The sequence below is a fragment of the Drosophila suzukii genome, chromosome 2L (assembly GCF_043229965.1).
Source record: "Drosophila suzukii chromosome 2L, CBGP_Dsuzu_IsoJpt1.0, whole genome shotgun sequence".
Classification (NCBI taxonomy): domain Eukaryota; kingdom Metazoa; phylum Arthropoda; class Insecta; order Diptera; family Drosophilidae; genus Drosophila; species Drosophila suzukii.
In genome coordinates this window covers 8,361,173-8,429,278 of record NC_092080.1, presented here as the reverse complement: position 1 = coordinate 8,429,278, position 68,106 = coordinate 8,361,173, and the positions used below count along the sequence as shown (strand labels likewise).

Here is a 68,106-nt window from a genome sequence, read left to right as displayed (position 1 = left end):
CCATCCGAGACTTTGACATCTCCACTTGCATGCGAAATGAAAATCCTGCTTTTTGCTAATTGGCGGATGGACAAACTTAAGTTTCACCAATGAGATTAGCCGGACTTGGAGTTTTAAGTTGTTTTTAAGTTTCAAAAACTTTCTTTTTCAAGAAGTTTACATTTTCTATAGAGTATAAAGTGTTTATAAATAAGTTTTAGGAAGTACAAAATGCTTGGGTAAAAGTGTTAAAAATTTATAGTTGGGAAAATATTTTGTTGGTTTCTTTAAAAAGGGAATTGTAAAGAAACACTTCTACAAAATTTATGTCCTGTTGTAAAAACTCATTCCACCAGAACTCCAAGAACTAGCCAGGCCATTTGTCTCCGATTTTTCCTCCTCGATGGATGTCACAATCTTTGCTTTTTTTTTGCCTCTGAAAATCTCCAAGGATATGCCAATATTTCCCCAGACTTAGAAGTGCACAACGAATGGCATCGCGTGACAGGATCTTCTTTTAGCCCCTCCGGCTGTCGACGCAACTAATCCAATAAGTTCCACTGGCACTATCCTAATGAGCCATTCTATTTGCTTAGCCCCCAGTTGAGTCGAATCCTCTTGATAGTTCCTCCAGCCGAAAGGAGGAGCATCCACATCCTGTTGCTGGAGGATAAACTTTTCCACGCCGCCTTCCGACGGAGGCAAAAGTTACATTTAATGAACCATCAGGACACACCACTCGAGGCATCCTGCCGATGAAAGGGGAAAAAGAGGGAAAGGGGGGTAGACAATCCCCAGAAGTTAACTTGCAATTTTGCATGTCGCGCAATTAGGCAAAAGTTAAATTGCTTGTCATAAATGTAAAATTTGCAACACAAAAATTGACTTAACTGAGTGCAGGGGCTTCAGCTCGAAATAAATTTAAGCGGCTTTTGAATTTAAATTGCACTCATAAGCGTCGTAACTCCTTGAGCTGCAAAAAAGCGCCGAGCCACGCCCCCCGTCGGCAGCCCTTCGACCTCCGCCCATAAAGATTATGAAAAGTCGTAAAAGGCCAAAAATATGAATGCGATAGTCGTAGTCTGGAGCGGGTCCCGAAAATGGCTCAAATAAAATAAAACAGCAGACTCATGCAGAAAAGTCAGCGCCGCCAACATTTTGTGACATTTTCCGCTGTCAGCAAGCGGAAAATTTTGGAGTGGCAAAAGGGGATTTTGATGGGTTGTACACTTAAAATAAATAACTAAAATACAATTTAAGAAAATTTTGTAAGCTTAGGAACTAAGCTTTTATCATTGTTTCTGGAAAAACCATTAAAAGATCTTACATGTGAATTGATGTCACAGTCATTCAAATTCGATTTTACATGTAATGTTTTGTTTCATGAAAAATAATAATTGGGCAAAATGATTTTGTTTTAATATTTTTTTTTATCAAACTTTAAATTTATTTTATACAATGTTTTTAAAGTCCCTTAGAATTTTTTAATTCTTTTAGTATAACATACCTATATATACCCATATATAAAAACATTTTAAAATAAACATACCTTATTTAAACTTGCCAACAAAATTCTAACAACATTAAATATGTTATTTCCCATTATGTTCCATTATTAATTTTAGTTTAAACTTTTTTTTAGTGTCCCTCTAGTACTTGCTAAGCTCTGGAGAAAGGCTTAAAATATGCGCCGCTGGCTCAACATTTTGTCATATTTTCCTGCTTAGCCGCTCCAAGAAGCTGGCTTCATTATAGAACAGCTTGAATCCCCTTGCATAAAGTATGAAATTAAAATGCTGGCCAAAAAGGAAAAAGAACGAGTGACAGCAAAAGTTGCAAAGCGTCGACAAAAGTGGAAAATAGAAACCAGCAGAGAGCAACCATTTTTGTTGACTTGTTGGTGGCTCTGGTTTGTTGTATGTTTTAGGGGCTTGTTTTCAGGGGCGGTGAGGGGTAATGGGTGTAGGGGGTGTAGGGGGGGGGGGGCACACCTGGGTCACACCTGTGTCAGTGCGTTGGTGTTGTGTTAAAGTTGAAACTTAATGTGTACAGCTTGTCCGGGGCATTTTGCAGCCCCAAAGTCATGGTTAGTTGAACTTTTCATTGTTGTCCTGAACAGTGGCTTCGGTGTGGGAATAGTGGGTAGGTACGCCTCAAACTTTAGCAAAATGTGCAAAGAGAATATTTAATAAGCTATGAATTATATTATTTAAGCATGGATAGGCATTATCCACTAGTACAACCCCTCTATTCTGTACCAGAAAGAATCTCTTTGGTCTCCAAAAAATCCCAAGGTAGCTAACAGGTTTTTCCACATTTACCATCTAACAAAATAAAAGTTTTATTGAAAAATTCTTTACTCCCATCCCTTTTTTTTACTGACTGCAATTTAAGTTGACATCTCTGACCTGCACAACATGCAAATATTTTTTCTTTGAGAAAAATAAACTTACGCACCGAATATTCAAGAGACACAAACCAGAGGCGGCAATAAAATACCAAGAGGCAAGCAAAATAAGGTGAAACATCAACAAACTCGGACAGTCCTGTGTTTCCAGAATATCAGATGGTTTACAGTCCTTGTTTATTTATGATGGAACCGGAGAACGGGAACCCACCTACCATTTCGGGCACCACTCAAATTAAAGGACCCACAAAAAATGAGATTTTCGAAACAACATTCCCCCGGGCGGGCAGGAAAAGCTTTCACCTGCAATTTACCCAGTTGCACTTGCCATAAAACGAAAATTTCATTAGGCCTACCCAACAAAAAAATAAGAGCAGGCAAAATAATAGAGCACGAGGGTTTCACGGCGATTAGGGTTGCCGCCCATTTCACATTCTTTTTTTGTATAGTACTTGCTGGGCGAGTATTTTGCAGTAAATTCCGAACCATTTCCATTTTGCACAAAACGTGACTGAGTTTTCCAGGCACCGCCCACCTTTCCGAAAATTCCCGCCCATTGGCTTCCGTTTTTCCGGAGCCTCCGGCAGGGGGAAACTGTAAATAAATTTTATTTTTTGGTTCGCCAGCAAAGTGCATGGAAAGGTCCGGAATCCTGAATCCGGAGTACCGGATAGAAAAGTGCGGGTCCGAAGCCTTAAAAATGGAAACTTTATCTGCATTTAGTACATAAATAATCGAGGGCTTCGCTCTGAGGATTTTGGGAGGTGAAAAGGCTTTTAGCTGCACTAGGGATGGGCAGTGCTAATTTGTTTAGGATTGATGGACATGCATTTTGCATGAATGGGGCTGGCAACCCTGATTAATCGATATCTCTCAGCAGGCTATGGATTTGCAGTCCAGTGTTTTCACTAGCCGAGTATCGCATTGAAAAGAAGAGTCATTCCGTAAAATCAAGTGGAGCTAAAATGAGGAACTTTGTTAATTTTACTGAAAAGCTTTTGATGCTGGAGGAGCAGTTCAACGAGCAGAACCATCCTTTAAAGACCCCTATTTCTGACACCCCAAAAGAAAATCAGGTTTGTACTATATGTGTTGGTTTCAGTTCCCTTTTTTTTCTACGATGACTTTGCAATTTTCATTTTGCACGAATACTCAAGTATAATTGCTAATGTTTTAAAATCACTCTACGAACTAATGTACTTATGATTTAATACCTACTTGCCAGTTGTCAATTAATAGTTTTTCCTAATAAAGTCCGTATAAATAAGCAAATATTTATGGTTTGTTGAATATTTGGTTGTCCGTATTTGTATATTGATTTTTATTTATAATGACCTGCAAATAATCATTTAATAAAGGTATTGCCAATTTGTTCTTAAAACAGTGAGTGGTTTTCATTAGGTGAATTTTTTCATGTTGATTAAGTTGGTTAGTGAATACTTTATTAAACTGATATAAATTGTTTTATTTGTTGATTGCTACAATGAGAACATTTTTGTTTTTTTACAGGCACCAGAAAACCAGATGGATGCGTTGAAAAAAGTCGAAAAAGCTGCTCTATTGAACTCTTTGAATTTTAACAACTTGATTGGATCACCATATAGTAGTGACGACATAACCGATTTTGATGACTTTCCCGACCTAAATCAACCGCTGCCAAATGTTTCCATACGTGAGCAACTACGTTTGGTTTCCGTGAATCGTGGAAGAAATCTCGGCTATCTACGCAATCATCAGAAGCGTCTCGAAGAAATTTGGCTATCCCATGTGTCTAATGAAAATTTGGGAAAGTAAATACTTGGCAAAAGGTATGTATAGTCTAGACTATGTGTGTTATTCTACTGAAAACAAATAGTTTCTTTACAGGAAATTTCCTTCAAGCTGTTGATTGATGACCATCGAGATGATGACTTCTTTTTAACTTGAACTTACGATTAATATTCTTTTTTGACTGAATAAGAAAAATACAATTAACACAGTTTTTTGCCTCTACAAAAACCATATAAACCTGACTATCAATATTGAAGCCTGGTTCTTAAAAAAGTTGGCATACATGTACTTAATTTGTGCGTATTGTTATCAAACAGAACCCAACTTCGTGTTATCCGGTCGACTAATTGTTAACAGGTGAGTGCAAAGCGTAATTGCAATTTGCGCAGCGTCATTCGGATAATTAAGTGAGTTTTAACTTGTGCACACACAATATGCCCATGTCACATTGGCCATGGCCATTTGAAATGAAAGGCAATGAAGCACTTTAAATGCAAAACTCACAATTTGCCAGACCAGCCGGCCTGCAGAAATCATTTAACAAGCTTGCCAAATTGCCTTACGGAAAATGTTGGAAAAGCTGTGGGAAAATGTATTTCCGCAGCCGAATGTCAGGATGTCCAGCTTGTGTCAGGATGCATTGATTTATAGCCAGCCCAGGAGTCCAAAGAGGGGGAAATAACATGAATCTTCATTTGTGAATTGCATTTTATATGACTGCTCTGTCTGACATTCAGTCAAGTATTTGTGCGTACAAACATAAACAGGGATTTACAGACACGGTCAAAATAATAGTGACTAAATTTCTTTTAAAATTTTATAACCAAAAAAAGGCGTCCTACATTATTAAAACACTAACAAAATTTGACAAAAATTTCATTCATAATTAAAAACCAATCCAAAATTTAAACAATATTTTATATATGTATTACTATTATTTTATAAGAAATCAAATTGTATAACCAAGAAAAACGTATTTTCTTCTCAAGAAATTTCCTTCATATATTCTCCAAAAAAAATTGAAAATATTTAGTACATTAATAATAAATTTTGAACAATAATTATATATATTACTATTAGTTTATTAGAATACAAGTTGTACAACCACCAAAATAATATCTTAGGAAATTTCTTATCTTCATACATTTTTCAAAATTATTACAAATATGTGCTACATATGTACAACCACCAAAATAATATCTTAGGAAATTTCTTATCTTCATACATTTTTCAAAATTATTACAAATCTGTGATATAGCACGATTTAATTACAACTTGTCAGGACTATAATCAACCAAAGAAAATCTAATATTAATTCAATTTTATTTAACAATATCAGCCTCCTATTCAGTTGACCATAGCTGTGAGTGTGGATTGCACACTCATGTACATATGTTTCAATTTGTACTGGCATCCTGACTCTTCACTCTGCTCCACAAAAGGGATCCCAATGCCACCTTCAAGCTTAATTAAGGCAAGTGACCAGCTTTATGTTGAGCTTTATTTATATAAATCCACATATGGAAATGCAAATGCGTGTTTTTGTGTGCAGCTGGTATAGCAACTTCATATGCAGGACGAGAGATCCCTGCTAATGGAATTCCCTCAGACAATCCGGAATTCATTCGACTGCGAAATTTCTTGTTTTGATTTGTATGTGTGCCTGCGTAAATGGAATTTTACAGTTGCCAGCAGAAGACACTCTGTTTGGCATAAATACGGGTTTCTGTACCCTCCCAACTTCACTCTCACTTAATTATTTAATAGAGTTGTCGTCAGGAAAATTGTTTCACAAAATTCAATCAAATTTGCCTAGTTGGAAGGAAAATATTATTCTACAATCTACAAAGTTTACGTGAGTTTTAGCTCTTGATAGTTTATTACTGTGCTTTTTTAATATGAATAACTTTTTATATAGAGCTTGTGAAAAATATTTAAATAAATTGGTATTACATTTTTACAAATGCAAGAAGCATTTACCATAGTTTTTAAAAAATTAAATTAAATCCTAAGAATGTGTTTATCCTAAAAAAAGTTGTGAAAAAGGTAGGAAACGACAATGATTGTTAGGTTACAATCATAAGTTTCAAAGAAATTTTCATGCAGTTAAATATAAGGGTAACGTCTTCATAACTCCATGTTATTTGCTCAATGAAATTCCCTCGTCAGCAGAAGCACAGGCTGTCTCCTTCACCTCTCGTCCTTTTAGCTTATTGAAACACTAAGAAACGGGGAACTCAACCACCCACTCCTTAAAGCCTTTTCAGCCCCAATCCAACCCCAGGCCCACTTAAGTCATCCCCTTTTCAGCTACAACAATGCAAATATTATTCCTTGACACCAGCTGTAGGAGAGGCGACTTTGCCAGCTGCTGTCACAGGATCCCCTTGGTTATATATATATATATATATATATATCTGGGTAAGCTGAGGACTACGTTCACCCCAACCACTTGGCATTTCCATTTCGTTGCTAATAACTTGTTGCATAACCAGAAATCCCAAATGCCTGCCATTAAGCACTTAATCAAGTTAATAAAAATTGATGGCTGGCACGCAAACAATTCGTTTTTGAAATACGGAATGTTGTGGTTGGAAATCCAGGTGGGGCTTTAGATAGTTGGAACTTATGAAATGTGTCAATTTAAAATATGTGATGAATTCATTTAATTGATGAGAGTGTTCCGTTGATAACATCATTCTGACTTTGAAGTGTTCATGATTGTGAAATTCTATTAAGGATGGGTAATATGAAAAATATAAGAATGAATATTAATCGATAGCACTGAGCAACATATTGAAGATTTTGGAGTGTAAACTGATTTTTGATTTAAAAATCAAGTTTTACACCATTTCTTTAAGTCGCCTTATATCCAAACGCGAACTAACTCAGAGGGCCCCAAATCGGGGTTGACTTTTTGTGATAAGAACTTTAAGATTTTGAAATCTTAACTGCGGGTTTTCCGTGTTGCACAGTGTAATCCAACAACGTTTTAATTACACTAATAGCTTTTTAAAGATACGTCAATATTAACGTCATCACCCATTGCTTTTTGTAAGGAAATAATAAATAGCTTTTTAAAGATACGTCAATATTAACGTCAGCACCCATTTATGTTTGTGTCTTATATATGTTTCCTTCTTTTTCCGTGTTCTATTTCCGTTAACATTAGTTGAACATCACAATTTAGTCGAAAATGTTTCGACCTCGTCGCGGTTTTTGTCCTCTTTTGACGTGGTTCATGCTGAAGACAACTTTATACGGATCCTGGCTACTTGGGCTGTTTCCGTTCACATTTGATTCAAGAAGAAAACAACTGCGGCGTTCCCGATGCCTACAATTCTATGGCTTAATTGGGAATTTTTTCCTCTTGGGACTATTTTATATCAACCAATTTGTATCTCAGGAGAAGAGAGACCCGGAGTCTTTTAAGCATAATCCGTTGCTGGGTCAAATTCACAAACACTTTAAAGTCATCACAACGTTCGTCGCGATCGTTACACACTTAAGGATCTTTTGGGGAAGCATCAAAGTTCAGGAGATTGCCAATGAACTTTTAAACTTGACGAATCAGCACTTTTACAATCTGAATTTAAAGAACTGTCCCAACTTTAACTGTTGTGTGATTCAAAAGTTTTTGGCTGCGTTTATTCATATGTTTGTACTATTTGTGTTTGCTCTATTGGAAGGAAATTCATTGTCGAAGTTATTCGCGCTCCTTGGCATCCTACCATTAGTGACGCTCCAATTAATTATAATGCACTTTCACATTGAAATTCTTTTCATATATCGCTATGTGCTGTTGATTAACGGAGAGCTTTTGGACCTGGCAGCCAATATACAACTAAATCTCACTAAAAAATCCTCTAGAATTCGCGAACTTACCTCCTTGTACAATCGTCTCTTGAAGCTAAATAAAAAAGTGTTAGAAGCCTACGACTTTCAGTTGACCCTAATACTAACTATGCATCTAGCTTACAATATTTTTATAACATTTTTTCTTATTGTAAGTGGTATTAGCATGAACTTTCAACGTGAATTCTTAGTGGCTGCCCCACAAATAGTTCTTAATGTTTGGGACTTTTGGTTAAATGTTCACGTGTGCGATATCACCGAAAAGGCTGGTGAAAAAACATTAACCATCCTGAGACGTTTTACTGATCTTCAGCATAAAGATGTCGAACTAGAGAGAAGTGTGAGTATATATAATCAATTTTTATTTAATTAAAAAAAAACTAAAACTTTTTTCAATAGTTAGACGAATTTGCATGGCTCTGCAGTCACTGCAAATTTCGGTTTCAGCTGTGTGGACTCTTTTCAATTAACTATAATATGGGGTTTCAAATGATCATAACCAGTTTTCTTTACTTGGTTTATTTGGTGCAGTTTGATTATATGAACTTGTAAGATATCTCCTACTTTGGTTAATAAATAATATATTATGTTATATTTAAATTAATAGTTAATGTTATTTATAGAATGGATTGAGCTTCACAATTTTTCTGGATAACTGCTTAGAGATACATTTTATACCGCTTTAACAACTCGATAAAGTTTTCCCATATAGCCAACGACTTGTTCTCCGTTAATTTAAGAGCAGCGCGTGGGGCATTATTATTTTCCTGCCAGGATCGTGACATTCCCGTGAAGGCCGCGACATTTACTTTCCCCAATTCGTGAGTGATACGTGATTGGAAATAATTTAAGCTGCTGCGATAAAGCAATTTGCGCAAATTTAAGAAGAAAGAGGCGACAGACGGGCAACAGCCACAGCAAAACACACACATAAAATGGAAGCATTTTCACAACTGTCATTGAAATGTCAACATAAATCTACTGACATCCAGTGCCAGGTTTTCTCCCCTCCTCGTCTTGCTCCTTTCTCCATTTCTCTGCCGCTTTCCCCAGCGACTTTTGCGCGCTGCGTGACGTAAATGCTGATGAATATTTCTCATCTGTTGGCTGTGGTTCGTTTCTCTGGCTGAAGTAGGTGGAGATGCTGGAGAAGAGTGCTGGTGGTGCGATGGTGTTCCTGCAGTTTTGTTATATGCCCGGGATAGCTGGCTTTCAGCTCATCTATACACTGAACCAAATAAATAATATCATTAAAAAAAGAGGTCCTAAATGTTAAAGTATCTAATAAAAAATAAATTTACTTATAATTCAACTTAAAGCATAGATTATTATTTCCTTACATATATTATTTTAGGATTGATTCTTGTTTGCTTATCAAATCAAAAAAAAAGTATTTTACTACACTTTCTACCAATCGTTATTCTAATCAATTTATCAAAATTTCTGGAAACTAAAATGAAATTATAAAAATTAACATATATGGCTTGTTAGAAGCCTTTTCCTCAAAGAAAAATATACGGAACAATACCACTTTTATATGGTCTTCTCAATTTCCTCATATCACTTTGTAATAATATTAAAATAAATAAAGCTATCTTTAATACGCAGAACGTGAGAATTGCAAAGTTTGATCGCTTTGCTCCAATATATATGGCGCTTTAAAAACGTTAAAAGCGTTTAACTTGAAAAACTATTCTGTGAGATATATTACTCTTCTGGTAAATGAGCGAGGTACTTTTTGTTCAAATTAATTTTAGTATACTTGCAAATATTTAAATATTTCGTTCTTTAGAATCCCATTGCTTAGCATAATTCGGAAAAATTGTTATATTTATATTTGCAAGTGTAGCCGCATAGCTAGAGAGAAAAAGCGGGCTGTGACTCCCAACAGCGAAATGGGCTTGTCAGTTTTGATGAACTATCTTTGGCTGCTCAGCTCGTCCTGTTTCGCTGCTAATGCTAATGCCTCTGACAGAGATCTATGTGCGGTCTGATTCATTCGAGTCCCAGTCTCAGTCGCAGACTCGGTTTTCTTGGGGACTCTCCGACTGGAGACCCCAAGATGAGGTCACGTCCGCTTGTTTGGCTTATTAAATGTTCCGTTGTCCTGCCCTCCAATTGCAGACATTTTTGGTCTCGTTCTTGTACCGCCCCCTGCATTTAGTATTAATCTGGCTTAAATGTGATTAATGTCTGGTTTTTGCAGCAAAGGTTACGGACGCTTCCCTCAAGAGTCGTGCGGTTGGACAAAGTCTGGGATAAACTAAGCCTGGATCAGCCAGTGTAATCAATATTCCCATTAACATTCAGAATTCAATTAGGAGTCTTGTGTCTGTGGGGCTTTTGGGCATTTTGCAGATGTCTCTGATAAATGGTAATTGGGTTAGAGAAAGCTACTTTAGTTTGCGGTTGTCACTTAAAGTCATTAAATTGTTATGCAGCTGCTGGTAACCACATTAAAGGATAATGAAAATCAATTTAATAAATCCGTAATTATCCTGTTATCAGTCGTTAAATGCACAGTTTAGATTTTGAATTGCATTTATGACAGATTAAAATATTTATTAAATATTTATTAGAAATAGCAACCGATATAGGCCACTTCCTCACTTTAAGGCAATGGCTTAACTGTCCCATTTAATATTATAACTAGCTCTATAGACGTCTCAATACTTGGCCCAACGCCTTGGTTGACTTCTCCTCCCTTTTAGGGGAATTGCACCTTTGATGGCCCCATAACTTAGTGGCAATATCTTATGCCTTGAGGTCACAAACAGCAACATTCATTAGCTGTTTGCTTGAGCCGCTGGGTTTGCTTTAAAGTTGATTGCTTGCCAGCTGCTGCTGTGCACTTTGCGGTTTAATTAAAGCCCAGGAGTAGGGATACATACAGCTAGAGAGTGTGGGGAAGTGGCAGACAGGCGGCAGCTGCCTTAAACCAAATTACACTAATTGGGTTACCATATGACAGGGCAATGCGTCGACTGTGACATTTGTTTGCCATGGCTTGCCAATGCTTGCATTATGTCCGCCCACATCCTTCGCCCGCACAAACACAAACACACAACAGCCCACACAAATGAGTGGTGTTGGTGTACACTAGGAGCTAAAATCGATCTGAATATTTTGCCAAGTTCATACTAACTTAATATTTGAGTAAAGTTATATAAGGGTTCCGAATTTTGAAGTCCTCTATTCAAATCTTCTTAAAACGCATAAAAATTCGAAACGCGAATTCTTCAGGATTATAAGACATGAATAGAACTAGTTCTTTTTTTTCTTAGTGTGCCATAAGCCCAGTCGTCAGTAAGTCCTTCACTCCACTGAGCGTTTGCATTCGCAGTTGCCAGCTTGTAATAAGCTGCAGAATCATTTTCCGCATGCCGGCTGCTTTGACAGCTGCAATACCACACATGGCTCAAAGGGTCGAAAAGGGGGAATAGGGGCAAAGGACATGGGGAGCTGGTTAACTGATGTAGACCGCAATCCAAATGGAACCCAACGGAATCTGGCTTAGTTAATTGAGTGGACAGCAGTCAGGTCTTTAAATGTCGGCTTACATAAGAAATATTGATCTCTTACCAGACTATGGGTAAGTACATTTTAAATTTAGGGAAATCTTTGTTTTTTGAAGACAATCTTTAACTCATTTCTTTTTTAATTATTGAAAAAAAAAATAAAAACACTTAAATTTAAAGATGTTTATGGAAATTCTAAACTTCAACGGCTGGCTCCATGGACAAGGTCTTGTGGCTTACATTTCCTGCAGGGGTCATGATGTCCTCCAGCATTTGATTTAGGGACTCAGAGCCCAAAGCGTACCCCTCCTTTTTAGCACTGCGATTGTGCATGGCATCTAAATAAACGTGATTTGATTTCTGCTCACTGCTTAAAATGTGCTGCAGGGCACTGCTGATCTGTTCCGACCCCAAGACCTTCGGTTCATCCGTGGCCAACCCGTCGATTGCCGCAGTTTCTAGCTGGTTAGACATCCTGGCAGGCAACTCCTCTTCATTGGCAGTCTTTAAAAAACGAATTGCCTGCGCAGAGGCCAAAACTCCGGCTGAAAAAGAGGTTAGCCAGTGGGCAATCGAAATCATTGGATATGAGGTTTGAGTTTATTTCGAAACAGAATTTAGATAGATCTGGCTTGATTTGAAAGTTGGCTCCGATTGCTATGATAAAAAAATAATTATTTCAAGCTACTGCACATAACATATAATATTACTCCACATCAAAGTATTTCCGATATTATTTATATATTTTAAAGGTGATGGCAATATTTGCTAGTGGTCAAAACCCTTTAGTTAGCTCAAGATTCTTAACTTAGCTTATTATAAATAAGTATAAATAAATAAAATTATTAATTTCTTTCACTTTAACTTTAAGTAACATGAAAATCATTACTTGCTCTCTTAAATTATAAATATTTCTTAATATTTTAAAGAAAGCTTAAAAATAAGGAACATATATCGCATATCGATATATCGCTAAAATACTACCACCTCTAGTCAGCTGTTAACGCCCACAGTTTAATCGATGTGGCAACCCTGGTCCGCCAGAAAAAATAAACAACATTGATTTTCGCTTAAATTCTTGGAGTTTCATCCAACTTTAAGCGATGCTGCCGGGCGTTGGAGTGTTCGGGACTGGAGAGATAGCCAATGTCCTGGTTCCCCTGCTGCGGGAAAAGGGATTCGAAGTGCGGGCCATCTGGGGCAGGACCCTGAAAGAGGCCAAGGAAACGGCGGCCACGCAAAATGTTCAGTTCCATACGAACGTAATCGACGACGTCCTGCTGCGAAAAGATGTGGACCTGGTCTTCATCGTTTGCCAGCCCTTCCTCCATGCCGAGATCTCGGTGAAGGCCCTGGGAATCGGAAAGCATGTGGTGTGCGACAAACCAGCGGGCCTGCACCAGCAGGATGCCCTCAAAATGGTGCGGGCGTCACAGTATTATCCCACTTTGATCTCCCTGGTCAACCATCCCCTGAGGTTCCTTCCCGCCTTCACCCACATGCGTCGCTGCCTGCAGGAGGAGCTGATTGGCTCCATCGGCGACGTGGTCCTCATGGATGTTCGCGTTCAGATGGGAACTCTCTTCCCCGAGAAATACAACTGGATGTGCGATGCCCAAATGGGCGGTGGTGCCTTGAATCTCGTGGGATCCGTGGTGGACTTGGTCACCTTCCTGCTGCAACAGCAAGCCATCCGGGTCCATGGAGTCCTGCGTTCGTACACCAAGACTACGCCGGCCATTAATGGCATACGACAAATCACGGCACCGGATTTCTGCAACTTCCAAATGGAACTGGCCAGCGGAACTCTGGTGACAGTGGCTCTCCATAGTCACACAGTTCCTGCAAAAGCCTTCTCCCAGGAGGTGCTCATCTATGGCAGCAAAGGTCATCTGGTGGTGCGTGGCGGGGATCTGTTTGTTCTCAAAGAGGGCCAACCCAAAGAGGAAGCTGTCTACGTGGACGTCCAGGACCTGCACTTTGCCACCAATAACTCATTGTTACCGCGACCCTATATCAAGGGACTCTGCAAGATGGTGGGCGCTCTGAAAGAAGCCTTCGGCAGCAAAGAGTCCTCCTGGGTAAAAGCTCCTGTTTCTACAGCCGCCACCTTTGAAGATGGCCTGTATGTCCAGGCTGTGGTCGAGGCGATCCGGAAATCCAACGAAACCAGGCAATGGCAAAGGGTACAGTTGTCCACCGATAGTCCTTTGAATCACGATCAGATCATACGGTATGCACGTATGTCGACTATGTAGAGAATCGGTCTTAAGTGCAATATCTAATGGATTCCAATATATATTTTTTATATAATAAACGTGTTTAGCTCTAAGCAATCAAATGGTCGAGGTTTTTAAGCCTTCGTCCTCATCATCAATGTATTTAACTTATTTTGTATGGCATCCGCATTTTGAAACTAATAAAATTGATTTGTTAGACAGTAAAAAGTAGAGACTTAAATGCAGAATTTGAAATATTTTAATACTTTATCTAAAAATTTGCTGGTACATTTTGATTCATCTCAGGAACTTGTATTTTTTCTTAGGAACTCCTGCGATCGTTTAAAAAAAGTCAAACCGAAATTTCGTAATTAAATTTGTTAAGCCACCAAATCATAAAATTAAACATAAATTATCAAAATTACCAAACATTTTATTACGAAATCAAAAAATCTAAAACATTTGCTATAAAAACTAAACGTAATTCGCCACATACAAATAATTCGAACTTAGGGATAAAATTAAAACTAAGCACTAAAGAGACAAAACAGAATGTTGATCACAAATGTATCTTTGTTGCTGACCTTATGGACGTAAATGAATATTTAGGATTTGGCATAGATGGAATACCTCGCGGAAAATCCAGCTCAGTTGATGAAGTTTACAGGGCAAGATGAAAACTGGGAAATATAAGTTGTGTGTCGGTTGATTTTCCATATTTTTTTGGTATATCAGCACTTAACCTGAAGTAAGCTACCCTAAAGCCTTCTTGCATATAATTTTTCAGAAAATATTTAAATAAATACCTAAGCTAGTTGATAACATCTTCGAATGGTCGATCAATTATAAAAACACAAGAGGGAAAATTTATAAATTCAGTTTCGAACTTAAAATAAGGAGAGATGGAAAGACACCCGACTATGTACATAGGATTAAAACTGGGGCTTAGCCTTAAGAACAGGATATTCCGGTATCCTATCGTCTGTTGAGCTTGTGCCACAGTGTTATGATGGTCAGCACGTGCATGACTGCAATCACGGTTCCCATGAGGATTAGACAATCGGACATGTGCACGTCCGATATCATCATGTACTTGAGGAAAACCTTTGGGCTGCGGAAATGACAGTACATCGCAGTGTCCGGACACTCCAGGAAAGGTCGATCCATCCCATAGATGGCATTCAACGCCCCGTGGAATCCAGCGCGGAAATAGCTCAAGTGCCACATCCATCGGAAAAGGGGCGTGATGTCAATATAGCGTGTGCAGAATCCAAAAACGGAGAACATCACCGCCAGAATGGGTCCCAGAAAAACGGCAAGCTAATGTAGAAAGATCAATCATTATTAATTTGATTTGTGGTTAACTCGTAGAGTGTAAAACCCACCTTAGTTGGCAGAGTGGCACCCACGAAAAAGCCCCAGGCCTGAGCACTTAATGAGGCCATTATGCCCAGCAGTATAAAGTAATAGATCCGGAATGAATCCACGACATCATTGCCAGTGAGATGTACGCTTATGATGATGTACATGGCGGTACAGAGACTCTGTAATATAAATATATAAGTATATTAGAATGTTAGTGAGATAATTCAGATTCACAAAGCTAAACTAATTATTTATTTATATGACTATTTATATTAGGTTTGATGTTGATATCATTTACTATTTATGATAATTAATATGATTATTAATTGTATTGACATGGTTGTTAATTAATGGCACTTGATAGATAGATTTGAAAAAACCTGTTGTGACTATCTTATCTAGATTTGTTGAACTAACATAAGATGATCTTACTTTTTGTTACTTTTTTTTCACAGCAACCTTAATTACCATTGTGTATAAAATTTCGGTCGAAGCAATTTACAAAGAAATATTTGCCTTTCATAGCACCCTTTCAATGGTAAAAAACATTAGGGCATACAAAAGAAATTCTTTGTGTTAAAATTGTAAAAATTTCTCTCTATATGCCCTATGGATGCCAGAATACTGGAACAATCGCTACAAAATTACAGGTAGTCTGTAGCCGTCAAGCTTACGCGATTCTCACACGCAAATGAAACGCAAGCTCAAACATCAGCGATTTCACGTCGTTAATTTGCCTTAATGACCGAATGGCAATCCATTAAACCACTGCCACCTATGAAAGCTTAGCTTTAAATGATGATTAATGATCGGACACGGCTTAGTTAGTTTTCAACAATTGTAAGGCTTACCTGGAAGGGTATTTCGAAGGAGATCAGCGAGAGGAAGTAGGGGCCCAGTTTGTACCAGCGATTGAAGTGCTCCCGTGTCAGCATGTCAATTTCCAGCGGAACTGCGAATAAAATTAATTGATAAACGCGATTGCGATTAAATTCGATACGATGTGAAGTGTGCGCACGAAGGTGAGGGCATTATACATATGTAGGCCAGGTCAGTAAACCGAAACCGGTAAAGATCGACTACCCCAGCTCCTCCGATGTCTCCTGTCTGCAGTAATTTATTGTAAAAAGTCTCGAGAATCGCTCGCTAACCGGTTTTATTATACAATAATCGCAAGCATGTGTGTCTTGTTCGTATCTCTTGTATTTTATAATTATTTAGGGGTTTTCAGGATCCCAATTTTTGGTAATTTACATGGAAATTATAAATGACAAAGTGGTTCGAATGAGATCTTTTATCGTTGATCAAATATGGCCTTGCCTCGGAGGTTAATGTTCTTAATTATTTTGTTTGATTAAGTAAATCTTTACGGAAAGGTAGCGTATGCATCTTAATGTTTTTGAGATAAATTAACTTCACTAGAGGCAAAGTGCTTTATGACTCACCTTAAAAAAAGGTTCAAGTAGCTTTATTCGGAAACGTATTTGACTCGAATGGATACATATTTTCAGAGAATCATTTTTAATGTACATAATATACGACAAAGATAAAATCTTAACCCCTTTTCAAAGTTTATTGACCCAAAAATCTTGTTAAAAATCTCGCAAAGTTTAATTCTTTAGAATAACCCCAGCTTATGTTCCACTATCTATGCTCATAATCATGTTTCCTTTTTGGCAATTAATAGCCACAAAACTTTTGCCAAATGCCAAAAAATTATTGGCTAACCCGCATTCCGAGAAAAATAAATAAATAGATAAAGTGAAGTAGTTGGCAGGTTAGAATGCGGCAAGTCAAAGACAAAGCAAAGTTGCCAAAATAAATAGGTATTGCACAAAAGCAGCTGCAGTCTTTTGACCAAATTTGGCGACAAATTTTTGCATAATTTTTCTATACACGAATTGAGTTTTATATATAATGGGAAAGACAGAGATAGAGGTACTCGAAAACACTCGAGAACCACTTCCAAAAATTTATCGGGTGGGAAGGGGAAGTACGAGTATCTTGGGGATTCGAGTACCCAGGCAGCTACTTACATGTCAAGACCACAGCCATTTTGCCGGTGTATACCAAGAGCAGCGTGGAACCATAGAGATATACGTAATTTCCCAGCACACTCTGGGCATTGTTGCCCACGTTCATGTACAGATAGCCAAAGACGACTCCAATGAAAATGTGCGAAAAGATGCGGGCCAGCAGAAGAAACTAAAAGAGATACGAGACATTAAGATATAAGACACACAGGTGCAGCAAGTTTGATAAATTTTGGAATCAAGTAATATGACATCCCTCTATTAATCTTAGTTTAAAATTGATGTTGACTTGGGCCATAGGTTAGGTGTCGAAAATATCAGACAATATTATAAAACTGAAAGATGTCTTAACCGTTAAAAAGATATTTGTTATATATTTGCAAATATTGCGCCTAGGATTGACAGACTCTTTTTATAGTTAGCAAATATTAAAAGTTTCACTTTAAACAATACTTTTAGGCCAGGTTTCCCAAGGAATAGGTAATGTTTGTCTTGTAGGTAAAATGACAAATCCCATTCAAAATAGTAAGGTACAACTAGGTGTTGAGCAAGAGCGTCCTAAGTTAGATCTTCGAATTAACTGACCTATTACATCACGTTAAAATATATCATACTTTGCTTAATAAAATCAAGTTTATCTTGATAGATAATTATTTTTTAAATGATTTTAAAGTAAACATTGTGTAATAAATATGTTATGATGATAGAAGATTGCACTAAAAAATCAATATGCTATTCCAAGGCTCCAATACTTTATGGCTAGTAACTTGACCGCGGTTGTGCCATTGGCCAAGCAATAGACAAACAAATGATCGTGCAGTGGATGTTGGTCATTAGAACACTCTAAAACCAAAATCTATGTGAAGGCTGTGTGGTGGCATTACTTTTTGAGTTACGATCCGCTCGAGTGGGTCTGAGATTCTCGGTCTCGCCGGTTGGCCAGTTTCTGTGACACTGGCAAGTCAATATCGACACAAAGAGGTGCTAATAAGTTCATACCCAAACTCTAATATTCGAATAACCGACTGACCGAGTGCAGTGTATATGTAGATCAGTGGTCGGCAGCGGCCTATCTAGTGAGCATAGGGAAGTGTTCTGCCCATCCTCTGCTCGCTCACGTATAACGTACATGTTCGTGTGACTTCGGCATGGGTCTTCGGGTCATTTTTTCTCAACTTCGGCGCGCTTTTTTGTTGCTGCGGCAGAGGATCTTAGTGCAAAGCAGAGAAACGTCTCGCTTCAGCACGCCGCGCGCAAACTTCGTGTTTGTTACACTCACACTAATGCAAGGCAAACTTGTAACGGTATGTGTGTGCCGACCACTGATGTAGATCCATATTAATTGTGTGCAGTCACTTAAAGGTGACTTGGCTTGCTAATTGGTCATCACACAAACTGTTCAATTTCACATTTTAAACATATGCCAAGTGCTAATTGTGCACATTCAAATGATAAACGTCAGGCATCAATCTCGGTGGCATTTCTGATTCTGAATTTATTTATTTATTCTTTATGGTAAATATGTAATGCTTTGCCCTGAGTCATTTATTTTCTGGCAGTGCGAAGAGGCAAATAAATATTTGGAACGAGCTGAAAAACGTGTTAAATAGAAAACAACACATGAACTGAAATATTAGCTTATTTACCTAGTAATTGACTCGGGGAAATCGTATTCAATTGTGAAAAATTTATTACACTGTTTGGAGAAACAGAGAGATGCAGAAAATACTCATAAAGCTACAACTCACAATTAAAAATATTACTTAATGCCCTACTCAAAACTGTGCTTATAATGAATATATGCTTAAGCGCCAGCTTTCGGAAACCTTCATCCATTCCCATTTGAAAATTCAGCAAGTGCCCTATTATCTACCTCATGCATGATCTTATGTCATTATGCCATTAAAAGCATGCATAAGTCCCATTTTCTTTTGATATTTTTTTAGCAAAATCCGAAAGCGTGGCAAAAGTGGCCAACCTTCCCCGAAAAAGTTATAATACTTAATGTACAGCCACAAAATGGTAATGTGCAACTGAAACGTAATTACTCACAAGCAAAAAATTAAACAAAAAATAAAAAGCGGTTATTTAAGAGATTAGCCATTAAGAATTACGCAGAAAACGAGATCAGCAATAACTGGATTCGCTTTTTTCGAGGACGTCGCACCAATTACCAAATCAACTTGACAGACCATCAACGTTTAACGCCACTGCCCTAAACCGGCTTTAAAAAAAAACTAATTGTTAACTACTTAATGCATTCAAATTATTGCAGTCGAGCCTTATAAGGTGTATTTTAGTATTTCGAAATAAATAAAATGTTTTGGTCTTAACTCAAGCTTTAACCTTTGAAAATTGGAAATGCATCCTTGAACTATAAACAATTATTACCTATAACTTAATAATACTTTACTTTAACTTTTTTAAAATAATATACTATTTGTCAGTTCCTAAAAATGTTTATGTCTAAAGGTTGGGTTTCATATGTACATTTTAGCTAACCTTTTTTCTTTCTATCAGTACTACCAAACACATTATTATATTATTGTGCGTGACAAGGTTAGTTGACTGTATTTTTTAGTTTTATTTTTTTTTCGTATACTCACGTAGTTTCGTTTGGCACAGATCAAGATGCGCTGCATCAGGAGTAGATACTGCATGAGGAACGAGGCCGACCTGATGGCATTCGGGGGCTTGGCAAGCTCTTTGGCATTGACAGCTGGCGGCTGTTGCTGCAGACATTTCTCCAGGTGATCTGGGTCCACAACCTCTGTGGGACCACTAAGTGCCTTGATCTCCTCCAGAGCCAATTCCTGCGGCGATGCTTTCACATAATCGAAGCTGGAGAATTGCGCCAGCGCAACTGTTGGCAGCTCACGACTGGATTTTCCCAGCGACCTACCGTCAATGTTGTCTGCAATTTCAGGGAACAGCGGGAGCGGAAATTAGAGAAAGTACATAATAGCAATAGACAGGTCTAATAGGGGGAAATTTCTGCACTGCTTTCTCCCAAAACACAGAGTTTGAGTTCACATTTTGCTAAAAAATATGCTATTAGTATTTACCCCTATGTTTTAAACCATTTTTACAACATAAGTAAAAAAGTTGAAAGAGAAGTTCAAAAAAATAAAATAAACAAACTTTAACAACCCGAACTTTAATGGACCCTCAAAAAATTCAGGTACTTTAAGATCTTATCACGCATTTGACTATAAAAATATTCCAATAAAACTTCATTCAAACTTTTAAATTGACAAGTGGTCGAAAACTTGAACTATAATACGTATATAGCATAGCAACAGAGCAGAACTTACCTTTAATTGATGCCACGAGGCGTGACATATCGGCACTGCTCATATAGCGATAGCGATCGACATCCTCGTAATACTTTTTATTGGCCGCATGGATTAGTTCATTCAGATCACGTTGATGTTCGCCCACGGCCACTTCCAGTACTGAAATCCATATGAGTTCAAATACAGATATAGAACAGCAGATGAAAGTTTTAGAAGTCTAGACTTACGATAATCAGCTGGATTGTGATAACTCGGGCAGTCGAGCTGCTGATCGGCCAGGAATGGAACCAGTTCCCTCACCGGACCCTGGTACATACAGTGACCATCCACCACGGTATATAGTTTATCGAACATCTCGAAGATCAGGGCACTCGGCTGATGGATCGTACATACTATCGTGTGACCCTGTGACGCCAGTTTTTTAAGCAAAGCCACACACGAACTGCACGAGGAGCTATCCAAACCCCTAAAATACCAAGAAAAAGACAAGTAGAACGAGCAAAAAATGTAGTAAGCCATTAAAGTGACTCTCATCTTAGTTTTATTGCTGCCAAGCTAACCTTTGGAAAGTCCAGAAACAAAAAACCCCCATTCAACAATGTGCAAAACAACAACGAAAGACCAAAAAGAACATTATAAAATTGGGCAATCTGAAACTTTAATTGTAGTATAAAGAGGGTCTTGAACTTGAAATGAAATTAAATGAAAGTGACAAACGAGTTTGTACCCAAAATCCATTAGCAGATGCAATTCAGGGGGCATTACCAAGATTTGATCGACATGCAGTGAACAATTTATTGAACAGTATCAAAAAACGAGTTTATTTAAGTATTATTGACTGTCTAATTATATACGTATCTTTAAAATGAACTTCGCAATTTGTTCACCAGTTTTAAAGTGCATTTACCTATTTAATAAAGGGTAAGAACAGAATATAACACAGATTTATGTAAATAAAACCCAGTTATTATTATTAAATATATTTTTATAACTTTTGAACTGCTCATTTCCTTTGTCTGAAAAATCAAGTCATTGGGTTCATTTGAGACTTGTGAATCGGCTTACATACAAAGGGTTTCACTTAGTCATTCTGGATGAAAAGAGATATTTAAAGTTTGCCGACGATGTAAGCTAAATACAGCAAGCCTCTAATTGCCGCATAAAAGCAATTCAACTCAATATTCTCGAACTATATTATATTCCTATTAAATAAGTTTCCAAGCTAATGAACAATTTTATTAATTATTGGATTATCGTTCAATAATGATCAATAACGAGACACGTTCCCTTACAAACATTTAAATAAAAACCACTTTTTGCTTATAAGACAGATCTAAACTAATAAGTAAACTTTATAGACAATTGATAAGCCCTAAAGCCGTATAGACGGGGACAAACTTGACTTGTGGGTCAGACGTGGATTTTTTTAATATTTTTCGCTACATTTCCGCTAGGCAAAGTTTTCTCATCATCGTTGTGATGATGACGATCATTATCATGGCTACTCTAATTACATAAGTGTGTTTATATAGTGTCACTCACGTCGTCGGTTCGTCCAGATATAGTACGGGAGGATTACTTATCAGCTCCAAAGCGATTGCGAGTCGCTTCTTCTGTCCACCCGAAAGCTTTCCTGTGGGCACATTGTAGCGATGGTCCAGACCCAACAGCGATAAGATGTGTTTGATCTGGAGATATAGATAGAGAAATGTTTTAGATAAGATTCGCTGAAAAATTTTTCTTGCAGATCTTAGAATGGTGCGTTTAAAAAACAAGCAGTATATTTTAATTAGTTTAATGAAAAAATTAATTAAATGAATTTATGAATGAATTAATTTTAAGTTAATAATGCAGTTTTTAAAGATTTTACATCATGTTATTTTAAAAGTTTTTTTTTTAATTTGAAAAATATTTCTTACCAGGTCCAGTTTATAGGCTTTAGTGACCTTGAAACCGAGTTTCAAATGGGCCGCCAGCAGCATTATCTCCCCGACCATCAACTGTGGACGCAGAAGATCATCCTGATGGATGTAGCACAGCATTTGGCGGAATCTTTCCGAGCTGGGAGCCATTGGCTTTCCATTTACCCGTATATTCCCCGACACTCCAGTGGAACTAAAGAAAAAGCAAAAAAAAACCAGACGAATAAAGAGTGAAAATGTGTCGAAGAATAATCAAAAGATTATCTGCAAGCAAAGCTATTAAAATAATTATAATAATGTACACGAGTTCAACATGAAAAATAAAAAAATCTCCACATGCGTCTGGATCGGGGAAGTCAACCGAACTATACATATAGCGTATAACCCATACGCCTCTTTCAAGTTCATAGTTTACTGACCGATAACGTGTAGCAATGAAAACTCGTGTACCGCATGGGGCATACATTTTACCACCACATCCCATCCATTATTTTAATCATGATAATTATACAGAAGTAGCAATTTGCAAGTTTTGTCTCGCAAGCAAGATTTATAAGATTTCGCCCCTCCACGTGCATCGCATATATAAAGTACTATAAATGTTTATTTACAAAAAAATGCTGTAATAACTGTCAGTTGGCCATCAAAAAAAGTGCTGCGATTAAACAGCGATTTCCTTTAAGATACGTCAATTTGCGGGTTGGTGATTCAGGGAATACTTCCAATCTCGGTCTGAAGTCCTAATTATGCAATGGATGAGAACTTGAACTGCGGGAGGAAGTACTACGATTACGTCCGGGATGTGATGCCAATAGCAAAAGCAATTGCTTCTATTCGTCGAATAAATCATGTGATTGTGAATCATATATTAAAAGTGAAATACAATTATCACTTGCAATGTTTTTGAAATAAAAATATTAAAATAACAAAACAATATTTTCGAACAACAATTGTTATTAATCCCCAAAAAATTCTTATCTGTATTGTACAAGTCAAACTAAATTTAGACTGTCCCAGCACAGAGACAATAGAACTAGGTGAAATTCTACATGCGAGACCCACATAAATCCCTTCAATCTTTAACCCTACTATATACAAATTTAATTACATAGTAAACCAAGTGCAGCTGTTTGGCTTGCCGACACTTGAACAATGTGTTGATTGATTGAACGATTGCGACTTCTGCACTTTATATGCATACCCGATGTCCAATGTGTAATTAAATGGCATGGAACCAGATTGCATATTCAGCGATATAACCATAAATTAAATACATACGAAAGCGGTCTGAGGAAAATTGATTTTTCAAGTTCAAGTATGTGGAAGAGACTCACCAAAAACCGGACATGACATTTAAAAGCGTACTTTTGCCAGCTCCCGAGGGACCCATAATGGCTGTGAGTTCGCCAGAGCGAAAACTGCCATTGAGACCATGGAGGATTTCCTTGCTAACTGCAAAAATATATAGAAATATTAGAAAATATAATATTTTTATTTGTTTATAATAGTTGCAACCTACCAAATTTCCTTTCCGGAAACGAGAACTTCTTCACTGTGTATCTCACATCGGAGAACTCAATATCCACGGGATCGCAGTGATCGAAATTGGCATGGGCTACTGCCTGGTGATAGTTTGGCTTCTGGAATCCATTCAGGTCATTGGTCACCTTGGTGGCCAAGTTAGAGGAACCCCTGGACGAGTTCGATGAGGTGTCATCGATGGACAACTCCGAACTGGCTGCGGTGGTGCAACAATTGATGCCCAGGCAACCACTTTCGTGGTGATTTCCCTTGTGGCTGCCACCGGAACTGCTGCTGGCATCACTATTTGCCCCACCCACACAGCAGGCGGCATCTGAAGCCTTGATATCTGGCAAGAGTGTCATATTTGCAGTGATTTCTTAATATTTCTGGTCAGGGGATAGCTCTGAAATAAAAAATAAAATCAAATATAAGTAGAGAAACCAAGGAAGATAAGTCTTATCAAGCCAGACTGGTTTATTTATAATCAATAAATGTTTAAGAGTCTTCTGAGTCGGAGGTTAGTCATTTCCAATATTACTAATTAATGATTTAGTAATGCTTGCAAATTAAAAAAAAAACCATTAATGCTCTAATATCGCATAGGTGTAATTTAAAATTTCCCCCCTAATTAATTCATATATCTGTAATCATATTTCACATTCATAATTAAGGGCCTCTCAACAGAATGCCCCGCAAGTATAGAATTATAATAGCAGCCCTAGAATTAATGACCTGTTTGCTCGCTGGGGCGTTAACTCCATTTATTGTTGATATTTGACTAACAAAAAAATTATTTGTTGCAAGCAAATTCATTTTTTTAGGGGCGTTTACTTTTTTTCGCAATTTATCAAGACACTTTATAGTCGTAGTGCAAATGTATATGCAGTTGCACATCGCAAAACTTGGCAGATGCGTCATTAAATATTTTTTACACATTATACACTTATTCTGTTTTGTTCTACGGGCTTTTGTTTAAGCCTGCCTCGAACAATGAAAGTTATTGTAATGTAAAAAGCATTTTTGAAAGATGAGTGAGAGACGGGATAAGTGATCTCTGTCAAACTGATGGATAGACAGTTTTTCGTTGACGGAGAAGTCTGAAGATCCGTTATTCCCTATTAATTCCGCTTAGGGTCCATTAAACTTTGATTTACGCATTATCACTTCTATCTGGAATATTTATCAATTAGGTTCTAAAAACGTAGGCGTACAACTTTTGCTTGTCATCTTTATAGAGTTTCACCTTTTTGATTCGATGACTCGACAATATGCGAAAATAGACCGTCAAAGAAGGAATATAATTTAAAACTTACGTTTGAATTTCATTTAGAAAAAAAAAAACGGTGTCAATAGCAAATATTGATGTTTTCGCTTTGATTGAATTAGAATTAATTTATAGTTGATTATTCCCTAGTTAGCTAATGTGTGCTAATTTTATGTACCCTTGACTTAGGTCAGTATTTTTCTGCCCGATTTAGGGTTTGCTAGTTAGTTATGCAAACAAATAAACTGGAAGAAATCGACTCGAACGTTGTTTGGATATTAGAAGCTCTATAAATAAATGAAAAATAATTTGAAAACATGTAATATTTCAAGAAAAATCTTTGAAACCTTCAAAGAACTCGTATCTAGGCTATGCAAATTAGCTTTACAAAGTTCTGTCTATACGGTCGGACTTAAAAAACGTTTTTCCAATAGCTTTGGGCGGCTCGTTTTTTAGACATGCTGTCTGCACATAGATTTTTTGTTTATATTTGTTCAACAAGTTTCGAGTAGTTAACTGATATTGACTTTCATGTAAGGAGTTTGAGTCTGGCTTGTTAACTGAATGACAAACCAAACACAATCGAAACCAAAAGAAACCAGTTTTATAAAAAGAACGGCATACAAAAAAGTGCAAAATCATTTCCAAGACTTTTTGCAGTCTTTAATTAGCCAAAAAATCTAAAACGGAGTCTAGAGGTGCGATCTGATCTTGGTTCAAAATAGAAGTTCAACTGGTTCTATCTTGAGTGCATTTCGAGTGCAGTTTCATTGAGGTGACAATTTTCATTGATTGAGCGACTGTGGCACGCACAATTGAGTTCAGCATATGGTCGGCCAATTTACGATGTTGGGCGAATGACATAATTATATATGTATTTATACATTTTGGGACTGGACATGTCTATGCATATTAAATAAGGGCCATTTTGGGGGTTCAAAGTATGCTGGTCATGGTTAACTATATAGATCTAGAGTTTTCTTTTGATATATAATACATTTTTTTTTTAAATAATTTTGTAGATTTATTTTACATTTTAATTATAAAATTATCTACACATAAACGAATCAACTTTTTTGTTTAGTCATAAGTCTTAACTTGTTTTAAAAGTTTTTTAACTGATTTTCAGTAAAGTACTTATGGTAACACTTATATTTTCTCAGTTTAAGATCAGTTTACTTGTACTTTGATGACTCAAAAATTAATTGTGTATGCACTTTAATACCCAAAGATCGTGACACAGCTTTATAAGTGTTTCAGAAGCACCGAAACGAAACTATGTGGGTCCGGGTATTCATTTAATTTTGGAAAGCTCTAGTCGCAAAGGTCGCTGGGACCTTTGGGCATTCTGCCGGTTGTCTGTTCATAACTCAGTCAATGCAAATTGTTACTTTTTGCGCTGGCTCGACATGCAAATACATAAAACTCGAACAAAATCGAAAAACGCGCGCCATTTCAATTAAAGTCACGAAACTGAGAGATCATGAACAACTTCAGTAGAACAGCAAAAAAAAGGCAAAAAAAAATGTTGTAGTTCTCTTACAATAGAATGAGGCAATTGATCGTTTTGGTTTGGTTACTGCAAAGCCACGATAAAAAAAAGAAAAACTAAGCCGCACATTACGTATACGACCCCTGGAACCACTATTTCACTATTCGCCTTGCGATAAAGAAAAGTGACATCGCCAAGGCCAGCACGTGGCCAGCTAAATAATGTTAATGGATCAGGGTTTATCTCAAACATATATGCACAAGAATGAGTTCTCTGTACGTCGCAGTAGCCGGCATAATAATAAGTTTGTTTTGATTTCCAATATTTGTCTTTGCCTTTTCGAGCGTCTGTTTTTTCTCGATTCGACTGCCGGCCAGCCAATGACCGCTATATTCGGTTTGTTTATAACTTTTCGAGTGCATTAGTTGCCCATTTGCTTTCATTTATTCATTTTTTTGTATTGTTTCGCTCACGTAATGAGCAAATTGAACAAAATTAAGATGATTAAATGGGAAAAAACAGATTAAGTACGGAAATAAAAGATTAAAATGCGATTTTCAGGAGATAAATAATCACCTGAACTGCTAGCCAAACAAATTAGAAACACATTGCAGATAAGAAATAGAAGTGAATAGATTTGCATAACACAATTCCCGATTCACTGACTGCCACAACTTAAAATTCAATGCACAATTCATGAATAAGTTAGGCAGAGCAAGCACGAGTGATGCAACTAGAAATGCTGTTTGAAGTCGAATCGCATAAGCGAGTGGGAGTGGGTCGCACGATAAAGAAAAACCTGCCGATCGGATTCGATTCTCATGCGATGGCGATGGCCTACATTTTCCAGTTTCAAGTTCTGTCTGCTGCGATAGAGAAGGCAATCGAATAGAGAAAAAAAGAGTTCGAACTGAAAGCTTTTCTCCCAAGAAAGGCAAGTCAAATTGTGCAGCTGTTACACTGGAGAAATGTTTACTTTCTAATTACCAAAAAACTTGTGGTGAAATTGTGTAAACTTAAACTTTTCAGTCCTTTTAATACCTTTGTATTTCTATCAAATAACAAGCACTAAGAATATTTAATCTCAAGAGCGCCCTCATTATTCTAACTAAAATATTACTAATCTGTTCTGCTAATTAGCAATGCGGAAAAGCTTATATTACCTCTGAAAAGTCTAAAAAAACACAAGTGCACACTTACAAAAGTCAAACAGTTAAATTATTTTGAGTCATAATACAATTAAATTAGAATATTAAATTTCTTTGGAAGAGTTTTAAATTATTTGAAACTGGCTATAAACTAAAAGTTATGGAAATAAAATTCGAAAACGATTCTTTCAAAAGTTAAAATGTGTGAATCTAAAATATTTTAAAAAGTTAAAAGAAATATTTCACTTCTATTCTAGTTCTAGTTTTCATCTATAGCGTGACTTATTTTTTCTCAGTGCCGAATTGTCTTTTAGTGCTCTTCTGTTCTTTGTCTACACAATTCTCCTGGTGATTCAACCCGCTCCTGCACTCGACTCTTCCAAGAACTTTCTTTCTTTCCTCATTTAATGGGTCAAAAGGTAACTTAGCGGTGTTAACGAACCTGTTGACTGCAAGTTCTTCAACTGTTCTTTTTTCGGATTTTAATTTCTTCGTTCTCGGTTATGGTATACAAATATTTTGGATTCTTCCCAAGACGACGTACAAGTTGACACGGAACAAAAGTTTATGAATGAAAACACGTAATCACAAAAGCAATGCTTTTCGTATTTTTAACGTAACTGCAACTCGAAATAATTGCAGTCTCCTTAATTAACCTTTGGTTAACAAATGGAGGAACACGCGATAATTGTTTTATTGTTGTTAGGCGCACTTTTTTTCTGTTGATTTCTTAATTTGATTTTGTTGCACTTTCTTCACACATTTCTTCTCGGTCTTGTGGGCTTTGCTTTTGCTCCGGCTTTTGCCTCTGCTTCCATTGAACTTATGCAGATGGGCAGCGACGCGTGAATTAATTTCAATTGCGTGTGCTATACATAATGTGCTTCGATTTTCTGTATGTCTCGATTTTCCCCGATACTCGCTATATAAATAATGTTTTTGGGGCGCTGCACGTGCGATCGCAACGCTCGTTCGCGATCAACTAAACAGCGGAGCGCTCTCCACGACGCTTTTATAAGACCCCCATTCCGAACCCGACTCAGCTGCTCCATTCTCTTGCCGGTCGGCTACGTTGTGCCTTACGTTGTGCGGCATTACTTACTCCCAACTCTAGTACCCAGTAATGCACGCAGATAAGGGGTATGTGGTACCTGCATCCCAAAAAAAAGAGTTCTATCAGTTAGGATTCTTAAATACCTTTGATAATATTATGCGATGTTCTTTGGGTGTTGTTAAATCGTAGGAATCACAGATACTAACTTCATTCCATAAGGACCGGTAATTAAACTTAAAACTTATCTTCCTAATCTATTGAGTTTCAAAGTGTAGTATTCTAATATTTAAGAACCAACAATTTTTAACAGACCTAACACTTTAACAGAAACTAAAATACAACTTAAATTTTTAGCTTTTTGAAATATGAAATAATGATAGGGTGTCTATAAGTCTAAATATGCTACCGCCCACAAATTGTTTGCATATGTTTGATGGTAGTGCATTGTAATAAGAATACCAGTCCTGACCTCCATAACGGTCCCGTTAGGCACTACGTACTGGGTACGACCACTCTCTTGGGCAAATCTCCCGATTTCTTTCTGGTTTTTTCACCTAACGATCGTTGCGTGGTTTGCACAAGTCAAAGTCAAGTTTTTCCTATGACGTTGCCTGCATTTTTTATTCGCCACAATTTTTCTTTTACTGTGAATCATTTTGCGGCTTGTATTGATTTATGTGTGGGCTTTAAAAAAAAATGTGGAAACTTGCGGTTTTGTTGGGGTTTCTGGTATTGTTTGATGGAATTAATTTTATTCGGATTTTACTGGCCGACAAGTTGGAAAGTTGCACCTTTTATTATCAATTATTGATTGACCGAGTGTAATCAATTGCACGTACTGACTTTTTTAATTATAGGTTTGCCCAGGGCTTGCTTTGAACCCAGTTTGTGTGACTTACAGATGAAGAACGAGCTGGAAATTCTTAATTGGGCCCAGATTAGCCGAGTTAATTGCTTGCTAAATTAGTTGTAGGGCTAATTCAAGCAAGTTTTTAAATGGGTCACTCTTAATCTATGAGATAAAGCTTGCTTTAAACATTTTAATTAGCTTTGGCTCAATTATTTTAATCAATAAAATATCCATTGAGAATGCTTTAATTGTGGGTATTTATATAAAATATCTTGTGATTGATGAGAATTAGTGGCAATTATTTTTTTAGATTCCTTTAATATTTTATGATCTATTTGATTGAAGTAGTTTCTGTATTGGTCACCTATCTATACTTAGTGTTCTGCATTTTTTTGTAAAGCTCTTAAGAGTCAAATTTAAAATTTTCCTTTGTGACTTTGTATTCAATCAACTTGCATTAACCTCACCTTTAAGTATTGATTGGAATAATAAGTGCGTTGGTTCCACCTAAGCCCATTTCATTCCCTCATCAGTCACGTTTGAACAATCCCTTTATATTGAACTCAAAACAACCTTTAATTTCAATAGATTACGGCGAGATCCAGCCAAAGATCAAACTTCTATATGGCCCTAGGCCCTACCTTAAAATCTATAGTCATCGCTAATTTTTGCATACACATTGTTGTTCTATAAATACCCCCAGTTGGCAATTAAGTAAAGGAATATTTCTTAAATGGGTCGAATGAACATTCAGAGACTGTAATTGTTAACTACATGCAGTGCAAGCGGAAAAAGTATATAGATCTTAGCTATGGTCAGGCCTTTTTTAAACCGTAGGCTGTTATAGCCACAAATTGTGGTGATTTAGCTGGGTTCGCGAACTTGGCTAGAAATTGCTATCCATAACTCGGATAAATGGCGCAGCTCTTCACATAACTAGACATATAGAGTATTTAATTTCCCGGAGATAAAAAACAAGAGATAGCAATCTGATAACGCAGTTATTTTCCCAGCTTATCAGTTCCCAATTATGTGGGCTTTTGTTACCGACAATATCCGTTGATAAAGCTGTTTATAGAACGTTGTTTGCGCATCCAGTGATTAGGCTACCAACTATGGCCAAAACATCTGCTCACTTCCCACGAACTTTGAGCCAGGTGAGAATTCAGGTGTACTATTACCCAATCCCCATCTAATAAATTCCAAATGATGATTTATGTACATATCTGCACTACATGTGGATTACCTTGGCACACGAATGGGTGAGTTCTATGTTTAATTTAAATTTGTAATTCATAGTTCGCTAGTCGCCAGACAACGTCACGTTATTTTCCCTGGTGGTTTGGGCTTTGAGTAGATGAGCTAAAGATTTTATTGAGTCAGATTGGGATATATCTCGGGTTTAACTATAAATAGACACCGTCTGATTACTTCTGGTTAAAAATTTGACATTTTTGTAGCAATTAAATTTATTTCCGGCTGACTGATTACAACGTTATCAGTTAAAATTTGTTGTTAATGGTTCTTATTTAGATGTTTTATATATAAATGTGTTATTCATTATGTTAATGGCTTTCCATTTATAGAATGAAATTAGTGGTATAAAAAATTGCTTATCTGTGTAAGTGAATTTTTTTTAAGGCCTTATTACAATTTTTTAGTTTGTGTATTTTAAACCAAAACTGTTTACAATTTGTATGAGTATGTAAAAGTTGTTTATAAACCTAAGCGTCACAAATTGGTAAGCATTTTAGGTTATAGATTGTTTATAAACAAATCATTAAGGAAAAGCCAAATTCCCAGACATATTTCGAGTTTTGCATGACACTCATATCAAATTAATGAGTTCGGTTTATTATTCTTAACCCACATATCTGAACTTTAAACTTGGTAATATGGATTTCGGTACGCATTTGTGAATAAATTACCTGCTTCACCTTTCTCTAAATTGCGAGACACTAGTCTCAGCTATTAAAATGTGAAAAAAACTGAATAAGCTTAAAAACAAATTGCTGATTGTTGACAGTTTCAAACTACGCAAGCGGAGATCACGTTGATGATGATGACGATGGTGATTATGATGAATCGCGTTATATGTCCAGTGAACTGATTAGACATCGCGTGTCCTATTGCCGCAAGACTTTTGGGTCTACTCGAAGAAATATATATAGAAGCTTATAATTCATATTTATATAAAAACAAATAGCCCTCTGAGTTGACATGTTGCTGAAACGTGCCACTCCGTTAAAAAAATGTTAGACAAGGGTTCAACCTTGGTTCAAGATCAGATCATTTTTTGCACTCTCGGAAATACTCAGGGCGACACTTTTTTAGCTTGAAAAATATTCCAAGCTGATAGTGAAATTTGAAATGTAATCGAAAATTGCGAAAGGCACACAATAATAAACAAATTAACATGAGAGGTCTTTCCTTATGCCCATCTAAATTGTAAGAAAATAAAATCTCATTATTGAAAGTCCACTTGGCACACGATATGTTTCGCTAATGAAAGGCATAAATATTTATATACATATATTGTTGGTATACCGTATATGAAAAGATACAGCCAAAACCAAATCGGCTTACGTTCCAAATGCACAGCAAACACCATTTGGCAACTAATTAGGGTTCTGACGTACCGAAGGGGTAAGGGATCGGAATCGGCATCGGAGAAAAAGTTTGACTTTCAGTCTTTAAGCCTGATTGACATTCATAAACTGCAAACAATTGGGGGGGCAGGGGATCCGGATTGGCGTGACGTTAGATGATATGTGAATGGATCAATGAATGAATAAGTTAGTTATGCAGGAGGCTACTTGAAATTTTGGTCTGCTCCTATCTCGTTGAAATTGCGGATTCTACGGCGATCGTGACGATGGTAAGCCATAGGGGAATGAATTATATATATGTATGAGCTGATGTTATATAGTTCATTGTCTGGAGATGGGTGCTTTAAAAGTTTACGGGATCAGAATTTAACGATCCGTGGATCACACTGCGATAATGGCCGGAAAGACTAACATAAATGTTTAACTGACTTTGTTGGATCAAATGTTATATAACAAAAAATTAAATAGTTTTATGAAAAGAAAATGTGAATTAAAACCGAGCTTATAGGCTACCTCACCACTTGTTAAAAAAATTCTTACCTTCGCATATGTTTTTCTATTTCATAGTTTTTTCTATATTCCTAAAATAGTTTAGTTTTTATTAATAAATCAAATTATATTGTCCAGCTAAGTTTATCACGACAAATCAATTTCTGTTCAGGTGCTTCCCCAAACCAAATTACGTGGAACTTTACTATTTATCTATATTTACCCCAGCACAATGCGAATTGTGGGTTCTTTCCACAACCACCTATCCACCTTTTATAACCTCCCTCTCCGAGAATTATTAATATGCGTCACTTTCTTTCTAATCAAATCGAATAAAACAATACGGGAACTACCGAAAAAATCGCCGGAAACAGCGAAAGAAGACTTCCAAAAAATATGAAAGGAGCGAATAATATATGAGAATGCGAGACATACGGGACATGACTGAATTTCATAATAAACGTAAATTTTCCTACAGCAAAAGGTGTGTTCTGAAAGGAATATGAGTACGAAACCGATTAGCATATGAATATCAGTATGCTTTTGGTAATTTCATTGTATTTTACAAACGGAAAGTTGAATAAACTGCAAGAACAAACTGTAAAGGGAAGATGATGAACCATCCGAAGAGTCCCAGATCAAGAAGGTGGTTGCACCCACAATTCAACCTTCAATCGATGACAGCTGTCAATGGCCCAACCTTCAGAGATTAATGCTGGAAAAACAAGGAAAAACAATACTGGATCACACAGCTGCTGCAACTGGTGGCTTTATCGACATGCCATTATAGGCAAACTTGACCAATATTCTTTATCGTGCACGGAAAAAAACGCGAGAAAAAATAAATATGATTCATAGCAATATGCAAATCATATAATCAATTTAAAATATTATGAAACATAAATGTAACGTAGATTAGTTATCACTTTTTATATTATATGAAATTTTATTATGATTAAAAGATTAAAACCTTTACTTTTGCTCAATTTTCTTTTAAAATCCATGTGTAGGCAAAAAAAACAGAGACCCTCGAGACCCTCAGCTAAAACCAATCAGCATGATTAGCTGAAAAAACGTCCATCAATTGAATGCCAATTGAGCAGATTAAGGAAAAACAAGAAGAAAATGACCAAAGAGGAAAAACTTTTGAGGGTGAGTCGGTAAAAAGGTAGAAAAACAATAGAGGGTTAGAGGGGGTCGAAAAACTTTATATGCGCCGTAAACAAAAATAGACAAAAGAACACCAAAATATGGGAATTGTAAGCGGCACTATTGTTGATATATACGCCGTAATATGTTCTTTTAAAACACTGTTTGTATTGTAAAATTACGCATCACAGGGCTCAAAAGTCCTTAAACTAGTTAATTACATTAACTGGAAATGTTTGATTTACTGGTTTACACATTTACTTTAGAACTTTCAGTATCAAATGTCACTTTTAAGTATAGAAAAATACATTAAAAAGCTATTTTACTTGCGCGCTACTGGATGCGCCTGCAACTGCAGTGGGAATACAACTAACTATGCGAAAGGAAATGAAAACAAAACGCTTAATAGCTTGGGAAAAAGAGAGAAGGGGTGAAATTGTTTCAAGAGGGTTGCAAATGCATTCTCAGCTTGTTTCCCGAAATGGCGCAAATGTTAAATATTTTGAATTTACATTACAGCACGCTGTTAGTCATAACAGAGCTGTTGGGCGCATATGCGCTGTTAATTCAAAACAGCTGAGTTTCGGCGTTGTAAGCACTGGCATTTGCACGCTGTTTTTGTTTATATGGAAACACATTAAATATTTTAAAATATGAAAATATCACGTTTCAAGAAGTCCCACAAAACCCTGGTGTTTTTCGCCACTAATTTCGATTACCGGGAACCCTACCAAGTGCTCATTGATGCTACCTTTTGCCAGGCAGCTCTGCAGGTGAGTTTTACCATAATAAAACTTGTTGATTACTTAGTTGATTTTTTAATTTTCAGCAAAAAATTGGCATAGATGAGCAGATTAAAAAGTACTTCCAGTGCGGGGTCAAGCTGCTGACCACACAGTGCGTTATCCTAGAGGCAGAATCCTTGGGAGCTCCTCTCACCGGAGCCACTTCGATCGTCAAGCGATTCCATGTCCACAAATGCGGCCACGAGGGAAAACCAGTGGCTGCCGCCGAATGCATAAAATCTATGGTAAATTGTGGAAAGAGAAAATAATCCCTTACCCCAAAGTAACTATGGTGTGAAGTAAAATAACCTCAGTTCAATTGGGTTTTCTTAATAGAAATTGCATACTTCAAAATAAATATATCATTCAAGAAGAAAAGGACTTAAGTACCTAGTTCATAATAAGCTTAACCATAATCATATGACAATTAACTATAAAATTCGACTACTATTTATTTAAATTAATTCATTGCCTAAAAAAATCGTTAGCCTTAAAAGTTCGATTTCCATTATTATTAATTATTATCCATTTCAGACCAAAGACAACCGCTACGTTGTAGCCTCGCAGGATCGTCTGCTGCAAGAGAGTCTTCGCAAGATCCCCGGACGTTGTCTACTGTATCTACACAAAGCCACCCCCGTTCTGGAAGCCCCATCGAAAGCCTCCAAAAAGTGGGTACAACGACGTGCCAAGAACTTGATGCTGGGCAAACAGGTCGAGAAAATCGACTATATGAAGGAGAAGCAGGGCCTGAAGCCAGCTGAAACTGCGGTCAAACCCAAGAAGCACAAAGGACCCAAGAACCCCAATCCATTGTCCTGCAAGAAGAGCAAAAAAGAAAGGGAAAAACCACAGCTCAAAGGAGTCGAGCAGACCACAATAACCAAGGCGAAACGAAAACGCATCAAGATACCCGCTCATGTCAAGGCGGCATTAAAAAAAGATTAGATTAAATTTGGTTTAACGAGTAGATAAATATATGATAATGAAAAGTAAACTGCAGTCTGATAAAAAAAATAGAATATATTTATAGGGTAATTGTTAAAACAAGCCACCTCAGTATATTTAAAATTTGGAATTCTTTAATTGCAGAAAAATTGCTACAGTTTAACCAGTTTTTAAAACGGCATTTTAGTAGTTAATAGCTTCTTAATAACTTTAAATGGTATTTAACCATTTGCAATAATTCAGAAAAGTGTGTTTTAAAGACAGAAATTTCTTTGTTGGCTTTCATAGTATTTCGTTCTTCAATTGCATTGAAGAAACTTATTTTTTCCCACTGTGCCTTTCAAGATTATCGCCATTTAAACAAACAATTTACTTAATCTCGTGTACATATTTATACATTTTTTATATAGTTAAACATTGTACAATAGTATAAAAGTTGACTGAGAGCCGTTAAGAGGAGTGAGAGGGCAGGGGCGTGGCGCACGACTGATATTCTTACAGTTTGCCCTCGCGAATTTTGTTCAGCGTCTTCTCGGTCATGAACTGAGCCAAAATCTTGCTCAATGTGGGATTGCGGGCGCAGTAGGCCAACGTATTGACAGGGAAGAGACCACACCAGGTCAGGTCCATCTTGTTGGCCAAGGCAACGGCAAAGAGATCACCACATCTCTGGGCTGTCATCCGTTTTTGATTGGCCGTACTGAGACCCACTTTACCGCCCTGCTCGCCGGTGAAGGCCTCCTGCAGGAAATCGGTGGCAATGGGTCCAGGTGCAAAGAGGGACACATCCAGCTTACGCATTTCCACCTTCAGGGAGAGCAAATAGGCGTTAAGAGCGTGCTTGGCAGCACAATAGGTGGGCGAAAATGGCACCGGACTGAAGCCGGCGATGCTGGAGGTGGCAGCGATGTGACCTCTACCGCCATTCTGCTCCACGAAGTAGCGCACCACCAGGCGGCTGAGATGAACCACCGAGAAGACATCCAGTTCGAAGAGCTCCCGATCCACCTCGATCTCGACTTCGGTCCAACTGGCTCGCTGTGATCGGCCCGCATTGTTGACAAGGACATCTAGCCGGTGAAAGTGATTGAGCACCGTGTTGAGATGTGTTTTATGATCATCCATATCAAGCATATCCATTTGTATGACCAGCACATCCTTGGTGGCCAGCAATCCTCGGGCTGCAGCCAGGCATTCCTCTTGAACTTGCTCCAGTTGCTCAATCCTGCGGGCACTTAGCACCAATTTCACTCCGTGTTTGGCCAAACTGAGCGCCAATGCCCTTCCAATTCCGCTCGAGGCACCTGTTATCCAAACCACCTGCCCGCGCATCGACGTCAAGGAGACTCCGAAGCGGGATTTGTACCACAGCGCCACATTGCAGTCGAGCAGGATCCAAAGGAGCACGTAGACAACGTAGTAGAGCACCAGCAGGAGCAGCAGAAACTCCAGAAAGGTCATCTTGATGGCTTTGGGTGGCGCTGGTGGGCGGGTGATACCTTTGTCCTCTGCCGCAACGTAAGACACTGAAAGCGGGTTTTCGGCTACGACAAAATTCAGTGCTAAGTGGGTCCGATCGGATCAGCTGGTCGTGGGTATCAGTGATGACGCAGTGACCGCAGAAAGTTATTCACTTTCCCGGAAGAATGTAATTCCATTTACCCATGGGTATACTTTGATTAGAATTAAATTTAAATAAAATTAAAGTATTTACATTTTAATTCAATACTTTGGTGCCTATTAAAAATTTTCAAAGGTGATATTTTGATAAGTTACTTCTAAGTTAGTTTAGTTTGCTCTATTCTCATTCACAAAACCCTCCTCATTAACATATTTTTGAACTTTTTACATAATTTAGGTTACTCAAAATTCTTAAACTGCTTGAGATGTGTGTTTTTTTTCAAATGTCTTATAAAAGTGATATTCTTGCAAAAAGAACATATATATGATTACAAGAAGCTTTCCAATCTGCTCATCTCTGATACTTTGTTCCTTTTACGTAAACGAAACGAAAGAAATCTTTCAACACTCCGCCTTTGCGCCAACAGTCGCATCAAAATTCAAGCAAAACCTTTGGCTAAACTTTTTTTAATATAAAATGTAAGTAATCTAAGAACTAATGCTAAGCCTGCAGAAAGTCGCCCAGATTGTCGCATATCTTGTCGATTTCCGCGCAGCCCGATTGTTCCAGAGCCACAATGGCATTGGCCAGGGCGATGGTTTCTCTCAGGGAATGTGCCTTCAGCCAGATCCTTCCGTTGACTCCAACAGCGATCTCGTAAGGCAGTTCTCGGGTTAAGGCGGCGAGAACAGGGCAGTTTTCCCGCAACAGCATCCTGCCCAGATTCAAAGTGCACTTGAAGAAGAATCCCTCGGCAAGGACGCCCAGTTTTCCACGTTTGCCCACGGAATTGACGCAGACCAATTCCGGTTCTATATCCGCACTGGCATTGAGGACCCTGGCGTAGATCAGATCTCCGGGATTCAAGTCCGGGCGATTCTTTTTGGTGGCCGCCTCGAAGGCAAGATACGAAATGGAGGCCGTGTCCGCTGCTCCGATGTCCACGCGATAATTATCACCCGCCTTGGAACGAACTATTCCCAGGACAAGATCACCACGGGCAGGGATGTATCTCCTCTGGTAGTTGTCCACCCAGAAAGTACTGGGCTCCTTGTGGCGCAGAGGACCCGCTTTGCTGGCCACCACTGTGTCGTCCTGTCGGCGCAGTCCTGGTCCCAGAATCACCCGCTTGCTCTTGGCCAACTCCTCGATGGCCGAAATCCGCTCGCCGGGCATCACAATTGTGCTCGTTGTGCTCATTTTAGGGGTTTCTTTCCGGCTTTTGAGAACTCCAAGTCCAAACAAAAAATCCGCGTGTGTCTTTCAAAACATATGGTCGAATTGGACGTTAGCCAACACTACTGTTTGGCAGCCCTGGTCATAACAGCTTGGGCTAACAGTTTATGTTTACTTGTGTTAAATAATCAGCTGTTAACTTAACATTTGTTTATAATAATGGTTAATTTTGTTATTTAAAAGTCCAAAAATGTAATAACTATTGCCTTTTTAAAAATGTTAGTTCAATAGAGAACTTTAAGCCATAGTTACATATAAATTATCTCAATGTTCCCTTTGTAAATAATTAACTTTTTCCAGATGGAAGAAATCTAATTACTGCCTGTTTATTTTTTATATTTCCCTCAATCTATTAATTACATTAACATCATTTGAATTATTCTAAATATTGTCCCATTTAATGAGCTCCACTTGTTTAAATGTTTACCGCCTTTTTTTTAAAACCCTAACAGTGAGTGGGAGTAATGTTAACTGATATATATTTATTAATAGCCCGATCAGCTGTGCCGCCATAAACATAATCGTACGATTTTTTAAAAACGGCCTTGGCATTTATTTTCTCTAATTTATGGTTACTAAAAAGCGTGAATATTGTGACTTTGAATGACCTGATTGTCCAGAAACCTCAAAGAGCTGTTCTTACATGCATCTTCTGGATGTCATTATATAGTTTATGCTTTAATTAACGATTAACTTTGGCATTACTTCTTACGCTCTTTCAGATAGACATGCGATCCACCGCTGCGTGTGGAAGTCGATTCCTCTAACCTTGTGCGAAGGTCAATTTTCCCCAAAAAGTATAGGAATAATACCAGTAAAAACAACAACTACGGGAAAACGCACCCCCACATTCAAAACCGGCGAGCACCTGGAAACGCATACATATAAAGTAAGTATTCTCTCTTTAGGAAATCACACTCTTTTTAGAGGTGGGTAAAAACATCGATTACATTAAAGTTTATTTTTTTGTTCACTATTTTAAAAATGTATATTATAATAGTTTCAGGAACTCTTGTAACATATACAAATTTTAAACATTTTTCTATTGTTGTACCATAACTAAAATAAGCAAGTGGGGTACGATCGACCACAAAAAACTTATTTAATTTATATTTTAGAAAATAGATAGTCACAACCAACGGCAAAAGGTTTGAAGCACTCCATTAGTTTCACTCCACAAAAAATTATCATATGTGCATACTTTTTTTTAAACTGTTATTTAGTTTATTTTATTTAAGTTAATTTGATTTAAGTTACTAGTTTTATAGCACAGTAATGCAAGAGTAAATTTACTTTTATCGCACTAGTCACAATGGAGTAGAGTCTACAACATACAGGTGTATCAACATAAGACTAATACTTAATTATTAGACAAGTCCTTAAATTAAAAACTTGTGCTTAAACTTTTTTGTAAACCCTATCTAATCGATATTATTCCCAGCTCTAGCTCTCTCAGCCGCTCCTCAAGTTCCACACAATGGCGCACATTCTGGCGCTGCGTTGGGCTCTCCCCAAAATTTTGTCGGGCAGCGAAAAGTCGGCGAGCGCTTTCAGAAGCAAATCAGCAGCCAGCCAGCTCTCATCTGGATTTAAATTTCTGCAGTTCTTCAGTAATAGTACTTGGTATGTATAATTGTGAAATGAATGTGTGTGCGTGGGTCCAGCTTAATAAAATATTTAATTATTTTATCTGCCAAGTTCACGTAGATAAGCCCCATCGAATGCCTTAGAAATCAAACACATTTTCGACAGCGATTTCTGCGCGATTATCTAACAAATTCTTCTGTGCAAATTTTCAAGTGGGGTATTTTCGTATATTTCCAATCGATTTAATTGCACAAATCAAATACTGTCAATTGACAGCAAATTGTCATATCGCAGTAAATAAATACTTTCGTTTTTTGCAACACTTCCACGTACTCCGGCTTTACTGAGTGCCTCACTATGGGTCTGACCTTTAAAAGTAGCTTAGAGGTCATTCGGTTGTTCGCCGAGAGAAATGTGAAAAAAAATCCCACTGAGTCGGGAATACGGGAAATGCCGCCCGTGTCATTGACTCTAAATAATTTTAGAAATATTTTACTGAAATCTGAAGACAAATTAAATATAGAAAATAGTGGGGGACTTTTCGAGAATATTCCATGGAGAAAGTTACACCACTCATCGCTCGAATAGCAAGCGATTTATTGCTGTTTTTTTTTTTGCAAAAGTTTGTAAAGATATAGGTAGTTTAAGTTAACACATTTTTAAAACAATTTATCTACAAACATATACAAAAATCTGGAGACTTTAAGATGCATTTCAAGATATTAAAAAAACAACAACATATTTATGTAATAAATATATTTATTTTAATATGTTATAAATAAACAAATATGACATGCCAAGAAATTTAATTTTTTATTACCATTCCTTTTAGATATTGAAAAAATTAGGAACAATGAAATGTTTTAATGTTTTAGAATACATTTTTCACAATATCAATACTTTAAAGAGTATACAATAAAATTGTTAAAAGCCCAGATAAAGGAAATAAATAAATGAAAAAAATTATTTTTCTGAGATATATTTTCCAAAGCCGCCATTTAATATAGAATCATTGTAATAACAATTATTTTAGTAAGGTTTCAACATATTTCTAAATCTTTCAGCATGAAATATATATCGCCGTGTCGCGCGTGAACCTTTTAGAAATTTTTTAACCAAGTAGTCTTTTAACTGTTATTTAAAGAATAACTTAGCAATCTGTGTATTAATTAGTTAATAAAAAATAACATGTCTGGGATTTCGGGAATTTTCTGGAGCACATCGACAATTAATATTGAAGGCTCTTATCAGCGGTTGTTATTTTTCTAAACACTATGCTTTGATTAAAGCACTTGATAAACTTAATACTAATTCGCTTTCCTTGTGGACTTTGATTTTTGCAGTGCCAGCGACGAGATGACCATTAAAGCTATCAAGGCCCGTCAGATCTACGACTCCCGTGGCAACCCCACCGTGGAGGTCGACCTTACCACCGAGCTGGGACTCTTCCGTGCCGCCGTGCCATCCGGCGCTTCCACCGGCGTCCACGAGGCCCTGGAGCTGCGCGACAACGACAAGGCCAACTACCATGGCAAGTCGGTGCTGAAGGCTGTCGGTCATGTCAACGACACCCTGGGACCCGAGCTGATCAAGGCCAATCTGGATGTGGTCGATCAGGCCGCCATTGACAACTTCATGATCAAGTTGGACGGCACTGAGAACAAGAGCAAGTTCGGTGCCAACGCCATCCTGGGTGTTTCTCTGGCCGTTGCCAAGGCCGGAGCCGCCCAGAAGGCCGTGCCCCTGTACAAACACATTGCCGATCTGGCTGGCAACAAGGAGATCATCCTCCCAGTGCCCGCTTTCAATGTCATCAACGGTGGCAGCCACGCTGGCAACAAGCTGGCCATGCAAGAGTTCATGATCCTGCCCACCGGTGCCACCACCTTCACCGAGGCCATGAAGATGGGTTCTGAGGTGTACCACCACCTGAAGAACGTCATCAAGGCCAAGTTCGGTCTGGATGCCACCGCCGTGGGTGATGAGGGTGGCTTCGCCCCCAACATTCAGTCCAACAAGGAGGCCCTGAACCTGATCAGCGATGCCATCGCCAAGGCCGGCTACACCGGCAAGATCGAGATCGGCATGGATGTGGCTGCCTCCGAGTTCTACAAGGATGGCCAGTACGATCTGGACTTCAAGAACGAGAAGAGCGACAAGTCGCAGTGGCTGCCGGCCGATAAGTTGGCCAACCTGTACCAGGAGTTCATCAAGGACTTCCCCATCGTCTCCATCGAGGATCCCTTCGACCAGGACCACTGGGAGGCCTGGACCAACCTGACCGGTTCCACCCAGATCCAGATCGTGGGCGATGATCTGACTGTGACCAACCCCAAGCGTATTGCCACCGCTGTGGAGAAGAAGGCCTGCAACTGCCTGCTGCTGAAGGTTAACCAGATCGGTACCGTCACCGAGTCCATTGCCGCCCATCTGCTGGCCAAGAAGAACGGATGGGGCACCATGGTCTCTCACCGTTCCGGCGAGACCGAGGACTCGTTCATCGGTGATTTGGTCGTCGGCCTGTCCACCGGACAGATCAAGACCGGTGCTCCCTGCCGCTCGGAGCGTCTGGCCAAGTACAACCAGATCCTGCGCATCGAGGAGGAGATCGGCGCTGGCGTCAAGTTCGCCGGCAAGTCCTTCAGGAAGCCCCAGTAAACGTGGGCCACTTCAAAATTCCAACCACACCAGCCCCCATCGCATGAGATCTGGATCTTGAGGAGAGGGACGCAGCTGGACGAATAAGATCCAAGGACGTTTGTGTCTGGCGCACAAATGAATCAGAATTAAATTACCAAAACCGTTTGCTGTCTCTATGCTTCGTTATTAGACATTATTATTAATGTTAAACCTTGATCTAATCATTATTTATAAAAAGAAAACTTCAAAAAACACTATGTACGAAATTTTTGGTCAGTTGTCAGGAGAGCTTGTCATATCTTCAATGTAGTCGCTGTAATTGTATTGAAATTATATACTACACTCACCCATCAAAACACAGATACAGACAGTTATTCACTTCAGAAATGGTTACAAAATTGTTGTTGAGACATAGAATTTAAGCAGAAAGCAGTTAAAAGTCATACTCATCGAATACACGGTGTTCAGTAGTCGAGATCCCACAGGAAGAACAGTACACCAAATATAACACACATTGGAAATGCGTACAAATATTCAATTTGTTAGTTGATGTGAAATAAAAAATAATAAAATCCATCTCGAGTTGTTTTTTATTTATTTTGAAAATTGTGGAGTTGCCAGATGGATCGTTGAATATATAAAATGTAAAATAGAATAGATCTACAATCTACATTTCGTATTTTGGTTATTATTCTAGTTATTATTTCCCAATTTACGGAAATAGAAGTCTAGCGACGAGATCCATTTCCGGAAACCATGTGTCCATTTTTGTAAAGGGTGCGCGAAATCATTCGAAATAAGAGGATAAACTGCAGAAAACAAGCTTGTCGAGTCCCGAGTGAATGAAGAATTTATTGAGAACGATTAGAATTACGGGAGGAGATTGATGAGGATCTACTGAAGGAGTAGGTTTAGGGATTGCATAATCCACCGATAGAACCCTTTTCACACTTATACAAGAATTATTGCTAGACGGTCAAACAAATCAGCAGTTTATCGTGATGAATGTCTTGTCAGTAACGGATCCATCCGATTCCAATGATAATTGTAAAGTTTTCAGAAATACGGTTTACACACTCGGAATCAGTATGCCCTTTACATTAAATTTTTCATATTATTGTTTATATTCATTATTTTAGCTTTTGCGTTTACACCTTTGCGCCTGAAATTTAAATTTCAGTACTGATTGTTGTAAGGAACTTCAAGTTATTCTCTTGGCAGTGTTGTGAAACACCAGCACGTTTCAAAAGTCCGATAACCGATATATACATAATATCGATAATCGATACCGTAGGTATATCGGAGGGTGTCTTCGCTAGCTTAGCCGTGTCACCCTCCGCAGTTTTAATAGGACCGTTTGTGAAATTATGTCGGTATATTTTAGTATATACCAAACACAAACAACGAGTCAGCCGAAATATTCCGGTGGGTGACGTGGCTATGCTAGCGAGGACACCCTCATTTCAACATTAGTGATGTGGAAGCAGCGATAGTGGACAATCGCTGTTTTCGATATTATAAAAACATCGACCTATCGGTGTTTCCATCGAAGATTCGCGACCACTAATGAATTCACAGCGGATGGAAATAAATTTACTGCAATTTAAATCTCAAACGTTAAGGATCGGCGACGGACTAAATCGAAGTAGTGCTTGATTGACGGACAATAGTTAAGCGCATAGTACCCATTATTAAAGATAACGCTTATCGGTGAACTCAACGACAGTTGCATAACTCATTGCCAAAAAAAAAGAGGGGAAAAATCACAACACATAAGCAAAGTTCTCTCCGGGAATCCAAGAAAGTTCAAAGGACAAAAGAAAGTGGGCAGTAGAGTGTCGTTAGTGGGTTAAGAGCCCCTCCTCCTGGGGCCGCCAAATCCCCCCTCCCCCGACCAAAACGTGCCTTCAAAAATAAATATTGTGTTTGCTTTACAACAAAAAAAAAAGAAAATCAAGTGCGCGTTAATTGCTCTCAAGTTATTCGATAAACCCCCTTATATAAAGAAGGGAACTCGGGATTGCGAAAAGAGCTAATATGGCCCAAAACACAGCAGACACTTTCATCCATTTAATTGCCGGCGGGTAAGTGAAACCTATTAATTCTAGATTTTTTCATATTGCGTCTTATCGCAGGTCAGGCCATTATAAAAAAAAAACCGGTTTGCTTGGGGTTTAATAGTAAAAATTCGAGGCGAAAACGTCGCAATTGCATTTAGATTTAGTTCACAAATGTGAATTGAACATTTTTGGCGCCATTGCCAAAAAAAACTTACAAAAAAAGAAAGGCCGAAAAGAGCAGTACAAAAAAAACAACCTGATCTTCAGGAAACATGCTCTGTTCACGTGTTTTTTTTTACATTTATTGTAAGGGGACGACATCTGGCGAAATCACAACGGCGATAAGCGAAATAAAGAAACTAAATATAAATTTACCTTGCAACAAACAAACATAAATAAACAAAGCGAATCTTTCTTTATTTCTCCATTTTCTCTGTTCATTTTCCCAGGCAATGTCCAATTCTTCAATGCCCCCGACAAGCTTCAATTATTTTGTTGTTGTTTCTTTTATAACTTGTATTTCTTTTATGGGGGCTATTTTTAGACTCGTCGCATCTGATTTTATTTTTGTTTTTCCTGCACCCTACACACACACTTGCCGGCATATTAGTTAGGTCGAAGAACCTGTTTTCGGAACAGAGCAGCGGGCAGAAAGATAAATAATCGTACAAAGTCGAGCCCCTGGTCATTCGGGAAATGTAAATTCAGTTGGGGTTACGATTAAAACATGGGGCCAGTTATTTATGGTTCACAATCCCAACATGGGGGTGTGTTTTTACTCGCGCTTTATGCTTCATTAAAGTTAGAATACTAAATATAAAATTGTTATAACATTTCAGTTAGGGGATCTTGGGCTTAATAAGCATCGCCTCATGTAAAAATATAAAATCTTGCTATCTACATAGAACTTTCTTGGTTCAAGGTCCCTTATTTTCCAATATTTCAAATGAAAAAGTAGAAATGAATTTAGTTGGATTAAAAAATGTTAAATTCCCAATATATAAACCTAAACATGCACTTTAAACACGTAACACCAATTTATAAAAATAAAACACCATGACATACAACAAATCTGTATAATTTGATTAAATTAGCCGTGACTGAGGCCTTTCCAATGACATCTAAAAAGATTTGGACCCCAATATTTCCACAGTATGACTACGTTATTACCCCCAAAACTTCCTGCAATCAAGTCACTGGGCAATTTGCCGGCCGGCAGCTCAGTTCCACTTATCATCAGTAAAAAAAGAAACGACAACAATGCAGTTTCAATGTGCACAAATTGTCGTAAGACTTCTGCCACCCAAGTTTATCCGTATCTATGTGAGTTGTTTACATATATGCGTAATATGTACTTTAACTGGGGGCAAAAATAGAAGGCAAGAAATGCACGTTGCAACTTGTGCTGTGGCTTAATACCCCAGTTGTTCTAGCCGCCTTCTACTTGTCGTCGGTTCCCGAGTATCTCGTGTTGGTACACGTTGGAAAAAAGTACAAATAAAAACAACCTTGCCTTCCGCACATTGCTATCGCTATAAATAAGCCGCAAAGCAAACAATTAAACGACATCCATCTAATCAAGCATCAGAAGCCTCCAAAGGGGGGACTTACATAATCGGAAAATACAGGGATTGTAAAATGGGGGAGATATAAGTTGCCTTTAGAAATTGTTCCCTATAACTTGTGTTATTTAAAAACTTTTTAATAAAAAAGAGTGTATAATTCTAAAAATAAACTGTTCAATTTGTCGGCCCATTTTCATAAGAGCTTCGAAAATAAATCTTTTCGTTCTTTTCTTTTATTTTTAACCATAAAAATATACTTTTTTTTAAATTTTTTTAATTTTATTTTATATTTTAATATAAATTTTAATATATTCGAACTAAAATAAGGGTATTATTTCTAAATATGGGTCCAAACTATAATATACAAAATAAACTTTTCCTGTCAACCGGCAATTAGTAGCAATTGCGAAATTGGTTCAGACAGCTGAGATCTATTCCCTATAACTTTTCGATTTGGCACACCATATTGCACATTTCTCTACCCACCTCATATACTATAGATTGTGCATTGTGTTTTGCCTACAATTTGTGCTGTTATTTGTCTAGAAACAAATCTAAATTGAGCTTGGCAAGCGATTTCGAATTTGTTTTGGTTTTTCAACGCGACAGGCCAGGCAAATAAACTTTTTCTGGCACACTGACTCAGTTGAAGGCGAGTGCGGATTGCAACAAACAACAGTGACCAAGGTGCTAAATGGGTGTTTCAGGGGTATTACAATGTCCCGCAACCTGCAAGTTGCAATTCCTGTTCTGAATATATTTTTGGCATAGTATCGTGTCTTAAAAAGTTACGTGCTTTTATGAATCGAACTTTTCCATCAGCTGGGATTTGTTTATATATTTTTGGTGGTTGTTTTCTTGGTTGACCGAAATATCCAAAATGTTTTCTCCGCTCTTGACTTTTTCGTCGTGTCTGTCTGCACGTACGCATATTTTGAAAATTATACACACATGATTGTTGGTTGTACCACTAAAAAGGTTGTAATAAAACGAAAGTTTCCCGTTAAAAAAAGAAAAACTTATTGGTCAAAATAAAAGCAAAACAAAAAAAATCCAATTTTCACATAAATTTATTTTTATGTTATACTTTTGTTTTTAATATTATTAAAAGATATTTCTGAATCACTTGCCTAAGCTAAAATTGTGTCAAGGGCGCCCGTTGTATTATAGCCTTGATCTAGACATAAATTAGTATTATTGAGAATACACCCACAAATAAACAAATATACACAAAACCTAGAGAAATGACAAAGAAAAACAGGAAAAATATAGAAGGTCACGTGCCGAGTATTATTCTAAAATAATATGCATTTCACCCAACTACTTCTTAGTTCTCAATCAATTTACTACGTTATCTTAACAGTTTAAGCTCTACATAAATCAAACTATCAGCTAAAAATAGTCTCCCTCTTTAACCTTCGGTTCCTTTGACCCATAAACAATACCATTAAAAACTTTCCATAGATTTCGTAATCTGAAAAAGAAGCAGGAGCCAAAAAAAAACGTGAAAATAAGAACGGCATTGATAAGATGAGAAGTTAGGTCTGCAAAACGCAAAAGCTATTGAAATATGCGTGCTATATTTTTTTTTGATAAGCTAAGTCTTCCCGAAAAGGTGTCGTTATCAGCAATATATATGAACCAAGGTGTAAGGGGGGGTTTTCTACAAGCAGCTGGACAAAAGTCACCCCAGCAGAGGCTGACGCATTACCAATTATCACACCAAACACATGTGGACCACATGTATTCCTTTTTTCATACCTCATAGACGATGTCTGCGGGGTCCCAAATTTCCGCTCTTATCTCTACAACGCTTGTGTTTATTGTTTGGAAACAAATGTACTCCGAAGCAATGTCAAAGAACAGATAAATCGCACATTAACCGGTTGCAAATTGCACGATTTTCGCACATGCGAAAAGGCCATCGATCGGGTGTGTTTATATAGGTATGAGAATCCTCAGAATCCGTCAGAATGTACTTGGATGCACATGTAGACCATACTAATTGGGAATTTCACGCTTTTCACATTTTACACATGAGGAACAGATATTTCTGGATTTTTAAAAGGCATTTATTTAAAATGTTAACAGAATATTTATTCAGATCAAACTGATACTGCGATCTACTTATTTATCATTCTTGTTAAAATTGGCTCAGAAGCATGACTTGCATTTTGGGCTAAGACTTATTACTAATTTCAAAGTATTTGGCTTTGTACAATCTTAAGTGCATACCTACTATATTACGAAGCTTGATATAAAAGATCTAACAATTTTATGGGTTATATTTATTGTTTGTAGAGTGATTTTGTATAAAGCTGGAACCACTTATACTCTCATAAATCTGTTTTGTAAGCTCCCACAAGTTTATCTAGTCCTTACATTGTGCTATCAATTAATTTGTAACTCTCATTTATCACACTTTAGTCTTCAATTCATCACCTCTAACAAGTTTGTCCAACTATTAATCACCTCATTTCCCAAGTCACTCACTTGTTCCACTGAAATTCGACGTATCCTTGTATTGTTTGTCCAACTGTCTGTCTTAATTACTTTCTGTTCGTCTGGAATGGGGCACAATTTTCGCGTGTTGTGCCAGGCAGATGCTAATTGAAATTCAATAGTCGAGCTTTCCGTTAATGCATTGATTAAATGTGATTAACTTTTATTGATCAGACAAAGGGAGATGGGTAATTGTAGAAGAAAGTATCTAGATTAAATTACACAAAAGGCAGCATATGGTGGCGTGTTTTCCAAGCTTTGGACATAATTGGCCACCGGTTCCAGAGCAATTATGTCATAGTCATTGTGCATACCAGATTCGAAGCGGATCGGGCAACCATAGAAGTACTATATGTTTTAATGGATGTGGCTCACTGATAGACAGTTCCAGCAGGACTGATAACGGGAGGCTGCTTTTGTCCGGTCATTGCAATTCATCCGCTGGCAGGCATCAAAGGTTATCGAAAGTAGAGCCGGGTCAATCGCCAACCAGTTGCGACCGGTTCGCCACAGCCTGGAATCACGGCAATCGCCTACTGATTTGCGAAATCAAACTAGGGAAAAGCAATTCCCATTCCCTAACCAGACAGTTGATTACAATTTGTTTTTCTTTTTTTATTTTCTCTGTGGGATTAAGGGGAGACATTCGTGTCTGTCCCCAAAGTATCTGCTCATCGATCAAACTTTTTCCCGACTTTTCTCTGCCATTTAATTTCCTCTCCTCAGTTCTCTTTGTTGCATAACCTCTTCTCCCCTTTCGCAAGTTTATTGCCACCGGTTATAACAAATTAATTTCACGGTTCACGGTTGCCAACTGCCAATTTACAAGTTTGCGATCACGAGTTATGCTTCTGCCAATAAATTTACTCCTAGATAACAAAGTTCCCCTGTGCCGTGTGTTCATATTGATAGAGAGGGTAATCAGTGTTGGCTTTTGGGAAAGGTCGTGTATAATTAATTTTTTAGGGCACTCTTTCGGCAAGGTTTTTTCTAGAGTATAGGTAAACTTAAAGTCAAGGTTAAGGTGGCTGAGTTGTGGATTTTATTGGCATAACAAAATCTATTTGTTCAAGAACTTAATAGAAATTAATCTTAAATTCTCTTAGCTTCTCAGGACTGACAGCTGCAAATTATTTTTTCACACATCTTCTCATTTTGCATCTACTTTAGGCTATTTCACAATTCAGTAAACAATCATCTGACCTTGCTTTACATGCACTTGGAATTTGTAATGAATTGAAATAGAAAATTTTGTATAATTTGCTTGGATTACTAGACATTGGTCTCACTCCCCTGCTCATTTCTTAGATTTTCTTGATTTCCCCAACCGCAACCCTTTCATTGCATTAAGCAAAATGCTATTCATTTCCGATGCAGCCAATCAAAAATGCCCACCACTTAAAATCGAAACTGAAATGGAATGGGACAAGCTACTCAAGTAGTTGGCTATACTAGATGCACAGAATGGAAACACTTTTGTAGCCAAGGAATTGCGCAAATCCAAGAAATACGAGTTTGAGAAATAGATATTTTTCTGCTTGCTCAGTTGCCAAATGGAATTTATTTTTATGTTATTCATAGTTGAGCATTTGCCATTGAAAATCGGGAAATATATGAGCAGTCGTAAATATTTTTAAAGGTCTTTTAATTTTATTTTAATTGTTTTGAACTTAACAATTTGAACAAAACTTTTAAGTTTACATCTTAGGAACTAAAATGTATATTTCTTCTTTTGAAAATAAATCGTGATTTATATTCTTATTAATATTTCACTTTCTGAAGTCTTTTTTAATGTGAAAATTCGGAACATTAAAGTTAGTAGAGGTTATAAAATCAACTATATAGCTTATAGCTGGGAATCGATTTTTTTTGTGCAACATTGTACAAGGATTATAAGTATTTCTTAGAATATTTTGCGTCACCAATTAGTTGCTACCCCCATTTTTAGAAGACAGATTACTTATTGTTGTGTTTTTATTTTATTTCCGTCTCTTTAGATCCGCTGGCACGGTTGGCGCCGTGGTCACATGTCCCCTGGAAGTGGTGAAGACCCGTCTGCAGAGCTCCACGGCTTTTATGACGCCCTCGCGTCTGGCGGAGAATGCCGGAGGACCGGCGAATGGTGGCCAATCGGAGCTTTTGCGGCCGGAACAACGACGTAAGCTAAGCACAACGATATTACGTAACAGATCACAGCCACAGGTGATTGGGGGTGTGCGTAGGGTAGTACCAAATTCTTTTTACCTATTCTCTCATACCCATCTAAACCCATTTGCCACTGCATCCTTACTAGCTAACCTAAGCCCTGACACAAAAAAAGAGCAGCCTTTAACATCTTCGATACCTTCATCTCCATAGCCTCGCATTTAGTTTCTATAACTCTCTAATCAGAAATGTTTTTTTATGCCCTTGCAGATCATGGCCATTTCACATTGCGGCATCTCATCCACAACCCCCAAAACCATGAGCATCATGCAGTGCCTGCGGTAAGTAGATATGGTTTTTTTATAATAAAAATCAAGTTCTTATGATGGTGTTTTTATAGACATATTGTTCAAAACGAGGGTGCCCGCGCTCTGTTCAAAGGTCTGGGTCCGAATCTCGTAGGTGTGGCCCCCTCCCGTGCCATATACTTCTGCACCTATTCACAAACCAAAAACTCGCTCAACAGTTTGGGGTAAGTGCCGTATTACCAAGATTTTGTTCATAAAAACTAGTATGTTGATTGTTTTTCTAAATATTTATGGAAATATCAATAAATAATACTAAGTACTGGATTTTATTTGGTTTATAATAACCCACCGTAAAATGTTAGATATTTCTGGGACACCCCAATAAAGCAATTAATTCCTTGATTTAATCCCCAGCTTTGTTGAACCTGACTCGCCATTGGTGCACATAATGAGTGCAGCGAGTGCTGGTTTCGTCTCCTCCACGGCCACGAATCCCATTTGGTTTGTGAAGACACGGATGCAGCTGGACTACAACTCCAAGGTGCAGATGACCGTAAGACAGTGCATCGAGAGAGTCTACACGCAGGGAGGCGTTGCTGCCTTCTACAAGGGCATCACCGCCAGCTATTTTGGAATCTGCGAGACCATGGTCCACTTTGTCATCTACGAGTTTATCAAGTCCAAGTTGGTAAGTTTGGGGAATCTTATTTAAATTATATTTTTGTTTCTCTTCTAATTTTGGATATATTTTAATTATAGCTGGAGCAGCGAAATCAGCGGCACACGGACACAAAGGGATCCCGAGACTTCCTGGAGTTCATGATGGCTGGGGCTGTTTCCAAAACGATTGCCTCCTGCATCGCCTATCCTCATGAAGTGGCTCGAACTCGTCTGCGGGAGGAGGGCAACAAGTATAACTCCTTCTGGCAGACTTTACACACGGTTTGGAAGGAGGAGGGCCGAGCAGGACTCTACAGGTGGGATTATAGTGATTAATTTGGGGAACTTTTCTATTTAATCAGTCATCGAAACAAACAATTTAAGCAATGGGGTTCCCTTACTTAGGCTATTAAAACAATATGAGGTATGTGAACGGGAATCCCATTTAAGTGCACTTTTAAATTGACCTATAAAATTACATGTGTTTATTTTGTATGGTCTGGGAAACCACAGCTGAATGAAAGGGAATCCCAATGATGTGTATACTTTAATATTCGTCAAAACATATTTATGAAATATATATACACTTTATAAAAATATTCTATCCCATCCTAAATAAGAAACAAACATTTAACACGGATGCCAAGTTTTTTGCTTGCGCTAATGAATTATTATAATGCGCCACCCACGAAATCGTAGAGTCTATTTAAATTCTTTTGCGTCGCACATTATTTGTTTGTTTACTTTAATTTGATTATCACTAGCGAGCGCGCTCACCCGCGGTGTTTTATATGAGTGCTCATGCATTTGTAGTGATATTATTTTACTAATTCCGCCATCTGTTTTTATTGTCCACTTTATAGAGGCTTGGCCACGCAGCTGGTGCGACAGATTCCCAACACGGCGATCATGATGGCCACCTACGAGGCAGTCGTCTATGTCCTCACCCGGCGCTTCAACAACAAATCGAACGAATTCTACGACTTTTAGACAGCATTATTCGGTCGGAGAATCACTTTTAAAGGACTAGTTAACAATCGAGGAGGAAGAACCCAATCTGTGCATATGTAGACGCGACTGCTGCAACCTAATTGTAATTGTAACCCATTTTTTTAGACGATCCAAACCAACGAGCGCAAATTCTTAGTTAACTAGCTTCTAAGTCAGATATGAAAACGAACTCGATAGACTTAAGACGTTAGACGTTGAACGTTGTCCAATAATACAAACAGAAAACACGCACCAGGATCGAAATGCACCATCCAAAAAAAAATAACACTTTATGCCATAAAAGGATCTGAGTTTGGAAAATGCGAAAAGAAAACGTTATCAAAATTTGAAAAGGCTGCTATTTAGTTAAAGATACAATATATATTGAGTGTATAAATGTGGTTGATATTTTGATATAGTGTAAATAGGATTCGATTCACTCAGAGTGTATTGTAAATAGATAAAGAGTGGGTCGACTGGCGTTGCAATATGGCTCCCCTAGTTTTGTTAGTTGTAAGCACAAAAAATGTTGAATGGGCCGCAGTTGCCAGTAGAAGCCGCTATATACATAAATATAAAACCGACCGATCCGATACGTAACTGTAACCGTAATTTGTAAAAGTTTCCGTTAAGTTTCCTCAAATGCGATATACATTTTAGTTACAATTACTCTATCATTACAACTATGTTTATTAATATTATTATTATTGCTGTTTATTTAGTCCATTAGTTAGCTATTTAGTGAGCTCCACAGAGAGCCGTAGTGCCCCCCAAAAATCGTATTTCATTGATAACGAGCAAAGAACGAAGAAAACTACTGTGAATAATTGATTGCAATCTGATTTGATGGTGAAATCAATAAATACAACACTTTTGTTTAAAAATAATCCAGTCGTTTATTGTTAAATGCCTGTTGTCGGTCGATCGGCTCTGACGACCGATTGGCTCTTCAATGCCATTATCTTATCAAAGTCTGCAGACCCTCGAACATAGTTCAACTTAGAAAAGCAGACCGCCGCCAGTAAAAACTCAGATGAGATAAGGTAATTTCGCCAAGATAATACCTTTCTGCATAACTTAAAAAAAGAGATTTATTGGTTTATGGTTGGTCTACGCTTGTAAAATGTATACCTTATGTGAAAGTCTTTAAGATTAAGATTTATTTTTATTTTTCAAATTTTGTTTCCAATAGTTTATTTAATATGCCTTAATAAAATGACTGTTACTTCTCAGAATTAACATTGGGATTTAAAATACTTTATGCTCTTCCTCACGCCATAGATTATATTTTTGCTTTATTTTTGGTGCTTTAACTTTAGTGAAGAAATTTCAGATTGACAACCGATCAATAAATTTTAAAAAATAAGTTGTGTTAATAACTTTATATTTTAATGTAACTTATCATTTTTATTTATTTAAAATAAGTTTTTCAAATTAACGGTGTTTAAATGGTATTTCTTGAAAAGAAAATGGTATTTACTTTTAGGTGGGATGGTATTTTGTTACTCTGCGGTCACGCTGCTTGTAACGTAACGCAACCACAACGTAATGCATACGTTTCGAGCAACAAGTTGATTTTATTTTCATAAACAAAGTTTGTTTAACGCGAAAAATCCTAGTTAAAGTGATGTTTCAGGGTGCATCTTGTGTCCCCCGTTGATTCCGAGACAGTGAACAGCTGCAGTGCAGCGAAATTGACCCGGATCTTGGGAAATCAGTGCAATTGGAGCAGCTTGAAAGGCACACGCCAACAAATTGAGATCGAGAATTGAGTTGACACCCATTCGCCATGCAAATCGATGCAATTGAGGCCTGAACAATGCTGCTCAGTGAGACCCACTTCTGGACGACGCTGCGGGAGGAGGTGCGGATCAAGAGCCATGATCTGGGGGCCTTTCGATACCTCCGCCAGCGGGACAAGGATCAGGAGCAGCAGGACCTCACTTGCCTGGCCAAGCGGGATTACACGGAACGGCGCAATGGATTGTCCGTCCTCAAGAACTCGGGTCGCAAGTCCACGGGTCGCTTGAAGGACAACCTCAAGAAGCTGGAGGATCTGCTGCGTCAGCACAGGATCATCCACTCCGAGTGGCAGGATGCAGCGCAGGTACTCCTCCTGTTTGCCCACGGCTTGATTGCCCACATCTGCGTGGACATCTACACGGGCGACATCCTGCGAATGGTCTTCGAAAAGTATTTAGTGGGAAAACTCGCCTCCGAGGTCATTACTGATGGTAAGTATCTGCACCCTGGAATTCCCGTGTATTTCACACCATTTCATGTCTACCCTACCTCATAAAATAAAAGTCATCCATCAATCATCATAGGCATAACCTTTCTGCTTGTAAAACCCAGCTGGAAGCGACTTTTCTTTGAAAAGATTATTCAAAAATCGTTTGATTTCAATATGTACCCTCCCGCATTGCAAAAACCCAGCTAACACGCAATATTTAATGTCTATTCTACGTATAATTGGAGGTTCTTCTCTTAACCGTCTTTGAAACTCATTTGTCTCTGTAAATCACTCAAAAACATGGTTATATTTTCATTATTTATTAGTCTTTGAAATATGACTGAATTTAGTTTATTTCAAGACTCAACCTTCTTTAAAAAAGTAATTTTTCTATAGCGGTTCTACAAATTTAATAGAAACCTTTCAAGTGCTCCCCCACTATTCCCTTTGCATGGAAGATTATGGACCTAAAATCATACCAAACCAACCCAACATAGATCCTAGGGTACACGCAGTTCCATAGAGTGGACTCCGGATCTTGGCCTTGCACTTCAGACCGCTGCTTGTGCAGTTATGGAGAAATTTGCATTGGCAACAAGTGCGACTTGATTTGCACTTTCCCACACCAACACAGCCGCACGCACACATGCTGGGGCATGCAATTATTGTAATTTTTAATTAATCTGCTTGCTTGTTTTGTTGCCTGTAAATATGCGAACCCCGAACCCCGATCCCCCATACCGATCCCAATCCCCACACCCTACGGCTTTCCATGTTTTGTTCGAGGCACTCATTCAGCTTTGTCGCTTGTGTCTTCTTTTCGTTGTTGTGCTCGTGTTGTCTCTGTTGGCTCGTCAGCTTTTTTCACCCGTTCCCACATCGTCTTGGCCTACAATACCAACCAGCTGACGGTGGTGCATCTTCAGAGGCCCAATGCGCGGTCACAGGGGCCGGAGAAGATCGCAAACATGGATCCGCGGATCTTCCACGTGATCATACCGGGCGCCACAGAGCGCAAACTATCCCGCCACCTCACAGTCAATGGAAGCTTCGATCTGTTCGTGGTCTGGACGCAGTCCTCCCAGAACGAGGTGTATCCTTGGAGGCCAACGATAAGGGATCAAGATCGTGCCAACATACATGTGTTCAAGATTAAGGGGTATGTTCTGTAAAGCCCATTTTATTATCCAATCTAATGTCTTCTCTTTAGTTTGCAGCTGGAATCGATTGCCTATTGCTGGTCGGAGAACGATCCCCTGTGCGTGGACTTCCTGCGGAGCAGCGAGAGCCAGATCATCACCCTGGAGCAGAAGGTTTCCCGCAAGGGTGACATAAGCGCCGAAATCTGCTCCTACGAACTGGCTGCCGGCAAAATGCAGCGGACCGCCATTACCTCCATTCCAATGGGCGCCCAAATCTGCTCGTTTGCTTTCAGTCCCGACCAGGAAAAGCTCTTCCTGGGCAGCATCGATCGGAATATTTGCCTGCACGACCTCGTCCAACAGTCCACGAAGTATGCCAACCAAATTGAGATTGTGCCCAATCAGTGCGCCTGGCACTGCGACTCCGCCATGCTGTGTGTGGCCAACGAGCGATCGGTGTTGCAGTGCTTCGATCTGGCCTTGGCCACCATTGGCCATCAACTTGTCAGCGAGACTGTGACTCCGTCGAGCCTACTGGACCTATCCCATTACTTTGTGGCCCAGCCAACGCTACTGAGCGTTGCCTTCAGTCGGAAGCCAGATTTGGCCACTTTTAAGCACACCTACGCCCAGACGGATTGTCTATTGTTGCTAATCTACGAACAGGGACCTTTGGCCTGCATGCGCATTTTTGGCGGCACCGGAATGCGTGGGGATATCCACAACTCCGGACTCACCGCAGACGTCATTGCGGACAAGTATCTGCGACTACAGCAGCCGGATAGAGCAGTAAATGTCCTGGCCGCCCTCAACTGGGAGACCTACGGAGCCATGTGTCTAATCACGCTGCACAAGATTGCCAACTATGTGTTCTTTGGCGGGGACCAGCGACGACCTCGCATTGAGTTGATGGCCAGAGCCCTCAAGACTTTCGCCCACACGCTTTCTGAGGAAACGAAGGATGAGTTTAGCGATCAGGTGTACGATCTGAAGCGACGCTTTTGCTTCTTCCTGCTGCGGTGAGTTTAGCTTAAACCCACATGCAACTTTAGTTACTAAAGAATTTATTTTCATACAGTAAAAATCTTTTCGCCGAGGCCTTTGAAATTGCTCATGATGTGGCCGATTACGACATCTTCATGGATCTGTACAATCTTACCAAGTGCATATCTAGCCTGAGCGAATTCGCCCAGGTGGCCTTCAGTCAGGCAGCTGCCATAATTCATGAAGAAGATCGTGCCAACGGCAATCTCAGTCTGACCTGTGACCTGCGCTCAGAGTCGGCTTGTTCGCTGTCCACCTGCTCGGATTTATTGCGTGGTCAGGGCGTGGCGACAGGTCAAGCAACAGGATTAGGCCCGGGACAGCCTCAACAGGTCCTGAAGAACTATGTGCCACCGCTGCCCTCGTTCAAGTCGAAGGTTTTTAACGCAGAGATGATCAAAATCAACATACCCAAACCGGAACTGAGGCCGCCCTTGCCAAAAGTTTCGATAGCACCACCAAGTACTTCACTGGCGAGCCTCTCCTTGAAGAGCAACAGTCTGCAGCAGGCGCCGGTGAAGAGTCTAAACTCCAACGGTTTGTAAAGGATAATGATTGCCATAGACCATTCATTAATCATTTATGTATTTTTATGATTAGGTAATGTGTGGTCCCAAGACGTGCCAGATCAGACGGTGGGTCTGCCCATGGCCACCAGTCCGCTTCCCCGACTTGCGCCTTCAAACATTCCAGAGCAAAGTGCTCAACTTGGTCAATTTAACACGATGCCAGCATCTCCTCCCCCGACTGCAGCCTATCAGCCCAAGTTCTATCAGCATCCGCTTGTCTCTGGCAATATACCCGCCATGCTGCCCTCTGTAACTAGCGAGGATTACCAGACGCGCCTGCTGCTCAAAAAGCCCACTGCATCCATATTGTCCAATCCGGCGAATCCAGCTCCCACGAATGGAGAGGCAGCCACGCCAACTGTCAAGTCACAAACGGCCGAGAAGAACAAAGTCAAATTCTCCGATACAATACAAGTGGCCGTGGTGCCGGTAAGACAACTAACAAGTGAATGTCTTGTACATTGTTATAAACGTACTACCTCTTAGGAGATTCCCCGCAAAGAGAAACCCATGCCGCCCAAGAGAAATGGTTACTCCAGGCCAGCAGCACGCCATCTGACCAATCCCAAGAAGGAGCTGGCCGACAGTCTACCGCTTTGTCATCCCAACGATGAGTATCTTAAGGATTTCAATCCCATCACCACAAGTAGGTTTATAGTCTCGTTATAGAAATCTTTAGTAGTAACCCTATACTTTCCTCCTCTCAGATGTAACCAAACCGCCAATTCGACGTCGCGAGGAGGAACCCAAGCAGAGCAGCAGCAAGAGCGGCAACTCCTCATCCTCCTCGTCCATCAAAGTGGTCCACTTCGGCGTGGTCTAATACTTCATAGTGCAATTCCTAAGTTTACACCATTTTGGTTAAGATCGCGTCTTCCAATCGTTTACAACTATTGCCGTCCCAGTTAGTGCAAAGCTTTAAATAGGAAAGTTTTTATTCATAGGTTCTCTCTACACTTTACACACAGGTTACTCATTAAAGCTTAGCATTAAATGTTTGCCAAATCGGATGCACCGCCTACTTCTTCTTGGTGTTGGTGGGTCCGCCCATGCGCTCCAGTTCGTCCTTGAGGTCGAGCAGCTCCTTGTCGGGCACATAGCGTCGCTCCTCGCAGTCGTCGGTGTGCTCCTGGACCTTGAGGCTAACTCCTTCCGGCAAAGCTGCCTGGGCGAGGCGCAGGAACTGCGGATAAACAGGAGCATCCACACTGTTCAGCTGCAGATTACGCTCGTAGGTGGTAAGTTTGTACTCGGACTCGATGACCGTGGAGTTGGGACGCAATCGCTGCACCTGCGTCTGTTGCGGAGGAAGGGCGTAGCAGTCGGACACGTCCAGATCCAGGTACTCGGCCACTCCGTGGAGGAACCGCTGATAGCTCTCCAACTGTGGATAGTCATAGCCCTTGATCTGGACATTGAGGCTATCGTACTGCGGGAACTTCGGCCTCAGGGACTGCAAGAGAGGAAATAAATTATTAAAGGATTTGTGGATTATATTTGCGTCATCTTTAACCAAAAAACAAAGGATTCCATTTCAAGTACCCCCAAGATCATCGAAAATATTCTCTTATCAGGGGGTCTATAATATGAATGAACGCAGGAGAACATATTACGCCGTTTGAAAATTAATATATCAATATATGGTTCTATTTATACGACAATCTCTAAAAATTGGACAAAGAAAAATACGTGAAATAAATTAGTAGGAAAGATATGATCAAATATCTAGACAATTATAAATCATAAAGTAATTTGTATAGGGTTCTTTAACTGATACATCTAAGAGATGTAACCTTCTAGAAATTATATTTTATGACTAATTGGTCGAGTTCTCTGTCAGATTTTTATTACGCCGCAATAACAAACATAAAATATACTATTGAAGAACCCACCTCCAGATAATCCGGTTCATAAACACTTCCACTGGTGCTCCTCACAGCAGTTGTGGTTGCCTTGGGCACTTGCAGCGCCAACCGCACACTTGGTAGTATCTTAAATCAGAAAATATATTGTTTTTACTAGGGAATTTAAAAGAATTTCTGGTTTATTTACCCTGCGTAACATTTCGGCGTTTCCAATTGTCAAAGTCAGGTTATATCACCAGCTGATTGCATGCGGGCACACTAAATCGCGGTCTCTGGTGTATTTCGCCATTCACACTAAGGTCATACTGCGGCTCAGAGGAAATAAAAATACTACACTATATTTGTATTTACTGAGGCCCATTGTACGCACATAAAACACGTCAAACTCTTGCAAAATGCAGGGAACGGCAGCGGTTTTGGTAGTTGCGTTGGCGCTCCTTTGTGGCCCGTCGCAAACGGCCGGAAAATCGGATCCAGGCATTGTGGACGTCCTGGTGACGACGGTAAATATATGTGTACCCACCTCAACCCCAAACAAATATATGGGACTATACCCATTCCCGGCTACGTAATCACATCCTTATCCTGTTTCTGATCCTTCTAGGACCTGCCCAGCATCCGGGAGCAGCGACCACTTTTGGCCAACACGAACATCTACGCGCAAAGTGAGTACATGCGGCAGAAAACGCGTGACGAATGCGTCCGATTAACCCCTTTCCTTCCACACCCGCTTTTTTTAAATGCCATACCCAGTCAAGGGCTGCAATGTGGAAACGAACCTCACCATCACCTTCCGGCTGACGGAGCATCCCTGCATCTACGATGATCGTCTGGTGGGTACTCCTCTTCCAGATGGAACTACATACCTCTAATCCCTATCATCTCCCAATGCAGCTGCAAGCCATCGCCCAGGATAGCAACCTGCAGACCAACAAGAGCATCAATAACGTTCTCTTCGAGATCACCAAAATATATCCCTGCACTGGACTTATTGTGCTGGCAACAAACAAGGACAAGCCGGCCGAAGGAGCAGCACCAGCATCACCGGAACCCAAACATCCCATGATGGAACACAAGCATCCGCTTTCGGTAAAAATGCCACATAAATCAGTCAAAAGTCGGGGACAGAAATTGCCAGGGGACAATCCCAAAACCTTTGTGGTTTCGGCCTTATCAGTATCAGCTTATCGTGTTTCCTAAAATAGGGTACTTCATAGAGAAGTAAAGCATACTGTTTATAGAACCCACTTAAAATATTTCCGGTTTCTACTTTAGCCCCCTTTTATTCAAAAGATTGCCATTAAGATAGGGTAAGGAGAAAGAGTGATTCATAATTCGAGTACTGAGCTGTTCATTTTCAATAGCATATGAGCAGTATCAATTAGTCGACTAACACTGTTTTACATTCGCAAACAAGGAATCCCGAAATAGTGATAAAACACTTGCCACGCACTAATTATGCGATTCTCGTTTTCTTTCAGCCCACAACGAACCCGATTGCGAGCGTTAAGGAGGATGGCATCTACGAGATTGAAGTGCTCATCACAGTGGCCAATAACGCGCAGTTCAGTGCCGTGGTCCACATAGAGTTCCTGGGACCGCACGGTTATATCTCGGCCATAGACTGGCCATTCCTGCCGGTAAGTAATGAGTAATCTTAATTGACTTTGTTTATTTCTGATACGCATGTTTATTTTCCCCCAGTTCTATCTGATCATGTGTATTGTTTACGTGATATTTGGAATCATTTGGCTGTTTGTTTCCTTTTCTCAATGGCGGGATTTGTTGAGAATTCAGTTCTGGATTGGTGGCGTCATACTGCTGGGTATGCTGGAGAAGGCCTTCTTCTACGCCGAATACCAAACGCTGACGAATAAGGGCGTTGCAGTCCAGCACGCCGAGCTGGTCGCCGAGTTTGTGTCATGTGCGAAGCGAACTCTCGCCAGGATGCTGGTCATCATCATGAGCCTGGGCTTTGGAATTGTCAAGTAAGAGGAAACAACAGATTTTCTGAGGAACAGCTTTGCCATAAAGTTACTACATGAACGTAGGAGTTTAATTAATGAATTCCAAAACAGTTGCTGATTGTAAGCGGTAGACTGGGGCATAACAAAACACCAAATCGTCCTTTATAGAACTTTTAAGCCATGCTATAAATTTGATAATGTATATTTTATCTTTTTCAGACCCCGTTTGGGACCCATGTTGCACCGCGTTGTGGGCGTGGGTACTCTGTACTTTGTGCTGGCCTGCGTGGAGAGCTATTTGCGAATCACCAATGTGAAGACCGATCGCAGCGAGCTGCTGGTGGCGAGCATACCCCTGGCTGTTCTGGATACTGGAATTTGTTGGTGGATCTTCACCTCGCTCGTGCAGACCACCCGCACACTCAGACTAAGGAGGTGACTCAAGCGAAAGTTGAATTCTTAACACATGCCCCTAAACAAATATACTTATTTTTAGGAATATGGTAAAGCTTTCGCTGTACAGGCACTTCACCAACACGCTGATCTTCGCTGTTATCGCTTCCGTCATCTTCATGCTGTTTGCCCTGCGTTTGCGTAGGATCGAGAACTGTACGCCTGTGAGTTTATTAGCATGAGTTGAGTTGCGGACAGATCTTTACTTTTCACGCTTGATTTAGGGTTGGCGTGACATTTGGATTGATACTGGCTTTTGGCACATTCTGTTTTCGGTGCTGCTGCTGGTGATTATGATACTATGGCGACCCACGAATAACAACCAGCGATATGCGTTCACCCCGCTGCTGGATAACCCAGAAGATGAAGACGATGAGGGTAAGATGGACCTTGAATATCTCCTCTAACCAGGAACTAATTGGTATTCTTTTAACAGAAGAGGAGGATCAGTTTGTGGCTGATGCCTACGGCGTGAAAATGCGCGGTCAGAATGGAACGCCGAAAACGTCAACGACTTCACGGAATGCCACGACCACCGAGGAGGACGACCTGCGATGGGTGGAGGAGAACATACCATCCTCGATGGCAGATTCAGCTTTGCCCATACTGGACTCGGATGAGGAAATCATCAACACCAAGTTCGAGGTGTCGAAAATGCAATAAGCTGTGACTTTCGCTGGACCGAAGAGACTTTACGCATCTATTGCACATTTACACATTCGTGTCACCCGCCAGCAGCAATTTCCCCAACATGCTATGTATTTTTTTTATTTCTATCCGCCATTGAGGAAGGAAGCCTTTACTGCTGGACAACATTGCCGTGCTGCACTGACACTGATCTTCCAATTTCGAGACACTTGGTCCGGCCACGTCTTCTGATCCCGTGTAAAATATTGTATGTAATCGTAGTTCCTTCTACGCGCACGTCCTCCCCCTAAATAAATCTAACTTATTCATAATACCTAGACTAAGTTGTAGATATCTATGCGCGACGAACCGTGAACATTATTTATAAACTTCGATTTCAATTCTAATGTTGACCCCTAAGTACGCTCGCCAATGTGTATGAGCGAGCCAATTGTTGTCGCCTCATTGTAAATAGCTGGTAACACAAATACGAAACGATCTATATAAATGTAACGAGTATTCTGTAATAACTACGATAAAATGCGACTGTGCAATGTCGTTGAAAAACTTTAACTTAAACCTGCTGATAAATGAGAACATTTAAAAGTAACTGTCGTCTAAGTATGTAAGCACACAAACACTTGCGTCACACACCTCAACGTATTTAATTACATATTTTTAATCAAGCGGTTGAAGATTTTCATAAATAAATGCAATCGTATCTTAAAGGTAGCCATGAACCAAAAGGCTCCAACTTCTTTTTTTTCTTGATGACTTTTGAAAGCTTGTCGCACAAAGAATCCGAGTAAACCCCATAGCTCTATAGCTCAACAGACGTTAAGCTTATTTTACCTGTCGAACCCGATAACACACTTGTCATGATAAAATATAACAACAGAAACAAATGGTTGTTTAAACTTCGATACTCTGGTATGCAGTTTGTGTGTTTGATAAATATATCTTATCTCTTGCCATGACCGCCTTGCACTTTATAGAAACATTAAAGGTGCATCCCCCAATTAAGTAGCGAGCAGTTATAATTCAATATTTATTAGTTTTCTCTTTGTATAAAATTTCTCTTTGCCTTCCAAAATTTTTGTTAAAAAAATATTAAGTAAAGAAGAAAAGGTATGTGCATTTCCTTGGATAATACAATCACAAAGCGATTTAGTTAATATTTTTGCTTCGAGCTCCTTATTGTTAGAGTACACACAAACACAAAGTCACAATTAATAAACACAATATTTATTCGCGGAAGGATTAAGAACGAAACGCAAATGCCTCGACTTCGGTGCAAATATGCATTATTACAAATAAGATACAAATACTTATGGATACTGTCTTGAGGGCGGCGAAGTTGGCATTTTCGGCTGAACTGTGGGTGAAGCGCGACTCTAAATTGCAACAATGTGGGAGGACAGTTGAAAACGGGCGGGCAAATTTACATTAATATGTTTCTCGTGGTGTAACAATTTTCTCATGTAACAAATTTACTGCCTAGAAATGCGTATTTAATATTTTTAGTCTGCTTTTAGTCCAGGCTACGCGAAGTCCTACAAACTGTTTGAAAAAGAGTGAAAATAGGGAATTGGATGGATGTAGCCTAAATATTATAGAAATGATTTATGTTGGCTTTCATTAAGATAATATTTTAGGGCTGCAGTGCCTTACAATTCGCATATTATTTGACCCTTTTTGGGGGAACAGTCTGGTTTAAGGACCCCTCGTAGACCGGATTGTTCTATGTGGAAATTCAGCCTTCAGCCGCTCGGTGCTCAGTTCGATTCGGGCTTGACATTGCGTCGCAGGATGGCCGCAGCGAGGTCCTGTTTCATGGCCGCCTGCTGGCGCTGATCGGCCAGCGATTGCGTGCTCCTTAGTCCATTCACAATGTCCTTGGTCTTGCCAAAGTAGATCTCGTTCAGTGTGTTCCTGATCTTGTTCTCCATCTCCTCGACCATTTTGCCAATGTTGGCGATGTGCGGTGAGGACTCACTGACATTAGCATCCTGCTCCTGTTGGCGGGTAAGGGATCCACCCAGATTCATTGTTCCCGAACCCTGTTTGTTGGTCTGCAGCCACAGCATTGCCGTGGAGGTGAGCTTGTAGTGGGCGGTCCTTCCGGTGGTCTTCTCCTGCACCTCAACCACATGAATGGAGTCCCAGCAGCCGCGAATCATCTTGCTGCCATCTCCCGCCTTTTTGATCAGTATAACGGCGGCAAAACCATGATCCAGATCCCATAGATACACGGAGGAGACTCCTCCTTCGTAGTACATCTCCCTGTACTGATCGAAGGCATAGTTGGCTTCGATTTCCAGTTTTCGCAGTCGTTCCGAGGGCATTTGGCCATCCTCCAATGGGGGATAGTAGGAGTTCGACCAGGGGGATCTATAGGAATCACCATCCCGATTATAGTCGCACAACAGGTAATCCTTGCCGTGTTCCTTATCCTTGGCTATTTTCAAAGGTTGATCCACTGAGGAGAGCAAATCCTCACAAAGATCGGGTGCCAGATCTATCAGATCAATGAGGTTCTTCTCAATTTGCTGGGGAGGAAGCCTCCGCATCAGATCCAAAGCACAATCCATTTGCATTTCCGACTGGAAGAAAGACATACATTTATTTGAAATTGAGTCACTGCAACGATAAGAGGAGCCCCCCAAAATCCCTCGGTTTTAGACTGCCACCCGGCAAAAACGGGACTACCATATATGGGCATTATTGAAGGCCCCAGGCCGCCGCCCCTATGGAAGGTTTACTCAGTGGATTTAAGACTTGGCTACCTTTTTCTCACAGAATGGGCGGCACCACTTTAAAATCACCGTTTGTTGGCCTGTTTTTTTGTTTTTTTTTTTTGTGTTACCATCAGCTATAGTATTACTCACCATTTTGGAACTTTTTGTTTTCCTTTAGTTTTCGATGGGATCTAGGCTTCTTTTGTTATAGGCTTCCGTTGGTCGGGACAAGCGAATCTTAAACTCTAACTAGGATTTTGGGGGTTTTATTGCAAGTAATTGCACTAAATTGACTCTTTTTCTTTTCTTTATTATTAGGTTTCAGCGTTGCCAGATGGTGACCACTTTCCCCCTACTGTGCAGTGTTGCAAAGTGTTAGCCTTGGTGGTATTTGAATACTGAAAAATGTGGTATTCAAAACTAGTATTTAAATACTGCAAAATCCCGGCGATAACGGATAACTAAAATACCGATAGCATAATCATCGAATTCAAAATATTGAAACCTTATTTTGAAAATTGAAGAAAAACCAGAGAATCGAAACCTTAAATGTATTAATTAAAATAACGGCAAAATCTTTAAGCTTATGTTTCCCAAGCTAATAAAACATTTTAAAATATAACAATAGTTGGTTTATTTTTAACATGACTATTTCAAAATCTTAAATGTTTTGCCTTTTAATTTATTGATTTATTTAGGATGATAAACTAAAAAATTAAAGATTTATTTGTATTACTCTAAAATAAAATATAATATCGAGGAAAAAATCTTTAATAACAAACTTCTCCCCAAAATAAAACCACCATTGTATTTTGTTTTTATTATATTTTAGCAACAAGTTTATTGAATTTAGTTTCGTTCATATACTTTTTATGCTTAGTTCCATTCTGGTTGCCCATTTCCTTTCCGTGTTTTGTGAGTTTCTGTTACAATGCGTTTGGTTTTCTGTGACTGTTGGTTTTAGCTTACTCGTAGTTTTTAATATGTTACACAAAAATGTATGGCATAATCGTAAATTTTTTATCCGAGTTCATGTTTAAAATAAATTTAAGCTGCTTCGCTTGCGTATTCTTCAGTTATACATACATACATACATTCATATTTAGAAATCATATGCCTGCTCTGAAAATGTAGTTTACTCCCCATCCTTCTGAGTCAATCTTTGGACTTCTTGATTTTTTTACATTAACTTTAGCCAAATGCATAGCGTGTGGGTTTTTGCTTCGTTTAGTAAGTAGTTCAATAAACTTAATTAATCGCTTTTTGGTTTTAGATTCCCGATTCAAATACGTTTTTAGGTGTATACTTCGACCATATACAATAAATGTAAAATCTCAGACTTTAATTTTTAACTAAGGTGCACTACATACAGAAATCGTTCAGAGAAATGTGAACTAAATCGAAGGTCTTGTAAACTGTTACAGGTGTTTTGTAAAATAAGGGCAGGTTTCACTATTCTCGAATAACTTAGATAATTATAATTTGTATTTCTTAGTTGTTCTTTTGAAGTTTAATATTTCGGCTAATTAAATATTTATTTACTTATGCTCTGTCGCATTCTTAGACATTGTGCCAATATTCGAAATCAAAAGCGGTTTCAGATAATAATAGTACATAACTCCATTTTCAATCGTATTTCGTATTTCTCGTCTTTTTTCTTTCGCTCAATAATTATGCAACATTTGCTTATCAACGCTTCGACAATCAAATGTAATCACAGTTTTATGTTTTCCTTCTTTATATAAACTCATTTTCATTTAGCTATTTATTTCACTATTTTCGCATTTCGCGTTGAGTATGTGTGTGTGTTCTCTGTAAGTGTGTTTGTTGTAGTTTGTTGTTCTTGTGGTTCTTGATTTTGTGTGGGTGGTAAAAATAAAAAGTATTTAAGGAGTGGTTAGTACATGCTTAGTCCTCATGTGCTTCAAAAACTCACCTAACCTCTCAATCTCTCAATCCTCAATTCTCGATCTCCAAATCCTAAATCTCATTCCTTTCGGATCCATGCTTATGAACATCTCAACTCACTGATCCTGCGCTTTCGCTTTCCATGATCGCTTTATTAGATTATTAATACTATTACGTATTTAGAAAACTTTAAGAATATTGCACAACTTGTGAAAATGCTGACTTTTACTGCCTTTCTCATTTCGTTATAAGTTTTTAAAAATATTTCATTTAATATTTAATACCTGAGTTGTTCATAATCGTTTCGCATGATTATTACATCCGTTTTTTCGGATGCGTTTTTTTTTATATTTTTTTTTAATCGTAATACATATCGAAAAAAGTTTTTTTTTGTATTAAATGCATGTATACATCGTCGTGAGTCTTGATAATGCCCTGAGTTTGCTCCAAACGGATTTGCGTTTTTTTAAAACTATTTATTTTTGTTTAACCTTATTCTCGTAAAGTACTTTTCATACCGAACTTCTTTCTCAAGTGGACCGTTGTCTTCTTTGAATTTAAATGGTTAAA

General features: G+C 38.8%; 13 protein-coding genes and 1 long non-coding RNA gene across 18 annotated transcripts; 8 read left to right on the top strand and 6 right to left on the bottom strand.

Annotated features, from left to right (window-relative positions):
- Positions 1–3,268: 3,268 nt before the first annotated feature.
- Positions 3,269–4,384, top strand: LOC108012917 (uncharacterized). 2 transcript variants are annotated; one of them, XM_017078443.4, is made up of 3 exons: positions 3,269–3,462; positions 3,896–4,194; positions 4,253–4,384. In XM_017078443.4, exons 1-2 carry the CDS (start codon positions 3,352–3,354, stop codon positions 4,178–4,180), a joined length of 396 nt encoding a protein of 131 aa, XP_016933932.2. In that variant the 5' UTR covers positions 3,269–3,351; the 3' UTR covers positions 4,181–4,194; positions 4,253–4,384. The 2 variants fall into 2 exon arrangements, with proteins under 2 accessions (XP_016933932.2, XP_070850501.1); XM_070994400.1 differs by having other exon boundaries at positions 4,242–4,384.
- A 7,324-nt stretch (positions 4,385–11,708) lies between these two features.
- LOC108013090 (uncharacterized) lies at positions 11,709–12,171 on the bottom strand. Its single transcript, XM_017078730.3, has one exon. The coding sequence runs from the start codon at positions 12,109–12,111 to the stop codon at positions 11,725–11,727; it is 387 nt and encodes a 128-aa protein (XP_016934219.2). The 5' UTR covers positions 12,112–12,171; the 3' UTR covers positions 11,709–11,724.
- A 367-nt stretch (positions 12,172–12,538) lies between these two features.
- On the top strand, positions 12,539–13,976 carry LOC108020079 (glucose-fructose oxidoreductase domain-containing protein 1). Its single transcript, XM_017088183.4, has one exon. It carries the CDS (start codon positions 12,633–12,635, stop codon positions 13,785–13,787), a length of 1,155 nt encoding a protein of 384 aa, XP_016943672.2. The 5' UTR covers positions 12,539–12,632; the 3' UTR covers positions 13,788–13,976.
- Positions 13,977–14,160: 184 nt separating this feature from the next.
- LOC108020057 (ATP-binding cassette sub-family G member 1) lies at positions 14,161–28,771 on the bottom strand. Its single transcript, XM_017088159.4, has 12 exons — positions 28,235–28,771; positions 23,884–24,274; positions 23,699–23,816; positions 22,362–22,557; positions 21,985–22,130; positions 20,670–20,908; positions 20,461–20,601; positions 19,753–20,060; positions 17,150–17,318; positions 15,965–16,065; positions 15,134–15,292; positions 14,161–15,068 (listed from the first exon to the last, which is right to left on the bottom strand). Exons 2-12 carry the CDS (start codon positions 24,248–24,250, stop codon positions 14,724–14,726), a joined length of 2,289 nt encoding a protein of 762 aa, XP_016943648.2. The 5' UTR covers positions 24,251–24,274; positions 28,235–28,771; the 3' UTR covers positions 14,161–14,723.
- Positions 16,007–23,298, top strand: LOC136117813 (uncharacterized). Its single transcript, XR_011603815.1, has 2 exons — positions 16,007–16,135; positions 22,365–23,298. It is a non-coding gene; the product is annotated as an uncharacterized lncRNA (long non-coding RNA).
- Positions 28,772–34,542: 5,771 nt separating the features above from the next.
- Positions 34,543–35,725, top strand: LOC108021778 (rRNA-processing protein UTP23 homolog). Its single transcript, XM_017090585.4, has 3 exons — positions 34,543–34,716; positions 34,773–34,973; positions 35,263–35,725. The coding sequence occupies exons 1-3, from the start codon at positions 34,597–34,599 to the stop codon at positions 35,674–35,676; spliced, it is 735 nt and encodes a 244-aa protein (XP_016946074.2). The 5' UTR covers positions 34,543–34,596; the 3' UTR covers positions 35,677–35,725.
- A 319-nt stretch (positions 35,726–36,044) lies between these two features.
- On the bottom strand, positions 36,045–37,223 carry LOC108021789 (dehydrogenase/reductase SDR family member 7). The gene has a single exon (XM_017090596.4). The coding sequence runs from the start codon at positions 37,135–37,137 to the stop codon at positions 36,172–36,174; it is 966 nt and encodes a 321-aa protein (XP_016946085.1). The 5' UTR covers positions 37,138–37,223; the 3' UTR covers positions 36,045–36,171.
- A 525-nt stretch (positions 37,224–37,748) lies between these two features.
- Positions 37,749–38,596, bottom strand: Rrp40 (exosome complex component Rrp40). Its single transcript, XM_017081635.3, has one exon. It carries the CDS (start codon positions 38,495–38,497, stop codon positions 37,799–37,801), a length of 699 nt encoding a protein of 232 aa, XP_016937124.2. The 5' UTR covers positions 38,498–38,596; the 3' UTR covers positions 37,749–37,798.
- Positions 38,597–39,996: 1,400 nt separating this feature from the next.
- Eno (alpha-enolase) lies at positions 39,997–43,336 on the top strand. Its single transcript, XM_017081623.4, has 2 exons — positions 39,997–40,156; positions 41,464–43,336. Exons 1-2 carry the CDS (start codon positions 40,011–40,013, stop codon positions 42,776–42,778), a joined length of 1,461 nt encoding a protein of 486 aa, XP_016937112.3. The 5' UTR covers positions 39,997–40,010; the 3' UTR covers positions 42,779–43,336.
- A 978-nt stretch (positions 43,337–44,314) lies between these two features.
- Positions 44,315–53,877, top strand: Rim2 (replication in mitochondria 2). Of its 3 annotated transcripts, none has more exons than XM_017090046.4 (7): positions 44,315–44,844; positions 50,885–51,089; positions 51,303–51,373; positions 51,433–51,564; positions 51,755–52,028; positions 52,100–52,317; positions 52,864–53,877. In XM_017090046.4, the coding sequence occupies exons 1-7, from the start codon at positions 44,798–44,800 to the stop codon at positions 52,988–52,990; spliced, it is 1,074 nt and encodes a 357-aa protein (XP_016945535.1). In that variant the 5' UTR covers positions 44,315–44,797; the 3' UTR covers positions 52,991–53,877. The 3 variants fall into 3 exon arrangements, with proteins under 3 accessions (XP_016945535.1, XP_016945534.1, XP_016945536.1); XM_017090045.4 differs by having other exon boundaries at positions 50,885–51,110; XM_017090047.4 differs by having other exon boundaries at positions 44,316–44,844; positions 50,885–51,045.
- Positions 53,878–54,520: 643 nt separating this feature from the next.
- On the top strand, positions 54,521–58,988 carry frtz (WD repeat-containing and planar cell polarity effector protein fritz). Of its 2 annotated transcripts, none has more exons than XM_017088324.4 (7): positions 54,521–55,224; positions 56,082–56,382; positions 56,434–57,384; positions 57,444–57,946; positions 58,010–58,407; positions 58,465–58,624; positions 58,686–58,988. In XM_017088324.4, the coding sequence occupies exons 1-7, from the start codon at positions 54,810–54,812 to the stop codon at positions 58,799–58,801; spliced, it is 2,844 nt and encodes a 947-aa protein (XP_016943813.2). In that variant the 5' UTR covers positions 54,521–54,809; the 3' UTR covers positions 58,802–58,988. The 2 variants fall into 2 exon arrangements, with proteins under 2 accessions (XP_016943813.2, XP_036668654.2); XM_036812759.3 differs by having other exon boundaries at positions 55,094–55,224; positions 56,129–56,382.
- mRpL48 (mitochondrial ribosomal protein L48) lies at positions 58,896–60,170 on the bottom strand. Its single transcript, XM_017088343.3, has 3 exons — positions 60,031–60,170; positions 59,871–59,969; positions 58,896–59,431 (listed from the first exon to the last, which is right to left on the bottom strand). Exons 1-3 carry the CDS (start codon positions 60,040–60,042, stop codon positions 58,997–58,999), a joined length of 546 nt encoding a protein of 181 aa, XP_016943832.2. The 5' UTR covers positions 60,043–60,170; the 3' UTR covers positions 58,896–58,996.
- LOC108020212 (transmembrane protein 87A) lies at positions 60,153–63,636 on the top strand. Its single transcript, XM_017088335.4, has 10 exons — positions 60,153–60,346; positions 60,448–60,508; positions 60,597–60,676; positions 60,738–60,932; positions 61,325–61,483; positions 61,548–61,831; positions 62,030–62,245; positions 62,307–62,427; positions 62,488–62,641; positions 62,700–63,636. The coding sequence occupies exons 1-10, from the start codon at positions 60,239–60,241 to the stop codon at positions 62,924–62,926; spliced, it is 1,605 nt and encodes a 534-aa protein (XP_016943824.2). The 5' UTR covers positions 60,153–60,238; the 3' UTR covers positions 62,927–63,636.
- Positions 63,637–63,924: 288 nt separating this feature from the next.
- Positions 63,925–65,995, bottom strand: cpb (F-actin-capping protein subunit beta). The gene is made up of 2 exons (XM_017067545.4): positions 65,779–65,995; positions 63,925–65,493 (listed from the first exon to the last, which is right to left on the bottom strand). The coding sequence occupies exons 1-2, from the start codon at positions 65,779–65,781 to the stop codon at positions 64,666–64,668; spliced, it is 831 nt and encodes a 276-aa protein (XP_016923034.1). The 5' UTR covers positions 65,782–65,995; the 3' UTR covers positions 63,925–64,665.
- Positions 65,996–68,106: the final 2,111 nt, after the last annotated feature.

Coding starts and splice junctions, on each gene's coding strand:
- LOC108012917 (XM_017078443.4), top strand. CDS start 3,352: ATGAGGAACTTTGTTAATTTTACTGAAAAGCTTTTGATGCTGGAGGAG. Junction 3,463..3,895: donor ACACCCCAAAAGAAAATCAG/GTTTGTACTATA, acceptor GTTTTTTTACAG/GCACCAGAAAACCAGATGGA.
- LOC108013090 (XM_017078730.3), bottom strand. CDS start 12,111: ATGATTTCGATTGCCCACTGGCTAACCTCTTTTTCAGCCGGAGTTTTG.
- LOC108020079 (XM_017088183.4), top strand. CDS start 12,633: ATGCTGCCGGGCGTTGGAGTGTTCGGGACTGGAGAGATAGCCAATGTC.
- LOC108020057 (XM_017088159.4), bottom strand. CDS start 24,250: ATGACACTCTTGCCAGATATCAAGGCTTCAGATGCCGCCTGCTGTGTG. Junction 20,061..20,460: donor CCTCGTGGCATCAATTAAAG/GTAAGTTCTGCT, acceptor CTGAAATTGCAG/ACAACATTGACGGTAGGTCG. Junction 15,069..15,133: donor GTGCCACTCTGCCAACTAAG/GTGGGTTTTACA, acceptor TTTCTACATTAG/CTTGCCGTTTTTCTGGGACC.
- LOC108021778 (XM_017090585.4), top strand. CDS start 34,597: ATGAAAATATCACGTTTCAAGAAGTCCCACAAAACCCTGGTGTTTTTC. Junction 34,717..34,772: donor TTTGCCAGGCAGCTCTGCAG/GTGAGTTTTACC, acceptor TTTAATTTTCAG/CAAAAAATTGGCATAGATGA. Junction 34,974..35,262: donor CCGAATGCATAAAATCTATG/GTAAATTGTGGA, acceptor TATCCATTTCAG/ACCAAAGACAACCGCTACGT.
- LOC108021789 (XM_017090596.4), bottom strand. CDS start 37,137: ATGACCTTTCTGGAGTTTCTGCTGCTCCTGCTGGTGCTCTACTACGTT.
- Rrp40 (XM_017081635.3), bottom strand. CDS start 38,497: ATGAGCACAACGAGCACAATTGTGATGCCCGGCGAGCGGATTTCGGCC.
- Eno (XM_017081623.4), top strand. CDS start 40,011: ATGGCGCACATTCTGGCGCTGCGTTGGGCTCTCCCCAAAATTTTGTCG. Junction 40,157..41,463: donor TTCTTCAGTAATAGTACTTG/GTATGTATAATT, acceptor TGATTTTTGCAG/TGCCAGCGACGAGATGACCA.
- Rim2 (XM_017090045.4), top strand. CDS start 44,798: ATGGCCCAAAACACAGCAGACACTTTCATCCATTTAATTGCCGGCGG. Junction 44,845..50,884: donor ATCCATTTAATTGCCGGCGG/GTAAGTGAAACC, acceptor CCGTCTCTTTAG/ATCCGCTGGCACGGTTGGCG. Junction 52,318..52,863: donor GGCCGAGCAGGACTCTACAG/GTGGGATTATAG, acceptor TCCACTTTATAG/AGGCTTGGCCACGCAGCTGG.
- frtz (XM_017088324.4), top strand. CDS start 54,810: ATGCTGCTCAGTGAGACCCACTTCTGGACGACGCTGCGGGAGGAGGTG. Junction 55,225..56,081: donor CTCCGAGGTCATTACTGATG/GTAAGTATCTGC, acceptor TTGGCTCGTCAG/CTTTTTTCACCCGTTCCCAC. Junction 57,947..58,009: donor GAAGAGTCTAAACTCCAACG/GTTTGTAAAGGA, acceptor TTTTATGATTAG/GTAATGTGTGGTCCCAAGAC.
- mRpL48 (XM_017088343.3), bottom strand. Junction 59,432..59,870: donor ATGAACCGGATTATCTGGAG/GTGGGTTCTTCA, acceptor CCTCTCTTGCAG/TCCCTGAGGCCGAAGTTCCC.
- LOC108020212 (XM_017088335.4), top strand. CDS start 60,239: ATGCAGGGAACGGCAGCGGTTTTGGTAGTTGCGTTGGCGCTCCTTTGT. Junction 61,484..61,547: donor TAGACTGGCCATTCCTGCCG/GTAAGTAATGAG, acceptor ATTTTCCCCCAG/TTCTATCTGATCATGTGTAT. Junction 62,246..62,306: donor CGCACACTCAGACTAAGGAG/GTGACTCAAGCG, acceptor ACTTATTTTTAG/GAATATGGTAAAGCTTTCGC.